This window comes from Erythrolamprus reginae, chromosome 3 (assembly GCF_031021105.1).
Source record: "Erythrolamprus reginae isolate rEryReg1 chromosome 3, rEryReg1.hap1, whole genome shotgun sequence".
Taxonomy (NCBI): Eukaryota; Metazoa; Chordata; class Lepidosauria; order Squamata; family Dipsadidae; genus Erythrolamprus; species Erythrolamprus reginae.
The window spans coordinates 216,194,130-216,266,218 of record NC_091952.1 but is presented as its reverse complement, the minus strand read 5'-3'; the positions used below and the strand labels follow the sequence as shown (position 1 = coordinate 216,266,218).

Here is a 72,089-nt window from a genome sequence, read left to right as displayed (position 1 = left end):
CTTAGATTTTTTAGACTTTATTTTCAAACAACAGTTTGATAGCTAGTCTTAATATGAATCGGCTTTACTCACTTTATTCAGTTGCATATCAGCAACGTATTCTATCATGTATGTCATCAAAACTGGCACATCAGACTCTGAAAAATAAACACTTTGCTTTCTTGGTAGGGAAATATTAATTCTCAAATGTTAGCCCAGAGGCAGAGGGAGATACTAAGCCAACACCTGAGGCATAGACAGATGCACCAAGTTCAACAGAGAACTCTGATGATGCGTGGCCAGAGTATGAATATGACGCCAAGCATGGTTGCCTCCGGGGGAATACCAGCAACCATGAGCAACCCACGGATTCCCCAGGCAAACAGCCAGCAGTTTCCATTTCCTCCAAATTATGGTATGATGAATTTTTATGACGCATTTTTCACCAGACTTTGCTGCGTAGAGGGTTTCAATTTCTTTTTTGGATCATAGTTTTTATCTTATAATTGCAAGAAAGACTCTTAACATTAAGCTAGCTCACTGAAAGTCTGGAAAATAATTCTGGAATGAGGAACCTTTCAAAAATTTTGCCTGTCCGCCTGCCATCTGTCTGTCTGTCTATATCTATCATCCATCCATCCATCCATCCATCCATCTATCTATCTATCTATCTATCTATCTATCTATCTATCTATCATCTCTATTATATCCATCTATTATATCAATCTATCATATCTATCTATCTATCTATCTATCTATCATATCTATCTATTATATCCATCTATTATATCCATCTATCATATCTATATCTATCTATCTATCTATCTATCTATCTATCTATCTATCTATCTATTACATCCAGCTATCATATCCATCTATCTATCTATCTCTTTCTATCTATTTATTTGTCTATCTATATATATATCTACTGATAATCTCTATCATATCTATCTATTATATTCATCTATCATATATCTATCTATCCCTGTCTGTCTGTCTGTCTCTATCATCTATCTATTTTTATATCGTCCCAGTGTCACATCTAGGGAAAACAACTGATTTTTCAAATTTGGAGTCCTACGTTAAAGTCAAAATAAATTGGTATTCATTTCTTCTACAAATGATTTCTATGAAACGGCAATTCTAAAAGTATACATAAATATACATGGTTTTTACATGTTTATGGTATTAAGCATTGGATGTCAACACCTTGTTTGTCATAGTGTCTTTTTCACTTCATGAGATTGATTAGGTATTACTTGATTTCTCGGTCCATTTTTTTTACATAATATATGTGCACCAGCCCCTGGATGAGGGAGTTTCTTTTTGGAAAATTCTTCTTGAATACAGTCAAATAAATATCTCCAGCAGATGACACTGTGTGATATTGATCCCAGCAAGGGCAAATTAAAACAGTAAGCAAGCTCTGCAGTATACAGTAGTCCCTCGCTATACCGCGCTTCACCTACTGCGGCTTCACTTCATCGCGGGTTTCTGAGGAAGTCGATCGGCAGATTTAAACAGCCCGCCGAACTCGATCGGCAGGTTTCTCAAAAAAAATATATATATCTAAAATTGTAAATACTGTATTTAAATACTGTATCTAAAATAAATACTGTGTGGGAAGGGTTTATAAACACTTAAAACAATGAAAACTTACCAAACAATTACAATATAAATACTTAAATAAGTACTATCAGTCGATAAATTCCCCATCGCAGATTTCACCTATCGCGGCCAGGTCTGGAACGTAACACCAGTGATAGGTGAGGGACTACTGTATATGAAAGGAAAGCAACACTAAGGAACAATTGAGAGCTTTGTTATTTGATTCAAATAGATGAATCCATAATGGACATTTTGTATTATAGCATGTAGTCTTAATTGTCCTGTAAACATGTTCGAAATTCCTATGATCTTTTCTAGGAATAACTCAGCAACCTGATCCAGGCTTCACCGGAGCTACCACTCCACAAAGTCCCCTGATGTCCCCAAGAATGGCTCATACTCAGAATCCCTTGATACAGCAATCTCAGGCCAATCCTGCCTATCAGTCCTCTACAGAGATAAATGGATGGGGGCAAGGCAATATTGGTGGAAATAGGTATGTTTCAAGATTTAGAATGTATTTTGGCTGAATTTTATACTCTCCTGGTTTGAATTGCTGTCACATAACTTCTTTGTACACTCTTCACCAATTCCCTGTCAATGGGAAGCTTTTTAGAATTATCAGCAATCTTGCTCTCTTCTATAGTAACATAGAAACATAGAAGATTGATGGCAGAAAAAGACCTCATGGTCCATCTAGTCTGCCCTTATACTACAGGGTGCATTCCAAAAGTAATGCAATTATTCTTTTTAAGTAATTTATTGAACAGATTTGCACAAACACTTAAAATTCTTCAAAGTACTGTCCTTGGGCCTCTACACATTTTTTCCAGCGACTCTGCCGTGACTGGTACGCACCCTGGAAGGCATCTTCGGGGACCTCTCACAAGGTCTTCATCACAGCTGATTGGATTTCTTCTATGGAGAAAAAACGCGCCTTGCCACAATGTGCTACAAGTCCACGAATTCCTGGCCAAACACCAGGTGCCAATGCTGCCCCCCCCCACACACACAATAGTCCTGACGTCACCCCAGCAGACTTCTTTTTGTTCCCTCGGATTAAGGCAGCCCTGAAAGGAACACGTTTTTCGTCCATAGAAGAGATCCAATCAGCCATGAAAAAGACCTTGTGAGAGGTCCCTGAAGATGCCTTTTAAGGCGCGTACTGGTCATGGCAGGGTCGCTGGAAAAAATATGTAGAGACCCAAGGACAGTACTTTGAATTTTAAGTGTTTGTGCAAATCTGTTCAATTGCATTACTTTTGAAACTCACCCTGTATTTCCTGTATTTTATCTTAGGATGGATAGATGTTTATCCCAGGCATGTTTAAATTCAGTTAATGTGGATTTATCAACCATGTCTGGTGGAAGTTTGTTCCAAGCATCTACTACTCTTTCAGTAAAATAATATTTTCTCAGGTTGCTTCTGATCTTTGCCCCAACTAACCTCAGATTGTGCCCCCTTGTTCTTCTGACCTAGTATGATGAGAATTTAATTTGACCGAGAAATAGATAAAGAGGTTCTAATTAAACAAAGGGATGGATCTTCTTTTGTTATTGGAAGAGATACTTAAGTGCAACAAAGCACATAGGTGATTCTTTGAAGAGTTCAGGGATATTTGAGTGCTATCTTTCTGATTCTGACCTGGCTGTTATACTTTATCCTATAGCATGTTTTCGCAACAATCTCCACCACACTTTGGGCAGCAGGCAAATACCAGCATATACAGTAACAACATGAACATCAATGTGTCCATGGTGGCCAATAGTGCTGGGTTAAACAACATGAACCAGATGACAGGGCAGATCAGCATGACCTCTGCAACCTCTGTGCCTACATCAGGTTTGCCCTCCATGGGTCCCGAGCAGGTGAGAATCTCAGCCTGGCCTACTTAAAAATAGATTTACTTTTAACATCAAAATATTTTGCTACTGTTGTATTATAGGATAAGTCAGCAAATTATGTTAATAATGTAGAAAAGAGAAAAAGATTCAACGATAGGCATGGTATTAAAATAGATTGCTCAACTATTAATGAGGGTATTTTATTGAACAAAAAGGAGTATGAAGATGTAGGTTGTGATTTGTTAAGTCTTTTGTTTCTGTGATCAAGTTAAAACATTGTCCTTTCCTAGGTCAATGATCCTGGGATGAGAGGAGGCAGTCTTTTTCCAAACCAACTACCTGGAATGGACATGATAAAGCAGGAAGGAGATGCCTCACGGGTATGAAATAATAAATATTCCAACTGTGACACTGACTCGATTAGAGTGGGTAACTTTTAGTTGACCTTGTATTGTGACACTAGCTCGATTAGAGTGGGTAACTTTTAGTTGACCTTGTATTGTGACACTAGCTCGATTAGAGTGGGTAACTTTTAGTTGACCTTGTACTGTGACACTAGCTCGATTAGAGTGGGTAACTTTTAGTTGACCTTGTACTGTGACACTAGCTCGATTAGAGTGGGTAACTTTTAGTTGACCTTGTACTGTGACACTAGCTCGATTAGAGTGGGTAACTTTTAGTTGACCTTGTATTGTGACACTAGCTCGATTAGAGTGGGTAACTTAGTTGACCTTGTACTGTGACACTAGCTCGATTAGAGTGGGTAACTTTTAGTTGACCTTGTACTGTGACACTAGCTCGATTAGAGTGGGTAACTTTTAGTTGACCTTGTATTGTGACACTAGCTCGATTAGAGTGGGTAACTTTTAGTTGACCTTGTATTGTGACACTAGCTCGATTAGAGTGGGTAACTTAGTTGACCTTGTACTGTGACACTAGCTCGATTAGAGTGGGTAACTTTTAGTTGACCTTGTACTGTGACACTAGCTCGATTAGAGTGGGTAACTTTTAGTTGACCTTGTACTGTGACACTAGCTCGATTAGAGTGGGTAACTTTTAGTTGACCTTGTACTGTGACACTAGCTCGATTAGAGTGGGTAACTTTTAGTTGACCTTGTACTGTGACACTAGCTCGATTAGAGTGGGTAACTTTTAGTTGACCTTGTATTGTGACACTAGCTCGATTAGAGTGGGTAACTTTTAGTTGACCTTGTATTGTGACACTAGCTCGATTAGAGTGGGTAACTTTTAGTTGACCTTGTATTGTGACACTAGCTCGATTAGAGTGGGTAACTTTTAGTTGACCTTGTATTGTGACACTAGCTCGATTAGAGTGGGTAACTTTTAGTTGACCTTGTATTGTGACACTAGCTCGATTAGAGTGGGTAACTTTTAGTTGACCTTGTATTGTGACACTAGCTCAATTAGAGTGGGTAACTTTTAGTTGACCTTGTACTGTGACACTAGCTCGATTAGAGTGGGTAACTTTTAGTTGACCTTGTACTGTGACACTAGCTCGATTAGAGTGGGTAACTTTTAGTTGACCTTGTACTGTGACACTAGCTCGATTAGAGTGGGTAACTTTTAGTTGACCTTGTATTGTGACACTAGCTCGATTAGAGTGGGTAACTTTTAGTTGACCTTGTATTGTGACACTAGCTCGATTAGAGTGGGTAACTTTTAGTTGACCTTGTATTGTGACACTAGCTCGATTAGAGTGGGTAACTTTTAGTTGACCTTGTATTGTGACACTAGCTCGATTAGAGTGGGTAACTTTTAGTTGACCTTGTACTGTGACACTAGCTCGATTAGAGTGGGTAACTTTTAGTTGACATTGTACTGTGACACTAGCTCGATTAGAGTGGGTAACTTTTAGTTGACCTTGTACTGTGACACTAGCTCGATTAGAGTGGGTAACTTTTAGTTGACCTTGTATTGTGACACTAGCTCGATTAGAGTGGGTAACTTAGTTGACCTTGTATTGTGACACTAGCTCGATTAGAGTGGGTAACTTTTAGTTGACCTTGTATTGTGACACTAGCTCGATTAGAGTCGGTAACTTTTAGTTGACCTTGTACTGTGACACTAGCTCGATTAGAGTGGGTAACTTAGTTGACCTTGTACTGTGACACTAGCTCGATTAGAGTGGGTAACTTTTAGTTGACCTTGTACTGTGACACTAGCTCGATTAGAGTGGGTAACTTTTAGTTGACCTTGTACTGTGACACTAGCTCGATTAGAGTGGGTAACTTAGTTGACCTTGTACTGTGACACTAGCTCGATTAGAGTGGGTAACTTTTAGTTGACCTTGTACTGTGACACTAGCTCGATTAGAGTGGGTAACTTTTAGTTGACCTTGTATTGTGACACTAGCTCGATTAGAGTGGGTAACTTTTAGTTGACCTTGTATTGTGACACTAGCTCGATTAGAGTGGGTAACTTTTAGTTGACCTTGTATTGTGACACTAGCTCGATTAGAGTGGGTAACTTTTAGTTGACCTTGTATTGTGACACTAGCTCGATTAGAGTGGGTAACTTTTAGTTGACCTTGTATTGTGACACTAGCTCGATTAGAGTGGGTAACTTTTAGTTGACCTTGTACTGTGACACTAGCTCGATAACTTTTAGTTGACCTTGTATTGTGACACTAGCTCGATTAGAGTGGGTAACTTTTAGTTGACCTTGTATTGTGACACTAGCTCGATTAGAGTGGGTAACTTAGTTGACCTTGTACTGTGACACTAGCTCGATTAGAGTGGGTAACTTTTAGTTGACCTTGTACTGTGACACTAGCTCGATTAGAGTGGGTAACTTTTAGTTGACCTTGTATTGTGACACTAGCTCGATTAGAGTGGGTAACTTTTAGTTGACCTTGTATTGTGACACTAGCTCGATTAGAGTGGGTAACTTAGTTGACCTTGTACTGTGACACTAGCTCGATTAGAGTGGGTAACTTTTAGTTGACCTTGTACTGTGACACTAGCTCGATTAGAGTGGGTAACGTTTAGTTGACCTTGTATTGTGACACTAGCTCGATTAGAGTGGGTAACTTTTAGTTGACCTTGTATTGTGACACTAGCTCGATTAGAGTGGGTAACTTAGTTGACCTTGTACTGTGACACTAGCTCGATTAGAGTGGGTAACTTAGTTGACCTTGTACTGTGACACTAGCTCGATTAGAGTGGGTAACTTTTAGTTGACCTTGTACTGTGACACTAGCTCGATTAGAGTGGGTAACGTTTAGTTGACCTTGTATTGTGACACTAGCTCGATTAGAGTGGGTAACTTTTAGTTCACCTTGTATTGTGACACTAGCTCGATTAGAGTGGGTAACTTAGTTGACCTTGTACTGTGACACTAGCTCGATTAGAGTGGATAACTTTTAGTTGACCTTGTATTGTGACACTAGCTCGATTAGAGTGGGTAACTTTTAGTTGACCTTGTACTGTGACACTAGCTCGATTAGAGTGGGTAACTTTTAGTTGACCTTGTATTGTGACACTAGCTCGATTAGAGTGGGTAACTTAGTTGACCTTGTACTGTGACACTAGCTCGATTAGAGTGGGTAACTTTTAGTTGACCTTGTACTGTGACACTAGCTCGATTAGAGTGGGTAACTTTTAGTTGACCTTGTATTGTGACACTAGCTCGATTAGAGTGGGTAACTTAGTTGACCTTGTACTGTGACACTAGCTCGATTAGAGTGGGTAACTTTTAGTTGACCTTGTACTGTGACACTAGCTCGATTAGAGTGGGTAACTTTTAGTTGACCTTGTATTGTGACACTAGCTCGATTAGAGTGGGTAACTTAGTTGACCTTGTACTGTGACACTAGCTCGATTAGAGTGGGTAACTTAGTTGACCTTGTACTGTGACACTAGCTCGATTAGAGTGGGTAACTTTTAGTTGACCTTGTATTGTGACACTAGCTCGATTAGAGTGGGTAACTTTTAGTTGACCTTGTACTGTGACACTAGCTCGATTAGAGTGGGTAACTTTTAGTTGACCTTGTACTGTGACACTAGCTCGATTAGAGTGGGTAACTTTTAGTTGACCTTGTACTGTGACACTAGCTCGATTAGAGTGGGTAACTTTTAGTTGACCTTGTACTGTGACACTAGCTCGATTAGAGTGGGTAACTTAGTTGACCTTGTACTGTGACACTAGCTCGATTAGAGTGGGTAACTTTTAGTTGACCTTGTACTGTGACACTAGCTCGATTAGAGTGGGTAACTTAGTTGACCTTGTACTGTGACACTAGCTCGATTAGAGTGGGTAACTTTTAGTTGACCTTGTACTGTGACACTAGCTCGATTAGAGTGGGTAACTTTTAGTTGACCTTGTACTGTGACACTAGCTCGATTAGAGTGGGTAACTTTTAGTTGACCTTGTACTGTGACACTAGCTCGATTAGAGTGGGTAACTTAGTTGACCTTGTACTGTGACACTAGCTCGATTAGAGTGGGTAACTTTTAGTTGACCTTGTATTGTGACACTAGCTCGATTAGAGTGGGTAACTTTTAGTTGACCTTGTACTGTGACACTAGCTCGATTAGAGTGGGTAACTTAGTTGACCTTGTACTGTGACACTAGCTCGATTAGAGTGGGTAACTTAGTTGACCTTGTACTGTGACACTAGCTCGATTAGAGTGGGTAACTTAGTTGACCTTGTACTGTGACACTAGCTCGATTAGAGTGGGTAACTTAGTTGACCTTGTACTGTGACACTAGCTCGATTAGAGTGGGTAACTTTTAGTTGACCTTGTACTGTGACACTAGCTCGATTAGAGTGGGTAACTTAGTTGACCTTGTACTGTGACACTAGCTCGATTAGAGTGGGTAACTTTTAGTTGACCTTGTACTGTGACACTAGCTCGATTAGAGTGGGTAACTTTTAGTTGACCTTGTACTGTGACACTAGCTCGATTAGAGTGGGTAACTTTTAGTTGACCTTGTACTGTGACACTAGCTCGATTAGAGTGGGTAACTTAGTTGACCTTGTACTGTGACACTAGCTCGATTAGAGTGGGTAACTTTTAGTTGACCTTGTATTGTGACACTAGCTCGATTAGAGTGGGTAACTTTTAGTTGACCTTGTATTGTGACACTAGCTCGATTAGAGTGGGTAACTTTTAGTTGACCTTGTATTGTGACACTAGCTCGATTAGAGTGGGTAACTTAGTTGACCTTGTACTGTGACACTAGCTCGATTAGAGTGGGTAACTTTTAGTTGACCTTGTGCTTCACTTAAGTTTGTTGAAGGTCTAAGGATCATAATTTGTAGTTTTCCAAATGGTTAATGGCATGATTTTCTTTATGACTGTCCCTGGAGTTAAGTCTTATTATGCCTGTCCTAGGTCTCCCCCTGCCCTCCAGAAGGCTGAAAATCAGCTGGCCAGCACGCACATGCGTGCTGGAGCTGAAATAGGGCAACGCCTCACATGCCCTCAGATATGGCTCTGTGTGCCACCTATGGCACATGTTGCCATAGGTTTGCCATCAGGGCACGAGACCATTCAGGTATGACTTAAATAATATCCCTTATGAATATACAGTTGAGATAGTGAATAGACAAAGTCATGTAGGCAGAGTGCCTGAAGAACTATACTTTTTTGATTCTTGGTGTTAGAAAAGAAACTTCAGCCCCTTTAACTGCAAAAAGATCAAATCAGTCAATCCTAAAGGAAATCAACATTGTTCTTGGGAAGGGTAGATATTGAAGCTGAAGTTCAAAGACCCTGATGTTGGGAAAGGTTGAAGGCAAAAGGAGAAGAGATGGATGAGATGGCTAGATAGTGTCATTGATGCAATGAACATGAATTTGAGCAAACTGTTGGAGACAGTGGAAGACATGATGGCCTAGCATGCTATGGTCGATTGAGGTCTTCCAGGCATTCATAAAGGGTGGCAGGATTGCAGCCAGTTGATTTTGGGGCATGGGATGCTGTTTCATAAAATGTATACAAGAGGAGACACAAATTCTAGGGCCAGATGATACACTTTTAGAATAGAATAGAATAGAATTTTATTGGCCAAGTGTGATTGGACACACAAGGAATTTGTCTTGGTGCATATGCTCTCAATGTACATAAAAGAAAAAGATACATTTGTCAAGAATCATGTGGTATGACACTTAATGATTGTCATAGGGGTCAAATAAGCAATGAAGAAGCAATATTAATAAAAATCCTAGGATATAAGCAACAAGTTACAGTCATACAGTCAACATGGGAGGAAATGGGTGATAGGAATGATGAGAAAAACTAGTAGAATAGAAGTGCAGATTTAGTAGAAAGTCTGACAGTGTTGAGTGAATTATTTGTTTAGTAGAGTGATGGCGTTCGGAAAAAAACTGTTCTTGTGTCTAGTTGTCTTGGTGTGCAGTGCTCTGTAGCGACGTTTTTAGGGTAGGAGTTGAAACAGTTTGTGTCCAGGATGTGAGGGGTCAGTCAATATTTTCCCCGCCCTCTTTTTGACTCGTGCAGTATACAGGTCCTCAATGGAAGGCAGGTTGGCAGCAATTGCTTTTATTGGTGGATTTGAGATAATACCAGGAATTTTGCAAAAAAGGCAACATATTTTTCATTAATCTTTTGTTTGTTGATTTTAGTATTAATTTTATACTTCTAGTTTTTCATTCAGTCATGTATTCTATCACCAATTGATGGAGTTTTGGAGATTGTTCCTTGCCATATCTTATGTCAGCCTAAAAAGCTCTCATTTTTATTCTAATTATTGGAAGTTGGCAAAAGATAAAAGTGTACACTTAATTAATTGAATAATTATAAATGTTCTTGCTTTTACAGAAATATTGCTGACCCTGAAGATTGCCTCTGTCTTCAATTGATTGGGCTCCCCATTCTGAACTACTCGCTAGTTTGAAGAGCTGCCTGTGTCTGTTTGCTCCATCTTTTCTGCCAGCACGTCAGCTGGAGAAGTGAGCATTGAGTGCTGCAAACAGAAGATTGTCATTCTTGAGTGACATCATACCTTTCTTGGTGGAAGAGCAGTCTCTTCTTTGACAGTCTGAAGCTAGCATACAGACAATTGCTCAGCCTGTTCACTGCATTCACCTTAGTGCAACTTAGATCTCTCTCCTGCAAAGTAAATGTTGATAGCCAGTTTTCATAAAACGTGTCAGATTGAATGTATTTAAATGTATGTATTTAAGGAAAACCAATCATTATCTCATTCTGTTCTGTTTTAGATTTTTATTTGGGCTTTCTCCCTCCCTCCCCCCCCCTTAGCTACATAGTCAAGTGCAAAGGATTTAGTTTCATCTGAAAATCAATGGTTTGTATTGGGACACTCTTTGAAGTAGGGAGTAGACCAAATTATGAATTCCAGAGCGACAGATGATAAAATACTAGGTATCCAATCTAGTGGCTAAATATGCTATTCTATAAAACAAATCTATTTGGTTTTGAATAGATCTAAATTTATTTGAGTAACTTTAAATGATGTAAGTGAGTTAAAACATCTGAGAGGGCTTTTAAAGCTTTTTTAATCACTTTGGGATATAATCATGAGTCACTTAAAGAATTTAAGTTCACATGTTGATTTCGGCTTCCTTAAAAATTAACTAATCTTAGCATCCCTGTTCTCCTGCCTTCACTTGGTCTTTCTGATAGGTTAGATAAAAGTATAATCCCCATCATAGTCCTAGATCTGTTACCTAAGTTCTAGGTTGCAGGTAAATTAGTTGCTGAGTAATTTCATTTGAACAAAGGTGCATTTCTTGGTGATGGAAGTGGCAGGATTGAGGCATGATATCAGAGCCAAAGGCATCTGATTTAAACAATAAATTTTCTACTTTCCCATCTCCATATTTAGGGAAAACAATGACTTAAGCTACAGCAGATATCACTACAGAAGTAATCATCATGTGTTCAATTATTTTGAAGCAGTGTGGACTTTGAGGAAGTTTTGTAAGGTACATACAAAACAGTTTCTATGTAAACAAGCAATAATTTAAGTTGAAGATTTTAGTGTTTTAACTGTATAATTTTGTGAGGTATACATGTTGTGGAGTTGATTTCCAAATGAGGTACTTCAGTATTAAATTAGATATCTTCATAACTGTGCGTGTCTCCTGGGGACAAAAAAATGTGTTTTGTAAAGGATTACAATGCCTTGATTAGACCTAATTTGTAAGCTTGAGACTTCTTTTTCTAAATGCAATTCTGCTCATAAGTCATTTATCTAACCTTATATGCAGCCAGTGTAGGAGCCAATTCTTGACTTTTTTTTGTATGTTTATATTCTTTCGTAATAATCTTAGCAAAACTGTTGTTCAGCAGACCACTGCTGAAAGTGGTTATACTCTTACCGGCTATGGTCTGAGTATTCTTTTAGTATAAGCTGACATCAGTTTTTGAGGACTTGAAATATCAGGAAACTGATTGTTTTCGACCTCCTGTTCTTCTGTTTCACTTAATCTACACTTTCATACCTGTAACTCAAATTTTAGATGTTACTTAAAATGCAATGCATTTTATATTTTCTGTCAATATTCATGTCGTTGGAAATAGAAGGTTTGTTATCTTGAAACCTGGTGTTTGCTTGCAATGAGAGTTAAAAGAAGTTGACTTTCACAGAGTGCTGAAAAGAACATGTTACGGAATATACAGAATGCATTTCAAATTATCTGTTTCCTGTTTAGTGGCTTTCCCCTTAGAGGGGAAAACTGTATTTCTCACTAGTCACCAGACTCAAAAATTACTTACTCAAACATCTGAGCCATCTGGTGGAAATAAAAAAATGTCAGCCCTGAGCTCTATATTATGGAGAGAATATGAATATCAATAAATATAAACACACATGCATTGTCTGAAGATTAAAGGGACTGAACCTTTCTAAATTGGATGAAAAAAATAGTTTTGAAACAGATTATTTTTCAGTCATGCTTTAGTAGATTAGTAGCCAAATAAATCAGTTTAAATAAGACCCAATTCAAAGTATATTTAACTCCGTCTAGTGATAATTTCAACTGAATATAAAATGAAGTGTTTGTATTATCAGCAATGTCCAGGGAATCACTGATTTTTCTTTTTATTTAAATTAATTAAAGGCAGTGGGTTTAAGCATTTTCTGAGTATAGCATTCACACTAGGTGCAACAGTAATGATGCCAAGTCAGATGTTTTATTTTTTTTTTATAAACAGTATTTCTTATTCAGTAAATAAAGTTGCTAAAGATAGTAATTGGATTTATGTTGGAACATCAGAATATCAGTGTTCTCTCATAAAAAAGTGTGAAAAAGCAAGATGTATTAAGTCAGAAATATCGATAGCCAGGGCAAAGAACCATGCAGTCATGTCCAGGTAAGCTGATCATAAACATCTTGTTCAACATTTCACTGATTATTTCAAATATTTCTCAAATTTAAAAGATTGTCCCTCTCCCAATCTTTATATTGGTCTGTATTAACTAAAAGCGATGCTTTTTGCCATTTATACAAAGCATTTTTAATCTGTATTTTTTAAAAGAAACAAGAGTTCATATGGGCTTAACACTTGAAAAGATGGTTCAGCTCTACTTGCAAAACCCAAAGATACACAATCAGTTTTGAAATGCAATTTAAGCCATTAATTGTTGGTGTGACTTTAAAGTTTTCTAGTATTTGTATGGTAGTATTGCTGCCTAAGAAGCAAAAGCATTTTCTGCACAAAACAAAATTACTGTAGTGGCTTTGGTTTTTAATTAGATTTTTTCTCCCTGGTGTTTCTTTGTAGACTAAAACAAAATCTTTTTAAGTTTCTTACTACAGGTAAAGCTATGTGCAAGAACCTCAAAATGCTAAAATCTAGCATAATGCCTTAGATCTGTTTTTAAGTCTTGTATATTCCTACATAGCTGTCTAATGTATTATATTTGTATAGTGAATTGTGTACAATTTTGGAATAAGCGCATCATCACTTAGCTTTCAGTCGTTGAATAGAGATGATGGACACATTACTTCAAACATTGACTTTTTTTCCTTTCGGTCATTCGTGCATTTTATTTGTACAGTTCTTCATGAAGTTACATCTGAGATGTGTATGAGTGTGTGTATATGAAAAGATTATACAAGGGTAAAACTAAGCAATATATAAACTATGTTCTTCAGGAGAAAGCTTACAGTGTTTTCAGGTTGTGATTTATTTTCAAGACTGAGTTAACTTTGAACATCACTTTGTTCACCTGCATTGATGTTTGTATTTCTAGTGTGAGCAGTTTATGCAAAGGTAGATATATTCAGAGAAATTTTAAATACATTTATGCAAGTTAATATTGCTTTGCTGATGCTATTTGCTTATTTGATGTTAAATAATGCTATTGTAAATAAAGAATTCAGTTATTGCATCATTTAATAAATTTTAATGCCTTCGGGTTTTACATGGTTTTAGATATAGCAATATTTCCTTTGTTGTGCCTTTGTGTGTGTATTGACAGCTGGTACCAGAATGGTTAAACAAACTTCCATTCATAAATAGCTGAGTGGGAACTACCGTATATTCAATCCTAATCACTATCTTTGTAGCCTCAACATCTTGGCTGTAAGCATCAACAGCATATACTCCAATCTTGACATAGAATAGTAATGGAATGCTGTGATGTATGCATTGGAAAGAATGTTACCAGTAGTGCTTGACTTATAATAGTTCATTAAGTAACAACACAAAGTTATGACAATACAGAAAAAAGTGTCTTATGACCATTGTAGCATACCTGTAATCATGTGATTTATATTCAGATGCTTGACAATTGACTCACATTTATGACAGTTGCAGTATCCTGGAGTCATGTGATCCCCTTTTGTGACCTTCTGACAAGCAAAGTTAATGAGGAAACCAGATTCACTTAACAACTGTGTTATTAATATAACAGCTGCAGTGATTCACTTAACAAATGTAAGAAAAGTTGTAAAATTGGGCAAAATTCAACAAATTTCTCATTTAACATATATTTTGGGCTCAATTGTAGTCGTACGTTGAGGACCTTCTTTTATGTACGCTGAGAGCATATGCACCAAGACAAATTCCTTGGCCAATAAAATTCCTTCACACTTGGCCAATAAAATTCTATTCTATTCTACTGTACCTGTATAGATGGCCTTTTCATAATTAACATATAGCCTACTAAAACAGACTTCCCTTTGTTCCTAACCTCCTTCTGTCTTCTTCCCTTTTAACTGCAAAAAAACCTTGAAGGATGATCTGTCCATCAACTGGACAATTGCCAGATGTGTTCAGAATATAGAATGGAATTCTTTATTAGCCAAGTGTGATTGGACACACAAGGAATTTGTCTTGGTGCATATGCTCTCAGCATACATAAAAGAAAAGATACATTTGTCAAGAATCATGAGGTACAACACTTAATGATTGCCGTAGGGGTCAAATAAGCAATGGAGAAACAATATTAATAAAAATCTTAGCATACAAGCAACAAGTTACAGTCACACAGTCCTAAGTGGGAGGAAAAGGATGATAGGAATGATGAGAAAAAACTAGTCGAAATAGTTACCTGTCATGAATGTTCACATTTGAATTTAATTTGCATTAAAGGGCAAATTGGTGGTGAATTGTCCCAAAGAATTGAATATCAATTATTTTATTGAAAAGAACCAAAGAAGTTGGTTGGTTGGTTGGTTGGTTGGTTGGTTGGTTGGTTGGTTGGTTGGTTGGTTGGTTGACTGACTTCTATGCCACCCCTCTCAACCGATTCAGGGCAGCATAGAAGTCCTGAGTCGAAAATGACTCGGATGAAAAGCAAAACATTTTCAACCACCACAACAAAAAAAGTTCACTTGTCTTTTGAAAAGCACCTTTGAGACATTAGTTTTTACAATGAAAACAAATATAGAACCCTTCTTTACAACCAATAGGCTGTAGACCATAGAATCAGTAGAGTAGTTTGTGATCTACACTAGCTATCTAAATGCTCAGCAACAAATTCTAAAGGTCTCTGAGCCGAATAGTTCAAAAACTTCAAGTAAACATTTCACTCAATGTTTCTTAACTATAAAATAGCTTACGTCAAGAATGAAAAATAATAGGACTAAAATGTTTTTTTTAAAAAAATAGCAACCAGCCTTAGGTTGACGCTGAAGATGTCAAAGTAGGAGATAAGTTCTATCTTTTAGGAGCAACCATTCATAACAAAGGAATTATTTGTTAAAATATACACTGCAGATTAGCCCTAATAGAGCTGCCAGTCATAAAGGCCTTTGAAAATATATTTAGACGCTATGATGTGATGCTATATTTAGATGCTATGACTAGAATAGTGCAAGCCATGATACTCTCTGTGACAATGAGGAAGTGAAAGTTGGACTCTGAAGAAAGAAGCAGGGTAGGAAAAGTACTGATGCTTTTAAACTTTGGTGTTGTAGAAGACTCTTGAGAATACCATGGACCTCCAAGAAAACTAACATCAAGCTAATCAATGCAGAGTTTATCCAAATTAAACAAATCAGCAAACTCTTCTCAGCCAACAAATCAAGCACTTGTATCCCAAATAACCAGGATCCAATTACTATACTTTGACATAGCTTTTCTGGAAAAGGCTATAATGCTAAGAATGTGGAAGGAAAGAGAAGAAGGAGATCTGTGCAAAGGATGGACTGCCTGTCTACAACAGCAATGGGAACTATTGGAACACCTAGAGCAGTGATGGCGAACCTGTGGCACAGGTGCCACAAGTGGCACGCGAAGAAATATCTGCTGGCACGTGAGCCGTTGCCCTAGCTCAGCTCCAACGTGCATGTGTATGCGGGCCAGCTGATTTTTGGCTTGCACAGAGGCTCTGGGAGGGCATTTTCGGCTTCCAGAGATCCTCCGGGGGATGGGGAGGGCTTTTTTACTTTCCCCGGTTCCAGGGATGCCCTTGGAGCCTGGAGAGAGTGAAACAAGACCTACTGGGCCCACCAGAAGCTGAGAAACAGCCATTTTCAGCTTCCAGATGGTCTCCAGGGGGCGGAGGAAGGTGTTTTTGCCCTCCCCAGGCATTGAATTATGGGTGGGGCCACTCGCACATGCGCAATAATGCATGTCCACCCTCTTTCGGTACCCGAAGAGAAAAAGGTTTGCCATCACTGACCTAGAGCATCTGGTTGGAGACAGATTGTTATGGAGAAAATATATACTGTATAATCAAGTTGACACCAACCTCATAGCACAGGGTGTCAAACTCGTGGTGTCATGTGTTGTATCAGGACTTTTTCCCCTTCGCTAAACTGGGCGTGGGCGTGGCTAGCACGTGATGCACCTGGGCCGCAGGTTTGACAGCTCTGTATGGAGATTACTCACATCAACCTTCAGATATTAATTTCTCTCCCACTTCAGTCTGAATCAGGCTCTTAGCAATATAAAAAATAATACAATTAAAACATGTTAAGATGCAAATGTTAACCGTTCCAAAACCATGCTAATTGGGAATGGTTGAGACTGAAGCCCAGTTCCTAATGGTAGAAGTTTTTTTTTAAATTGCCTACTTCTGTTGCAGTGCGTGAATTTTCTAAAAATTAAAGTGAATATATCCCTTTGGCTGTGTTTAAATGATGCACTGAACCACAAATCTTATTGTACTATATTAATTTGATTATTTTTATTAGTTTTTATTATCTTAAATGTTTTCTATTTTGTAAGCTGCCTTGAATTGCCATGGGCAAATAGACGGCAATACAAATTTAATAAGTAAATAAGGCAACACTGTTTAACCAAATTTGTGGAAAACTATACCATATAGTTATAATTAAATATGACATGAAGCAAATAATTAAATTCATTGTTGGCAAGCATACTGAGTAAATAGCTCATAATCTGCTCAATTTATAGTGGTATCCAGACAAGTCAGCATCTGAATGGCCATCCTTCTCCAATGCACTTGCAAGGAGAGTCCAAGATGGGTTATACTCCAGTCTGATTGGCTGGGACTGAGTTTTAATTTAAATAATTATTAGGCAGGCACCGCCTCCCCCCCTTAGCCCCCCAGTCTAAAAAACTCAGTCGCAGTAAAGGGACTACTGAGTTGTTGCTCTTACATTGTAATTGTAATTAGCTTAATTTTTGTGTTTGTATATGTACTAACTTTTCTTTCTTCTTTTCTTTAGGCATATGGGGGTTTTTTCGCCTCGGGCGGGCCTGGGTTCTTAACCTCCAGTGGGTTTACCCAGTGCCTGCAGCTCCTCCACACGGGCACCCACCCAGGCAGAGGAGACTCTGCTGGGCCACGTCGGGGGGTGCAGGAGTGAGCGCCCGGGCTGCCTACCCCCGAGGTGGCACCCGGAGGTCGAGGAAGTGGTTGACGCCTCGGGGGGTCCGTCCCCCCCCCCGGCGAACACACCACGGGGCCGGGAGGAAGCTCCTCTCACGGCGGCCCGCGAGGGAGGACGTTTCCCTGCGCCAACCACCCCCGAGGAGAAAGGCAGGCTGAGCCGATCCGAGCCATGGGGGAAGCAGCGGATCGGCTCTTGGATGTGAGTTTTTTTGCCGGCGGGAAGCAAGGGGAGCGGGAATCGCCGCCTTTCCCGCCCGCCGGCAATGTATCCCTTGGTTGCCAGGGATACGGCCGGCGGCCATCTTGGGGAGGTCGCCGTGACGTCCTCCAGCGGCCATCTTGGGATGGTCCAGAGAGGCCCGGCTGACTACTCTCAGCCAATCAGGCCCCGTCGCCATGACAACCAGCCGGCGGCCATGTTGGTGAGGTCGCCGGCTTGGAAATGCACCGGGACACAAGCCTCGTAGAAAGAGGCTGTTTGCACAGGCGCAGTGAGGAAAAGGCTTGTTCTATTTTCACTTTCGCCTTCCCGGTAGCGACCAGCGGCTGCAAAGATCCCTGTGGCTGACCTAATTAGTTTCTGTGGCTCAGCGGAGACCGTGAGTTAATACCAGGGACATGGCAGACCAGGCAGCGCCTGTTGGGGAGGAGGCTACCGTTCCCAAGCCTTGCACCCCCAAGGAAAAGTCCTCCAAAACCAAGTCATCTCAGAGCTCCTCATTAAGGGAGGCTGAGAAGCGCATCAGGGCGCTGGAAAAGCAGCTGGAGGCATCACAGAAGGCGGCTGGCCCGGCTTTGCCCCCCACCCAGCAATTTACTACCAATCCTCCCAGTGCCTCCCCTACGTTATTCCAGGGGATGGCAACATCTGCCTCAGAAAGGGATTGGTCCCCGGAGAGAGGGAGCCAGAGCTGGCTACCATCCAAGCCTGAGCTTTATGGCCCGGGGAGGCATGCGGTGGGGTGGCCTTCCATCTACCCCCCCCACTCAACCTTTGCAGTATGGACAGACTGCCACCTTCACCCCTACGGCGGCAGGCCTCCGCCATAACCAGGATGCGTGGCAGAACATGCCCCCGGCCCTGCAGGAACTGATTACTTCCACTTACAACCAGGGCCTGGTCACGGGAGCACAACAGCACCAACAGGCCTCCGGGGGACCTCCCCCAATGAGACCTAGGGACATCTGGACGGCTCCTGGCATGCAATCGGTAACAGATTCCATGGATGAGGAGGAGGCCTACCGAGAGGAATTTAGTGAGGCTGAGGAAGACCTGTCCGGGGATGACCAACCCCCGGAACAGCCCGCCTACACGGGTCTCTTCAGGCCGTCCCTCTTCAAGGTGATCCTAAATAAGGCCAAGCTGACCATTGATCAGGCCGGCGAGAGTGGTCAGGCAGCTCCACCAGAAGCATCTCAGCCAACAGGGGGTCTGTTCGTGTTTCCCAAACAGGAGACTGTGAACATCCCATCCTCCAATTTATTCCTGGAGACCATTCAGCGCCCGTGGGAAAACCCGGCGGCGGCCCAGGGCCCCTCCAATCTGGACCGCAGATTCTACACCTTCGACCACCAGATGGAGGAACTGTTGGAATTCCCACCGGTGGACAAGCCCGTAACGAGCCTGGTATCCAATGCCCTAGTGCCCTCTGAGTCTCAGGAGGGACTGAAGGCGGAGGACAAGCGAGCGGAGAACGTGACCCGCAGGACCCACCAGATGGCGGCCTGGGCAGTGCGAGCCGCCTCGGCGGCCTCGTTTTTCAACAGGGCCATGATTCTATGGATCAAGGAAATCCAGGACAGAGCGGACCCAGAGGACAGCAGACTGCGGCAGGACCTCAACAAGTTGTTGGCCGCCACTGAGTTTTCAGCAGATGCCACGGTCAATGCCGCTAAATTTGCATCGCGGGCAATGGCCTCTTCAGTGGCATCACGCAGACTCATTTGGCTCCGCAATTGGCAAGCGGACGTCAAGTCTAAGTGGAGCCTCGCCTCATCCTCGTTCAAAGGGAAAAAGCTGTTCGGGGAGGTCCTCGACGATGTACTGGTCGAGGACAAGGACAAGAAGAAGGTGATGCCCAGGGCTAACAGACGGCAGGATAGGCGCTCCACACCCTATCAGCGCCGGCAGCCTTTTCGAACGGAGCCCTCCTCGACCAACACCCAGGCGTCGAGGCCATACTTCCAGGGCTCCTTCAACCAGGGATCCTTCAGATCGGACAGGCCCTACCAGTCCGACAGGGGCAGATCCTTCCAAGGTCGTCGCTCCTTCAGAGGGGGCAACAGAGGCTTTAGGAAAAGCAAATGACTCTCAATGCGAGATCCCCCTAGGCGGCAAGTTGCGGCTTTTCCCGGACATCTGGGAGACCACCTCATCAGATGCATGGGCGACATCTACGGTTTCCCAGGGTCTGCGGATCGAGTTCATTCGACTCCCCCCACATCGCTTCCTCCCTTGCCGCATTCCGTCAGATCCACAAAAGCGGAGACTCCTGCTTCAGGAGGTGTCTCACCTCCGAGAGATAGGGGCCATAGAGGAGGTACCCTTGGATCACCAAGGCAGGGGATTCTATTCAGCAATCTTCCTCGTGCCAAAAGCCTCAGGAGGCGTGCGTATGATCCTCAACCTCAGGCAGTTGAACCTCTATGTGAAATACAGGAGGTTCAAGATGCACTCACTAAGGTCTATCCTGGCTTCCATAAGACAGAACGACCTGATGACATCCATAGACCTGAAGGAGGCCTACCTTCATGTACCTATATTTCCACAGCAGACAGTTTCTCCGTTTCTACCTCAACGGCACGCACTTCCAATACAAGGCGATGCCCTTTGGACTCTCTTCCGCCCCCAGGACATTCACAAAATTACTGGACGTCCTCACAGCAAGTCTCCGACGCCAGTCGGTACGGGTGATGGCGTATCTCGACGATATCGTCATTCTGTCAAGGACCAGAGAGCAAGCAGAAAGGGACTCTCTTTTAACAATCCAGACATTACAAGACCATGGCTTTACAGTCAATTGGTCCAAGAGCCATCTAACACCGACTCATCGCCTCGCCCACTTGGGCACCACTATAGACTCTGTCAAAGGGATGGTTTTCCTGTCCCAGGAAAGACAAAGGACAATCAGAACTCTGTTAGGGGAACTGGGACTTCAATGTTATCCCACTCTTGCCCTGCTTTCAAAGATCCTAGGGACACTAGTATCGTGTATCGATATAGTACCATGGGCGCGACACCATCTGCGTCCGCTCCAATGGTTCCTGCTACCATATCAGAGACTCAAAACCAGTCATTCTCACAGGCGAGTTTCCCTCAGTCCCAGAGTTCGCAACTCTCTACGATGGTGGAGGTCCCATTCACTGACCAAGGGCTCCACATTCTTGGACAGGGAATTCGTTACTATAACAACGGACGCCAGCTTGACAGGGTGGGGAGCTCACCTCTCCTCACATATGGTGCAGGGACTTTGGGACCCTCAGGACCTAATAGAAATCAACATAAATTTCCTGGAATTGAAGGCTGTTTCATTAGCCCTCCACAGCCTAGCTCACTTAGTACGGGGCTGCCACGTACGCATCCTTACCGACAACGTCTCCACACGTTCCCACATCAACCGACAAGGGGGAACACGATCGCGTCGACTTATGAAGGAGTCAACATTACTTCTCAGATGGGCAGAGATGAACCTGGCTTCTCTATCGGCGGAACACATCTCGGGCGTGGAGAATGTGTGGGCGGACTGGCTCAGCCGTCAGACTCTCGACCCGAGCGAATGGCGACTGGACCCCGGGATCTTCCAAGAGGTGGTAAGGAGATTCGGGGAGCCGATGATAGACCTGTTCGCTACCAACTTAAACACCCAACTTCCCCGCTTCTTCTCTCGTTACCCGGATCCGGGCGCGGAGGGAGTGGATGCCTTAACTCTTCAATGGCCTCCGGGTCTCCTATACGCGTTTCCACCCGTGTCCATCCTCCCCAGAGTGATAAGGAAGATTCTGGAGGAGAGAGCGGAAGTGATACTAATAGCTCCATTTTGGCCCCGCCGCATATGGTTCGCGGACCTAGTACAACTATCAAGGGCGCCCAGCTGGAAAATACCGGATCAGAGGATCTCTCTGACGCAGGGGTCCTTCTCACACCCGGAGCCGCAGTGGTGGCAGCTAACCGTGTGGCGCTTGAGCGGGAGTATCTAAAACAACAGGCTTTACCTGACACGGTCATTGAGACCATACAAGCGGCCCGGCGGCCTTCCACAAGACGCATTTACCAGGCAACATGGAAGGCCTTCCACGATTTCTGTGAACAGCGACAGTTAGACCCTCAGAGGGCATCACCACAGGTGGTGCTAACTTTTCTGCAAACAGGACTAGACAAGGGCCTTGCCCCTAACACCTTACGCCGTCATGTCGCCGCGTTGGCCACAATCCTTCCAACAGATGGGTTCAGGTCACTTACCAGACATCCCTGGATTAGAGATTTTCTGAAGGGAGCGGCTAATCTTAAACCACCAGTGATACATCGATTTCCTTCGTGGGATCTTCCTTTAGTATTGCACGCTTTGACAGGTCCTCCATTTGAGCCCATACGTCAGATCTCAATGAGACTACTAACTCTTAAAACTGCCTTCCTGGTTGCAATCACCTCAGCCAGGAGGGTCTCTGAGATTGCTGCCTTGTCTACAAGGCCGGACCTTTGTAAGTTTGAACCTAACAGGGTTGTGCTCAGACTAGATCCGGTGTTTATTCCAAAGGTAAACACTGCTTTTCACAGGAGTCAGGATATCATACTGCCGGACTTCTGTACTCAAGGAACTCATCCATCCATTTTGAGATGGCACAAACTGGATGTGAGACGGGCCCTAAAAATCTATGTCAGACGGACTCAGCCTGTCAGAACATCTGAAGCCCTGTTTGTGTCCTTTTCCACCAGAAGTGGAGGTACCAAGGTGTCTTCCACAACGATCAGTAGATGGTTGAGGGAATGTATTGCAGAGGCATACCGAACTGAAGGATCCCCAGTTCCTCCGGGGATAACAGGACATTCGACTCGAAGTGCTGCTGTTTCATCAGCCTGGCGTACCCAGGCATCTTTAGAAGACATATGTAGAGCGGCCACATGGGCTGCGCCGTCAACCTTTATAAAACACTATAGGATTGATGCCTTTGCCTCAGAGGAAGCTGCATTTGGGAGAAGGGTGCTGCAAGGGGTCTGTTCATTTGAGAAACCCCTGGTCCAGTCCTGTCCCTCCCTGTGATCATAACTTGGGCATATCCCATCTTGGACTCTCCTTGCAAGTGCATTGGAGAAAGACCGTTGAACTTACCTGAACGGTCTTCTCGATGCACTGCAAGGAGAGTCCAAACCCTCCCGATGTTGGGACCAGGGTTCTGTGGGGATTTGACTTTCATGGTTTGATGTTTGAACGTTAATTGTTTAATAAATGGTTTTGCTTTACTGCTCCTTCGCCTTACTTTAGACTGGAGGGCTAAGGGGGGGAGGCGGTGCCTGCCTAATAATTATTTAAATTAAAACTCAGTCCCAGCCAATCAGACTGGAGTATAACCCATCTTGGACTCTCCTTGCAGTGCATCGAGAAGACCGTTCAGGTAAGTTCAACGGTCTATCTAGAAATTCACATAGACAATGATGCTCTTGGAACTTCAGGTTGGTCTTCTTTCCATAACTCCTGAGCAGCAGACACCTAAAGAGGCAGTTATACTTTTTAAAACTATCATATATTAAAATAATATACTTTATAGAGTAGAATCTAAACCAGTGATGGCAAACCTTTTTTTGGCTCAAGTGCCAAAAAGGTGTGTGTGTGTTAGTGTGTGCATACATGCCCTTCCATGTGCATGCGCCCAACCCCAATGCTGCTCCCTGTGCATGCGCATAACTCCCAACGATGCCCAAAGCATGTGCACAGGCATCACTGAAGCCTTTGAACTCCTCAAGCCTGGGGATAGCAAAAAATGGCTCAATGGGCCACTGGAAGTTCAGAAATGAACTTCGGCTTTGCCCGTTGGGCCATTTTTCGCCATCCCCACGCTAAAGCCTCCGGAATGCGATAAATGGCCCAACGGCCAAACAGGAAGTCCATTTTTCTGAACCTTTGATTTGCCCATTGGGCCATTACACAAATTCCAGAGGCTTTGGGGAAGCCTCCAGAGGGCAAAAACTATTTTGCCCAAGACCGAAAATCAACTGGAGCTGACATAGGGCAATGCCGACATGGCTCAATGTGCAACCTGTGGTATACATGCCATAGTTTCACCATCACTGATCTATATCATATGCTTTGCAGCACATATACAAAAAGTTTAAACTTTTTTAGCTTAGATATAGAGTCAAAACATATTGCATCTTGCTGAATCTTGAACTGGCTCAGGCATTCAATTGCTAAGATTTGTTTATGACTATGCAATAAACATATTTTTGACCTAAGATCATTTTCCCAACCCTTAAGATATTCACTGGTGGTGTTACGCAGTAGTGGATTTAAAAAAATAAAAAAAAGAACAGCCAGTCTGGAGGGCCACTGTTTGGAGAAATCTGTACTAGATGGAATTAAAGAATTTCTTAAATATGAAAGAATTAAAACCAGAAGATGGGTCTGCTGATTTATCCTAAGATGATAATGGATCATGAGACTAGGTGTTCCACCAGGTATCAAAACTGTACCTCCAGGGATCCTTGATTAAGGTAACAAGTTGGTAAACAAGACAGGGGTTGACAATTATTTCAGAAAGATTACAGTAGAGTAGACAAAAGTCAACTGAATTCCTAGAAATACAGGAACCTACTTTTAAAAGCTTCACATTTCATACAATCAAGCAGTTTTACTCAGAGCAACATAAAACTGCTTGTATGAAGAGCTTGTGATCATTTGGCTGTGCTTAACTGCAACTCCAGGTCCAGACCACTTGGAGATGCCATCACCTCATCACCAACGTTTAGATCAAATAACACCAACAAGAATGCAAACTATGATTTGCACATGAAAAAAAATGGCCAAGATTCACACCCAGCAACTTATTTGCCAACATTAAAATGCTCATTTGAACTGTTTCAGTTGGCTTTGTGATTTCCTTGGTACACCTGAATTTGTCAACTAACAAAATGAGGCAGTTTCTTGTTGTGGTTATGAGGTTCCATATCCTCCCCAAGTCCTCTCTTCCCCTTCGAATACAAGTTGTTACATGTCCCCATTTATTTGTATCCAATTCCTGTATTCATAAGCATGTCTACACTTATATCTGTTATACATGCTTTACAAATTAATTAAATAAATAAATATTAAACAAACAAACAAACAATAGTTTCTCAGCATTGGCAACTTTAAGATATGTAGACTTCAACTCCCAGAAGCTCTGGAACCCATAAAAATTCACTGTGGAGATAAGAATGGGAGAATCCGTGTAATTTGAGCTGCTCTGAGTAGAGGTGAAATAACAATGTAAATAAGAAATAATATGACCACCACCGATTTAAGTTACAAGTTGCTGCCATCTGAGCCGTAGAAAGAAATGCAGCTCTGAATGCAGTTTCAGCAGCAGTGTTTTGTGGTGCTTTGTATCATTCATTAAATCGTAGTTTATGGGAAAAGAACAGGTGCCTATTCACAGAAAAAGACAGACATAAAGCATAAGCTGTCAAACACTGTGACACTAGGTTTGTAACAATCCACATCATGATTTATCTGCAAAGCAAAGCTATAAATACCTTCAAATATATCAAGACTACAACTCCCAGAATTCCAGATACTGGCTAGTAGACCAAGGCATTAGGATCCCAACTCAGTGCAAAGATTATTTTGGCGGAGAAGATCTATTTAATCTGGGCTTATAGTAAGTAAAACAAGTATACTGTACACTGGAGATTTGGGTATTGGTGGTTGTGTTACAATCGCTAAAAGCTTGAAATCTAGTTTGATTCTATTTGGATACTAGATACACCAGTGCAGTTGCCTTAATTTTATTTAAGCAGGCTGTAGGGTAGAGTAGAGTGGAATAGAGTAGAGTAGAATAGAATAGAGTAGAATAGAATAGAATAGAATTTTATTAGCCAAGTGTGATTGGACACACAAGGAATTTATCTTGGTGCACATTCTCTCAGTGTACCTAAAAGAAAAGGTAAATTTTTCAAGAATCATAAAGTACAGCCCTTAATGATAATCCAGGTACATATAAGCAATCAAATCATATTATGAACCAGTCAATATAAATGGTAAGAATACAAGTAAGGCTGAGTTCAAGAAAAGCATTAAAGAAAAATGATGTGGTAATTTAAATGAGGTATTAAATTTGTTACAGTAAGGTAAACTTAATAATATGACTGGAATGGAATGGAATGGAATAGAATAGAATAGAATACATGTAGTAAGGTAAGGTAAGGTAAAGTAAGGTTAATAATATGATACATCGCGCTCCCCAAAAGGACTTTCCATAAAGATTGTAATAAAGCTGTTTTTAAAAGCTCCTGTTAAAAAAAATCACCTCTGGGGCTGGGCTCCCTGTTCAGAGTGCCAGAGTCAACAGAACAGTATCTGACTACAGACAAAATACATTTGATTGCAACAGACCTTTGACTTGTGTGCCATGTATATTTTACACATAAGTTTCTTATATTAGCAATGGAGCCAGTTTGGTGCAGCAAGTAAGGTTAGAACAGAGACAGTCCTCCCTTTGCGCACCAAAGCCGTGCAGAAAACTGGGGCCCCCCAGTGGGCTGGGCTGAGACTGCGACCCCCCTCCCCCCGTTTGCAATCTCAGCCCAGCCCACCTTGCAGGATTGTTGTTGAGGGGGGAAAGTGGAGGTGAGAGCTGCTATAGGCACCCTTGTCTGAAGTGGCACAAAATAAAAGGGAGTTTTTTATATTGCCGTTTCTACATTATCCCCTTTTACTTGACCTAATCGTTTTTGTTTCCATCTTCTCCTCTACCCATTTATAAAATTTCCCCCCAACAGCCTTATTTCAAGAATGTAAATGCTTTTGTAATTTTTGTGTATTATCGTGCACTGTTTATTTTTTGGGTATTTATTTTTTCATGTTTTACGTTTCAAAATTCAATTTTTAAAAAGCTATTAAAAATAAAAATAAAAGGGAGGTTATAAATCAGCTCCTAAAGAAAGAAGTCCCCAAACTTTCTTTCCCCAAACTTCCCCTTTCTATTATATCTTTCTTATCTTCTCTCTTTCTTCCTTCTCTCTTTTCTTCTATTTCTGTCATAATACAACATATATGACTGATATGTCATGTATTATATTTATATTTATCTCTGTTTCATTTTAATGTATATATTTAATGAAGATATTTTAAAGAAAGAAAGAAAGAAAGAAAGAAAGAAAGAAAGAAAGAAAGAAAGAAAGAAAGAAAGAAAGTCCAACATTAGTTAGATCATGTTAGATCATGGCCCTCCTCTCTGACCATTAAATGTTATGTGTAGATGTGATTGAGTTAATCAACTGCTTTTTAATGTAATGGGATTTTAGCTTATCGTTTTTAACTATTAGATTTGTACACATATTGTTTTTTATTGTATTCTGTGAGCCGCCCCAAGTCTTCCGAGAAGGGTGGGATACAAGTCTAATAAATAATAATAATAATAATAATAATAATAATAATAATAATAATAATAACAACAATAATAATAACAATAACAATAATAATTATTATTTGTATGCTGCCCCTCTCCGAGGACTTAGAGTGTCTCACAAGTAAAAGCATCATATACAAATTCAATATTAAAACAGTTTTATTAAAAAAACAATCATACAACCCAAACAAACCATACATAAACCAAGACAGCTAAGGATATCTGCAAGTACCCTCATTCCATTCTCTGGAAGTCCCCCCATCCCACCCCAGGGCGACCAGTCTTTAGTAAGATGTCACAGATGCGGGGGAGATGGAAGCATCGGAGGAACTTCACAAAGCCACTCATTCGCCCCTTTCCCAACCTGCCCCCCTCCCTCCGGAGGTATTGCGTAACATCGCCTTAGTTACCTGGAAGTTAAGGAAGACGGATCGCCGTAAGGATAGATAGTTACTTTTCGGAGCCCACATTAAAGAACTCTCTGGCTTCCAACCACTTCTAATATCTTTTTCTGGAGCGGATCCAGAATCGTGTGTGTGTGTATGTGTCCCACGGGATGGGAGTGAAAGCCCAGCTATTGTTTGATTCCGGATGCTTGCAGTCCTGCTAAACAGGAGTTTCCGTCTTCTAAATCAGTGTTTCCCAACCTTGGCCACTTGAAGATATTTGGACTTCAACTCCCAGAATTCCCCAGCCAGCAAAGAACATTCAAAGAAATGGAGCAAGTTAGGGCTCCTCCCGGCGCGCCTACGGCTTAAGACGAGTCCGGCTTTCATACAACTCAGCGAGCTCGAATGTAGTTTCTTTGGGACGTGTTGTGCGTGTGAACCCAATTAACGCGACCGCCACTCATATTGTATGGCTTAAAGGATCTGTGAACCTAGCCATTTGTGAACTACTTATGGAATGTAATGGAATGGAATATGGAATGGAATGGTACATGGAATGGAATAGAATAGAATTCTTTATTGCCCCAGTGGGATTGCACACACAAGGAATATGCTCTCTGTGTACATAAAAGAAAATATACATTTGTCAAAAATCATGAGGTACAACACGCATAATGCGGCGCTGCTAAACGAATTTTTCCAACTTTTCATTTATAAAAAGCAGAACTACCGTCTTTATTTCTCTCTTGCCCTCACATATTTTTTTTCTCTCACGCATTTTTATCTTTAAGGAACGTTAGTACCTCCAATTAGTCCTATGTCAAGGTTTGATTGGTCACTAACCCGAACTCTGAGGGAAGCTCGGATTTCATAATTCCTCGACGACCCCTCCCCCACAGCCCCCACCCCACCTCCGCGCACGCGCCAATGGGGCTTTCGGCTTTTCAGCCCGGTTTCTCTCGGGGGAATTTTCTTCTCGGTGGACAAAACTTCTTTCCGACGATTATTACTCGGCTGTGGGAATCTAAAACATGAGCGTTCCGTGTCGCTCGCCATTTCCACCCGAGAGCAACACCATAAAATCAAAAAGAAAGGCGATTTAGTCCAACCTTGGCGACTTTAAGATTTGTGGACTTTAACTCCCAGAATTTCCTCAGCCATTCTGGGAGTTGAAGTCCACAAGTCTTAAAGTCACCAAGGTTGGAGACCCCTGATTTAGAGATTTAGACACCTCATTATGGATTTTGATTCGTTAACGGAGGGTCAATCTTAGAAAAAATGTCTGTTCTGCATTTTCTCCCCCTGGGCCGGCTCATTTTTCAGTTAGAGGCGGGAGAGAAAGAAAGGCGGATATAAACTTGATATAAAAACACTTCAAGCAGGGCTACTCGTTCCCAGGGAGGCAGGAAAAAACCGGACGGTTCCATTTCAGTCTCGCCAATTGGTGTGAACTCCGCATGGCTCGCGGACCGACGTGCTTTGATATATTTTGGAGACGTGCCGTGAAGCAAAGCACGTGGGGGCTTTAAGCCAGCTACGGTTTGGGAAAGGGGAACCAGCATTAATCGAATCCCAAACTTGGGAAACGCCCAGCCGTTTCTCTTCTTGGCTGGATTCATTCTTTTCATTTAATGTTCTCTTTATAGATGTTATTTTATTTTATTTATCGATTGAAGACACCTCAAGAAGTGCGGCTGTGGATATTTTTTCTTATTCAAGCGTTTTACACATTCCCAGCCTGAAGAATCTCGTTTTTCGAAAGCAAAAGAGGTTTACCAATACGTGATAAACATTTTTCACAAGGAAATAGGCAAGATATTAATATTAATATTAATATATTATTATTATTATTATTATTATTATTATTATTATTATTATTATTATTATTATTACAACAATCATCATCATCATGCAATCCTAGGTGCTTGGGAAACGGCGGACTGATGATGAAATACGAAATCCAGCATAGTGATCTCGTTTGCTGTGTTGTATTGACAATAATGATGATGATGATGATGAAATGGTTAGGCGAACAATTAGCGAGACAAATCTATTCTCCAAAGTACCCGAGGATATAACAGGAAGCAATGGGTGGAAACTAAATAAGGAGAGAAGTAACTTAGAACTAAAGAGAAATTTCCTGACAGAACAATGAATCCGTGGAAGAGCTTGCCTCCAGAAGTTGTGAATGCTCCAACACGAGAAATTTTTAAAATGTTGGACATCTGGAATCAGCTCTCCCTGGAGATTAGGAATGCCCCCACCCTTCTTGTCTTCAGCAAACTTGAAAACCAACCTATGTCACCAGGCATGTGGAAATTGATTCCCCCAGCTGTTATGTATGGTTTGCTGAATTGTGCGATTGTTTTTAATAGTTTATTAATATGTTCTGGTTTTTAATATTGGATTTGTAAATTGTACTGTTGTTGGAAGCAGCTCCAAGTCCTTGGAGAAGGGCGGCATACAAATCTAATCAATAAATAAATTTGTCTGAAATAGTGTAGGGAAATAGTGTAAGCAGGGGGTTGGACTAGAAGACCTCCAAGGTCCCTTCCAACTCTATTATTATTATTATTATTATTATTATTATTATTATTATTATTTACTACTACTACTACAACACAGTCCTGCTTTCACAAGAAAGCGCTAAAACGAATCCCTAGGAACACTTTAGGAGGAAGGAGGCAACTCGGAGCGATCGATTTCGACAAGAAGCACTTTTTGGATATTTTCGAAATTCATCCTTTCTCCCATTTCCGACTACTAACTCCCAAAAGGCTCTCGGTCGGAGGGGACCGATCCGAGGGATCCGGGAAAGAGGGAAAACCGCGTGTCCGAGACAAAGTACGCCAGTCGAGAACCACGGCGTTTGCGAAGGCGGCCTCTTTTTTCTTCCACAATGGAGAAAAAAACCCCAAGGTGTGGAAACCTGAAACTCCCGCGGGGGTCTGCTTCGCAGGTCCTCCGACTTTGTTTCAGGGGAGCCCGCAGCGCGTCCTCTCAAATCAAGGGAAGGGCGAAGGAGAACGGGAGCGACTTCCCAGCGCTCTCCTCTTTCAATTCGGCCCATTCGTTCCAGAGGTTCCCAAACTTGGCTACTTTAAGAGTTGTGGACTTCAACAGCTTTGCTGGCTGGAGAATTCTGGGAGTTGAAGTCCACAACTCTTAAAGTGGCCAAGTTTGGGGACCCTTGGAGCCTAGGCCTTGACTATAAATCTCGATGCTTCGCTCGGCTTTCCAAAGCCAAGAGCTAGGCGGCCTGCTTGCTTATCTCCTTCCGCTCTCTTTTCAGGAAGCCTTGACCGGAAAAATCGGACGAGATTATTTCCGCTTGCGGAACTTCTGGCGAACACAAAAGACTGGGCGGGCTCTTTGCTGCCACCAGGCGGTCGTCCGAAGTTTTGGAGCACACGTACCAAAAAGTGGCTTACGGGCCTTTCCAAACTTCTGCCAGGGAAGGCTCAGCCTGAAGCTACGAGGCCGAACTCGGCTTGGACGGGGGGGGGGGGGGGGGGGGGGGTGTGTGTGTGTTTAACCACCCCGAATCTGCGAGGCTTGGGCGCAACTGCAGAACAACTTTTAATTCGGGCTCTGCTCCGTGGGGTGGGGTGAGGGGAAAGAGACTTAACTTCATACAAGGAGTTGCCGCATCATTCCTCTCCTACATCGATGCGAGTTCACGGGTATCCGCAAGGCGTGGTCGAAAATGGAATTATTAATTGGACTTATATGCCGCCCCTCTCCGTGGACCCCAGAATTCATTATTGGTCAAATGTAGTTGGACACACAAGGAATTTGTCTTTGGTGCATATGCTCTCGATGTACATAACAGAAAATACACATTTGTCAAGAATCATGAAGTACAACACGTAATGATTGTCATAGGGGTCAAATAGGGAAAGGAGAAATAATAATAAAAGTCTTTAAGCAACAAGTTAGTCATACAGTCATAAGTGGGAGGAAATGGGTGACAGGAACGATGGAATGTAAGATGGCGGCCCACGAGGCTGAGATTGAAACTCCTCCCTTATATGTGGGCTGCCATCTTGACTTTTTTGACCATCCTGCGCGTCTCGCTCTTTCGGGCCGTCATAATTGTTCCCAGCCGACATCCCCATCTACCGGGTGGCCCATCGGATTAACCAGGCATTGTTTCCAGACCTGGTTGCGTTTTCACATCCAGTCGGTCAGACTTTAGGTTAATCGATGCCTGAAGGAAGCCACGTAGAGTCGCTACGAATTTGGAGTGGCGGTTTTGCGCGAACGCAGCTTGGATGTTCAGGGCCTGTTCTGCGCTTCTGGCCCTCGCACCCTGCTGACTCCCATGGCTTTCACCAGACTCTGAGTCGGTGTATGGTTCACGTCCACATTGTGGAAACCACGAATTACCTTTTTATGCCCGTCGGATCAAGGCAGGAGCAGCCGAACTGGACGACACCTGCCCTCCGCCAGCAGGTAGCTGCGAGAAACGGCGCCCTGGGACCGCACGCCCGAGAGAAGGGCAGGAGAAATAGGTGGGCCCCGCGGAAGGCGCGCTAGTCGCCCACGTAGAATCCGCGGATACCTCTCGGCTGCGGCCGCTGATTATGTAGCGCAGCCGGGAAGCACCGCGCTCTGAGTAGCAAGATGAGGGCATCGAGATGAGCCGCTGCCTTTCCTTGGGAAGCTCGCTCTTCATCCCGCCTCACCCACTCTCCAAAACAGGAAAAGCGTCGGCCAGAGAAGAAAGCTCCGGGCCTGCCTTGTCTTATCGGCTTCCGACCAAGCGGGCTGACTGAATCGAGCCCTGGAAAATAGAACTGGGAGCTTGAAGATCGCTCCGGTCCTCGTTTTCCTCTCTCGAGCGCTTGCCAAAGAGCCACAGACGGCGGCGTGCAGGCTCAGCTCTGCCGGTGGAGCCGCTGCGTCCTTCCCCGAATCTCCTCCTTTTGCTTTGGGTCTGCCTGCTACGAGAGGGGTTAAGAGATTCCCAAGAAACCCGAGAAGCCGTTCAAGGATGGCGACCCCCCAAACAAAGAGACGGCAGTTCCCCGGCCAGCAAAATTCACTGCTCAAAAAAATAAATAAAGGGAACACTTAAACTACACAATATAACTCCAAGTAAATCAAACTTCTGTGAAATCAAACTATCCACTTAGGAAGCAACACTGATTGACAATCAATTTCACATGCTGCTGTGCACATTCAACTTTGTATAGAATAAAGTATTCCATGAGAATATTTCATTCATTCAGATCTAGGATGCGTTATTCGAGTGTTCCCTTTATTTTTTGAGCAGTATTTGAGCAGTCTAGGACCAGCGTAGGCGAAGTAACTCCTGCAGATGAGCAGAAGGAAAAACCGTGTTTTGTTGTAGCGGGAAACTTTTCTGAATTAGGCGCTTTCTATCTGTGGCTTAAAGGGAGGCTACATTTCCCCCTCTGTAAGGTTTTATCGACCAAGGTTTGCCAGGACGATTGTCCTTCCCTCCGGAGAGCCGCCTCGTAGCAGCTGGGGGGAAAAAAACACGCATGAACGTGTGTTCCGCACTGCAGAAAAGCCGGTAAAAGAAAGAAAGTTGCTAGTGGTCTTTAAGGCGTGGTTCTCTGCCGGTACCTCTCATTCAGAAGAACACGCCTTGCTTTCGAGGAGGCAGGATTTTAAAATTGCATTGGAAGATCCAAAAATCGTTTCCGGAAAATGTATTTTCAAACCGTTTTCAGCAACGCCATCTAGACAAATTTACTCAGGAGTAAATTGTGTCCAAAACAGACATGCATGGAAATACGGCTTTGGAGAGGAAGAAAAGGTTGTGCAAGTGTAACGTACCTAAGTCAACGGACATCCACGCACAGGGGGAAAAACGTTTGCAGTGTAATCCTATCTAATTTACTAATTTAGTAAAAAATATTATTGTTCTGGGGATTATTCCGTTTCATCATTAAAGAGTACTTTTAAGAGCCCCGTAGTTGCAAAGTTAGAAAAGGATCCGGAAAAGAATTAAGGCCGATCGAAGGAAGACAAAATCTTCCCAAAACTAACCGAAGCTGCAGCCCATAATATCCCTTTCCATAAGGAATAACATACACGTGTGTAGAAACCACGCAAGCGTGGTTGTATAGCACACCACCCAAATTATTGCCCCCCTCCCCGGGAAAATGCTTAAAGTCCTGCACCCGCGTAGCTGACGCTAAGCACATCCGAATGGGAAGGAAGCGAGGAGAAATTGTGTCAATTTTTAGGGCTTTTCACGGATAAGAGAATATTGCCGCCCAATTCCTTTCTCAGGTAGCCTCTCAGGTAGCTCCAAGTGCGTTTGCCGGTGATACGAGAAGAGACGGAAACGGGGATTCATATTTGCAGCGGCCTCTTATATTTTCCCCTCAAACTTATCAACGCAGCGCCCGTATTTGCACCGGCCTCTGAGATTTTCCCCTCAAACCTATCAATGTTGCCCACCCCGGAGTTTTTCTCGGTCTGCTACCCCCAACAATAGAGAGCCCAACAATCTCAACCAATACGGCCAACGACCGCGGGGCCGAGCGCTGTGTCCGAATTCATCTGAGGGGCGCCGAGGGACAGAAAAAGGGGAGGGCAGCGCTTCCCCTCCCCCCCCGGGACGTCTGAGTTTGAGGGCCGTTAGATTCCCCCCAACCAAGCCTGCTTAAGAAAGTTCGGGAAGGTTGCGGTCTGAGCTGCCGTTTCCTCCCTCCCCCCTCATTAAAGAGACGCGCGCGGGAGGCGGGATGAACTCCCGCCGAATGGGGCGGTGGGCACGTGCCCGATGAGCTTGGCTCGCCAGAGGTGAGGTACCCTTCCCCCACCCCGCGGCTCTTCCGCCAGACGGGTTGGGCCCGCCACTCGGGCCCGTGGGCGGAGATTACGGGCCTCGGCCGCCCCTCCCCAAAGCGCGCTGCCTCAGGTCTCTCCCTTTTCTCCCCCTCACAGGTGCTGCGTTGTTGTTGTTGTTTTCTCCCCTCAGACAGGCGATGGCTTCTTCGTTGGCGGCGATCGCGCCCTCCGAAGAGGCCGGCGAGGAGTCCATGCTGATGCTGTTCCACAGCTGTCCCGCCGGCGCCGCTTCCTTCGGCCCCGCTCTGCACCCGCCGCTCTTTTTCGACGCGCTTTCACCGACGGTCGTTTTCCAGGCGCCGGCGTCAGCGACCGGGGGCCTTAGCCCGGGCTCGCCGTCTTTTCCCTTCCAGCGGCTCCCCGCTACTTACCTGAGGCCGCCGCCGCTGCCACCTCCGCCGCCCACCCTTCCTCTCCGCCGGCCGCCGCTGCCCCGGCCTGTGCCCATGCTGCCCGCGCCCTTTCCCGGGAAGAGAGCCTCGGCCGGGAAGAGGAACAGCCTCGAAGGGACGCCGGATTCGGAGCAGCGCCCCGCCGGGCTACCGCTTCACGGCTCAAGAGCTCCACGCTGTCCTCTACGGCGCCCTGCCCGGCGGGAGGCAGCCGCGCGCCCTCTCGGCAGGTGGGCCCCAGTCCGGGTAAGGGAGGAGGCGGCTGAGCCGGGGAGCTTTCCCTCCGCTTGCTCGCTGCGGCTCGTGGTGGTGGTGGTGAGGGGGGGCAGTCCCGCCCCGTCTCGACCCCGAAAGCCTCGCTTCAGCTGTGGGCGAGTTTGCAAGAGAGGCGCCTTTGCGCAGGTCGCCCTCGGTTGCTTCCCTCACGTGTGGCTTATTTTGGAGGGGAGGGAAAAAAACTTCTCATTCTCAGAAGAGAAGGGACTAGCGCGTTTCTTTTAAGCCTTAGCCCCGAAGTTTCTGCTGGATATTTAGGTCTTCTTGATCAGCCGGGCTTTGAAGCCCAAAGGAAAACTTTTCCTGGATCGCGAGGGGGAAGGAAGTGGGCGGAAATTCTGCTAGGAGGGTGGTTGGAAACATCTTTTCTTCTCTAGTTAAGAGGCTGCTTTCTCCTCCTGAGTTTGGATTCCTTCCTCGAAAGGCTGAGCAAAACCTTTGGTCTGGTGCCTAAGGAGTTCTCGAACCTGCCTTGATCTTGGTTGGTAATGTGTGTGTTTTTTTGTTTCCAGTTAGTTGTCTGGTTCCTGGCAAAAGCAAGCATTGATTCAAAGCATCAAGGTTGATGCTGGTTGGCAGGAAAACTACTATATATCGGCAGCAGCACAGACCGGGAAGGATGCTAAAAAGGGAGGAGAGAAAGAGAAGAGTGGAATGGTTTAAGAAAAGCTTCTGGGTAGTTTGAGGCGTTTAGGGGTGCATTAAATAAAATACCTGAAGTGCCCTTTATTTTAAAAAGGACATGAAAAATCAATCTCTACTACTATCAACTACAACATCAACTAGTGTCTTATAATTTATAATTATAATTACTGTCTTATAAGTTATAATTACATTGATCTCATTGCTCTAGCATTTTATGTTGACTGAGCATTGATGTTTTTGTTAACAAAATTTTGGGTGGGGAACTTCATGTAAGTTCCTATAAATATCTTCAAGATAAAATGGCCCAAAATGGACTTATCTAAGTTACCCCTTCCAGATCTATTGGTTTACAACTCTCCTGACTCCCAACAGGGATGGTATAGTGTTTTATAATGTTTTTCTGAATGGTGCCTTAGCATTTTTGCATGCGTCCTTTGCAAGACCCAGAAAGAACACAGTTCAGTGGCAATGGTTCATCTCATAAGCATATCTGGTAGAGCTACTGCTCTGTTTATATTATGGCAATTCATGGCATCTTATTTTGGATTAATTCTAGTTTAATAGAGTTTTCAATTTGAGAAAACCTGCTTATTTTTGCTTAAGCCCTGTCAATTGTGTCTTTTCCTTTCTTTCAGGAGATACTGACAGTCAGCCCCCACTGCTGGATAGAGCAACCCTACAACTTCCCAAAGGTAGTACAGTTTTGTTCATTTGGGAAGGATGTTTGCTATCCATCACTGAATTCTTTATTGATAATGTTTCTGCTTTGACTTTACTAACCAATTTGGTTTCTTCCCTTCAGGTCTGACTGTGTTGCAGACTGTATTTATCGATGGTCCACAGTTGGGTGTCTTCTGCACAGAAACCATTCTTAAGGGTATTCGGTTTGGTCCTTTCCAAGGCAAAGTGGTCAACACTAGCGAGATTAAAACTTATGATGACAATTCTTTGATGTGGGAGGTACTTGAAATCACACCTTCTGCCTTAGAACAAATTAAAAGGGGGGACAGGTGGGGGGGGAGAGAAACAATATACATCCCGCTGCCATGCATGGTACAACCATGCAGGTTATATACCAGCCTCTCTATTCCTGAATTTGTTCATTTTTTAAAAATAAGAATTCCTCAAGGAATTTTCCAAAGTCTCAATATCAAAGGTTCAAAAATCTATTCTGGTTTTTCCAAAGTCAACCATTCAACTGGGGGTTAAAGGTGGTTCAATATTGGATAACAAGGTGTGAAAGCCTTGCCTAAGAAATACCTGGGTGTTTGCATTCCTCAAATATGTGTTTATTTGTTTTTCAGATTTTTGAAGATGGCCAGTTGAGTCATTTCATTGACGGCAGAGGTACTTCTGGAAACTGGATGTCATTAGTGAACTGTGCCCGCTTCCCTGAGGAGCAAAACCTGACAGCCCTTCAGTGCCGAGACCAGATCTATTATGAGAGCTGCAAAGAAATTACACCTGGCCAAGAACTGCTGGTCTGGTATGGTGATGGTTACTCGCAGTTTCTTGGCATCCCTATCAGCCTCAAAGGAGCAGCAGAAGAAAAGCGAACCCCACATCGTAGTGAAGGTCAGTTCACAATGTATTGAAGGTCAGTTTGCAAACCTTTCCCCTTTGAATAGCAGTTAAACTGCAAACAATTGGTCATCTTTTGACCCTTGCATGTTATGAGCCCCTACAAATCTTGTGGCAAACAGACACACAACAACAAAAACCCCGTGTAGTTAGAACAAACCTTTATTAAATTCATTATGGGTAATGTGCTATGCAAGCAAGCAGTGTCTTGATTTGGCTAACAATCTCCCATAGGCTAATGGTCGAAAGTAAGGGTCCTTCTTTCTAAGAAAACTGAGGTGTTTAGTTAAGAACATAAGAAGAGCCATGCTGAATCAGGCCAAAGCCCATGAAGTCCAGCATACAGTGGCTCACCAATTGTCCATGGGGATCTTGAGCAGAAAGAGAAAGCAAGACCCTCCCTTTCTCCTGACCCCCAACAAGTGGTACTCAAGGTAATCCTGCCTGCCCCAACCAACATACAGGTGGCACATGGACATCCGCTTCAATGACCACCAATACACTTGGCAGTTGGGTCTCAGTGTTGAGACACAAACACAGTTCTTGATTGCTGGAGGATGCAAATGTTTTTTTTTAAGGGGTACAGGAGCTATACTTGGTTCTCAGAGGCAAAAACATATAAAGGGAGCATTAAAAGTGAATTAAGTCATAGAATATATTTTCAGAAAGGGAAGCTGTCTTTCAGTTAAAATACTGGAAACTTCACCAGTGCAGTTTTCAATTTAGCTTTTATCTAGTCATTTCCTTTGTTATATAGAACAAGTTTGTCCCCAAAATACTTTTTAAAAAGACAACTGGACTTTCTTGTTTTTCTTGGAGGACTTTTCACTTCTCATCCAAGAAGCTTCTTCAGTCTCTGAAGAAGAGCTGCAGAAGTGTCTTAGATGAGAAATGAAAGGGCTTCAAAGAAAAACAAGGAAGTCCAGTTGCCTCTTGAAAAAGCACCTTTGGGACAACCAGGATCTCGATGACTTAGAAATCTCTATAGACAGAAGAACTTTGTATTGTACTTGCCTTCTGATTGCTGCCCGAATCTTTTTGCTGTAAGCTGTCTTTAGATCAGTGATCGGGTGCTGAAAGAGCTTGTGCACGCACTATGGCGCATGCGTGAGCGCCCACACCATATTTCAATGCCTGGAGAGGGCGAAAACAGCTCCCCCCCCCCCACCCGAGGCCCTCTAGAGGCGAGAAATTGACTGTTTCCCAACTTCTGTTGGGTCCAGTAGGCTTATGTTTCACCCTCCCCAGGCTACAAAGACTTTCCTGGAGCTAGGGAAGGGTAAAAACGCCCTCCACCATCCCACCAAGCTCTGGAAGCCAAAAACACCTTCCCAGAGCCTCTTTGCAAGCCAAAAACCAGATGGCTGGCGCACACATACATGTTGGAGCTGAACTAGGGTAACGGCTCGCGTGCCAGCAGATATGGCTCTGCATGCCACCTGAGGCATCCGTGCCATAGGTTTGCCATCATTACTTTAGATCCTCCGCCCCGAGTCTTCGGAGAGGGGCGGCATATAAATCCAATAAATTAAATAAATAAATAAATAAATGATTTCCCCTCCTTTTTTTTGTAGAATCTGTGGAGGGCTATGAATGCGGGCGGTGTGAGAAAGTCTTTGCCTACAGATACTATCGGGACAAACATCTGAAGTACACACGGTGTGTGGACCAAGGGAACAGAAAATTCCCATGCCACCTTTGCAACCGATCTTTTGAAAAACGGGACCGTCTGAGGATCCACGTTCTTCATGTTCATGAGAAGCACAGACCTCATAAAGTAAGGCATTCGGTATCTTTGTTATTCTACTAAAATCTCTGGGGAGTCCTCTATGATTTATAACAGTGGAAGCAGCAGTGATGAGGAAAGTGTTGTTAAGCATAATTAGAGTGTCATCTCATTTCAATTTCTCAGGACTGGGCTTTTGGGACAGGCATTTCTTCATTAGCATAAGACAAAGGAGACAAGGGATCATCTGTTGGGATTATTTTTCTGTTGGAATTCTCCTCAAGAAGCACTCAGTGCACAATCTTACTGGAAATTAAAATGTAATACAGTACCATGAAATTTATTTCAGACTAAATATGGTTCTAGGCTTCTAACTTGATGGCTTTAATCCATACTACCATTTCTTGTAGTCTTCATTTGTAATCTTGCCTTATGCTTTCAAATAATTGAACAGGTTTTTATCACAAGTCATACTCTCTAATATTTTAGTATCTGATAAGTATATGTGTGTGAGTCTTCTAAATTTTAGTTTTCATTTTATTGATGGAGACTAAGTGAAGAATGTTGGTGATTCTCTTGTTGGTTTGTGCTAGAACTTCAGCACCTTGTCTGGTTTCAACCTGGATTCCTGAACATCACCAGACTGGGCTGCAAATATCAAGAAACCTATTGATGGCAGAAACCTCCATCCAGTTATCTAGTGCTTATTTTGCCCAAAGATGTACAATCAGCATACAGATGATATCACTCCTCGTGGTGATAGGTGGTCTCCACCAGAGGCATCATATAGATGTTAAACAGGAGTGGATAAAATAGCGACCCTTGAAAGGATCCTGAAAGGCAGGGATCAGGTTTGTTAACCCTCATCAGCAGCCTCAGGGAAAGGAAGTGAACCAGGACAACACAGTGCTCTCCAACCCCTGGAACCATTCCAGAAGAATAGCATGGATGATAGTATCAAAAGCTGCTGAAAGTGTGAGAATAGAAAGGCTGCCACCATCTTTCTCCTGCCCAAGGTCATCAAAAAGTGCAACCAATGCCATTCCCATCCTATATCTATGCCTGAATCCCATGTGAAAGGGATTCATCTGCAGCACAATCACTTTCAAATGGGAAGGTTGGAGTCAGGATGAAAAGCATCCATATCAGTGGGATCAAGCAATGCCGTCTTTAAGAAGGGGGAGAATCATAACCACCATAAAGGACTGAAGCACCACTCCCTCTCCCAGAAAGGCATTTATCACCACCAGCAACCACCTGTGCATCATCTCTTGGGATGCCTTAGCCCAGGGCTGTCAAAATTGCATCCTCGCAGCAGCATATCATGTATCACAACTTTTTTTCCCCTTCCCCTAAAATGGGTGTGGGCATGGCCAGCTCATGATGCATTCAGTCTGCGGGCTGCAAGTTTGACAGCCCTGCCAAGGCCTGTTAGGGACACAGTGCAAATGAACTGAAGCACATTTATTTCCAAATCTGGAGGCTTTAAAAGAAATCAAGAAATATATTAGATATTTAATATTCTGAGTAGATTTTCAATAATTCAAGCTGTCTGACCTAGCAGGAAATAAGTGCAATATTTTTTTAAAAAAAAATCTTTTAATTTTAATGATTTCTGAAAACTTCTCATTGAGATAGTTAAAAAGTTTTTTTTTTAATTTCCTGCTAGGGAAGCTTAAGAGAAACTGTTATACACTGCTCAAAAAAAATAAAAATAACACTTAAACAACACAGTATAACTCCAAGTAAATCAAACTTTTGTGAAATCAAACTGTCCACTTAGGAAGCAACACTGATTGACAATCAATTTCACATGCTGTTGTGCACATTCAACTTTGTACAGAACAAGGTATTCAATGAGAATATTTCTTTCATTAAGATCTAGGATGTGTTATTTGAGTGTTCCCTTTATTTTTTTGAGCAGTATATTAGTTTTTATGCAAAATACCTATGATTGCAATTCAAGGAAATACGTAGTTGAAAGTAAATGTAGTTTAGTTCTCCAGTGAATATGTTTGAGGAGACATAATGGGGTGGGGTGAGGTATCATCAATACGCCGATGATACCCAGTTGTACATCTCCACCCCATGTCCAGTCAACGAAGCAGTGGAAGTGATGTGCCGGTGTCTGGAGGCTGTTGGGGCCTGGATGGGTGTCAACAAACTCAAACTCAACCCAGACAAGACGGAGTGGCTGTGGGTTTTGCCTCCCAAGGACAATTCTATCTGTCCGTCCATTACCCTGGGGGGGGGGAATTATTGACCCCCTCAGAGAGGGTCCGCAACTTGGGCGTCCTCCTCGAGCCACAGCTCACATTAGAGAAACACCTTTCAGCTGTGGCGAGGGAGGCGTTTGCCCAGGTTCGCCTGGTGCGCCAGTTGCGGCCCTATTTGTACCGGGAGTCATTGCTCACAGTCACTCATGCCCTCATCACCTCGAGGCTCGACTACTGTAACGCTCTCTACATGGGGCTACCTTTGAAAAGTGTTCGGAAACTTCAGATCGTGCAGAATGCAGCTGCGAGAGCAATCATGGGCTTCCCTAGGTATGCCCATGTTACAACAACACTCCGCAGTCTGCATTGGTTGCCGATCAGTTTCCGGTCACAATTCAAAGTGTTGGTTATGACCTACAAAGCCCTTCATGGCACCGGACCAGAATATCTTCGGGACCGCCTCCTGCCGCACGAATCCCAGCGACCAGTTAGGTCCCACAGAGTCGGCCTTCTCCGGGTCCCATCAGCCAAACAATGCCGTCTGGTGGGACCCAGGGGAAGAGCCTTCTCTGTGGGGGCCCTGACCCTCTGGAACCAGCTCCCCCCTGAGATTAGGATTGCCCCCACCCTCCCTGCCTTTCGTAAACTCCTTAAGACCCACCTCTGCCGTCAGGCATGGGGGAACTAAACATCTCCCCCTTGCCCATGTTGTTTTGCCATTGATTGATTGACTGTGTGTCTGTTTTTATATACATTGGGATTGTTTTATGAATTTATTAATTTTAAACTGTAATTAGATTGGTGGGCATTGGATTTGTTATTATGTACTGTTTTTATTATTGTTGTGAGCCGCCCTGAGTTTGTGGAGAGGGGCGGCATATAAATACAATAAATCTAATCTAATCTATAATAATAATAATAATTTATTAGATTTGTATGCCGCTCCTTTCCGAAGACTCGGGGCGTCTCACAACAATAATAGACATGCTTAGGATATGAGCTGCCTTTTAAAACGATTTTGACAACGGAGATCAGATGGTCTGGAAACAAAACCTGTATATGTTTCTTTAAAATATATGAATTATATGTGCATCTGACAGAGAATATTCACTATACACATATACAACACAATACAGTAATACCTCATGATACGAACTTAATTGGTGCAAGGAGGAGGTTTGTAAGACGAAAGGTTCGTAAGACGAAACATTGTTTCCCATAGGAAACAATGTAAAGTCAATTAATCCATGCAACCAAAAAACCCCCCGCAAAAAAACGGCTTTCGGCGACTGCTGGGAAGCCGCGCGGCTGTTTTAAAAGGTGACAGCCGGGCGGCGGGGCTTCCCAGAAGCCTCCCGAACGCCGGTTCGTAACTCGAAAAAAGTTTGTAAGAAGAGGCAAAAATTTTCTGAACCCCGGTTTCGGTTCAGGGGGGTGCTGGGAAGCCCCCCAGGCCGGCTGCGACCTTTTAAAACAGCCGCGCAGCTTCCCAGCTGTCTCCCGAAGCCGAACGCGGAAGTTCGGCTTTGGCGTTCAGCTTCGGGAGACAGCTGGGAAGCCGCGCGGCTGTTTTAAAAGGTGACAGCCGGGCTGGGGGGCTTCCCAGCAACCTCCCGAACCGAACCCGGGGTTCAGAAAAATTTTGCCTCTTCTTACGAACTTTTTTCGAGTTATGAACCGGCGTTCGGGAGGCTTCTGGGAAGCCCCGCCGCCCGGCTGTCACCTTTTAAAACAGCCGCGCGGCTTCCCAGCAGTCTCCAAACGCCGGTTCGTAACTCGAAAAAAGTTCGTAAGAAGAGGCAAAATTTTTCTGAACCCCGGGTTTGTATCACGAGTTGTTCGTAAGACGAGGGGTTCGTATCTTGAGGTACCACTGTACATAGTATCAAAAATTAATGTTACAATTTAAATGATTAGTTTTCTTGTCTTACCATAACTTAAATACATATGATCACAGTTTGAATTTAAGACAGCAATTACATATGTAATTGGAGGTTTTATTCAGTGCATTTGCCTTTTATATTGTATATATAGCAGCACAGAAATTAAATATTTTTTTAAAAATTGAGCAGATAATAGACTGGGAATAAACCAAAATTGGGCAGGGAGGAAAGAAAAGGTAGATCATCTTTCTTCTCACAGAGAAAGACATTTTTTGTACCTTGATGGCAATTAAGTATCCCAGATAAATAAAGAATGCTAGAATAATTATCAAGAGGGCATTCTTATTCTAATTCTGAAGTATCTTGTTAGAAACAGCTGTTTATACTTGTAAAAATAATATAGTAAGACTGGAGCTACATGCCAGATATTAATGTGCATGTTTGGGGAAGGTCTGTGGCATGCGCTTCAGATCGATGGTGTTGCAAAGTTAACCCTACTCTACTTGGATGTTGCTTGCATGCTCAAAAAGCAGACATCCCCAGATATGGCAACTTTAAGACTTTGGATTTGAAGGGAGTTGAAGTCCACAAGTCTTAAAGTTGGACATCTGCTCCAAATTCCCCCAAATTCTGAAATCTCCCAAAAATGGTTTGCTTTTGTTATATCTTTATACAGTGGTACTTCTACTTAAGAATGTAATTCATTCCGTGACCAGGTTCTTAAGTAGAAAAGTTTGTAAGTAGAAGCAATTTTTCTCATAGGAATCAATGTAAAAGCAAATAATGCGTGCAAACCCATTAGGAAAGAAATAAAAGCTCCAAATTTGGGTGGGAGGGGGATGAGGAAGAAGAGAAGGACAGTCACTGCCAAAGGAAGAAGGTGAGGTGAGGGGAATCAAAAAAATCTAAAACTTTTAAGGCTTAAAAAAAAAGAGTGACTCTTAAGGAGACAAGGAGAAGCACACGCCTCCCATACACCCGGCACAAGGCTGTCTCCTATACACTGCTCCAGAGAGAGAAACCCAGGGGAAATGGCAGGAAACTGGCCGGGCCTTCCTGCCACTTTCAAATTTCCTGGGAAATTTTTCCAGACTCGGGTTCTTAAGTAGAAAATGGTTCTTAAGAAAAGGCAAAAAAATCTTTAACACCCGGTTCTTAACTAGAAAAGTTCTTAAGTAGAGGCGTTCTTAAGTAGAGGTACCACTGTATCTTCAAAATAATTTTTGAAAAGTTCAGAGCCTCACATGTTATGCAGTGACAGACTGCTGTAAAGTGTGGGAATTAACCTGCATGAAATGAATGTGATCTAACTGCTTCTGCTGTTACAGATTGATTAGATTTTTTTCCCTCTCATTTTAGTGCTCTGTGTGTGGTAAAAGTTTCTCACAGTCCTCTAGTCTAAACAAGCACACAAGGGTACATTCTGGAGAACGACCATATAAGTGTGTATACTGCAACAAGGTGAGGAGATGTTTCTTGGAAGTCCCTTGCAATGTTTCAAATTTTCATAAATTGGGATATTTGGTCTCCTCGTTTGGATCATCTTTCACTAGAATGCTGTACTTGTGGAACCATTCTGAATTTGCCCTACCAGTTGCTTTCCTTCTGTTTGTAGCAAAGATGCTACATCTAAACTTTTGGATTAAGGAGCAGTTTTCACTCATAAGCATGAGATTAAGAACCCCCATAGTTATGAATACTACAGTTACTGAGACTGGACCTGATGTATTACAAAAATTTCATATTTCTGGCATTCTGTTTCTGGAGTATAAGATGCATCTTTTTACTCTCTTGAAAAGAGGGTGAAAACTTGGGTGCATCTTATACACCAAATGTAGCCCCACCCAGCCACCCACACCCATTGGCCTATGCATTCTACTCTCAATTTACTTCCTTGCAGCAAACAGGGCAGAGCCTGATTAGCACAAGCAACTGATGATCAGCCTCCCGACCTACAGCTGATGGAGGCTGCAGCCAGGCCACATGCTAAAACTGAAAGTGAAATTCATTGCAAGGAGGCAAATTGCTGGGAGGTAGAGGCAGAGGCAGAATTTTATTTTCTTGTGATAATCAGACTGCTGAAACTGGATGCAAGGAGGCAACTCAATAACCATAAAAGCCTGTAGAATGTTCAAATTATTAGACTTATTTTTAAAGACTTAAGAAGCTTTTTTAAATGAATGCTTGATCTGAAGAGGCCCAGTGCTATTACATCTTCTTTTAAATAGCAGAGAATGATGTATACTTCCAGAAAGCAACAGCAATTTTAACAGCATCTGTACAAGTATAATCTGAAATGTAACAGTGTCCTATTTTAGTGTTAAGATAAGGCAACTGAGTTAAACCCTGGCTTAGTCATGTTTATCTATTTAAATAATTGGGAGGAATTAGTGTGACTACATTTAAGAAAACTTTACGACATTGATATACTGCCATAATGTACATATCTCCAATTCTTTGCTATTTCTATGGGTCAGACACAGGTGCGCAGAAATGAACAGCCAAATATGCATACCGTCTGTAGTGTTTGCTGTGTGCTGGGAGGCAGAGGCAGATTTCCCCCCCCCTTTATTTTCCTCCCCCAAAACTAAGGTGTGTCTTATACTCTGAAAAATACAGGTAATTACTTTCTCCATCCTCCGTTCCCTTGATCTCTGCAGGCCTTCACTGCTTCCAGCATCCTGCGTACTCACATCCGCCAACATTCAGGAGAGAAGCCCTTCAAGTGTAAGCACTGTGGTAAAGTGTTTGCTTCACACGCTGCCCATGACAGTCATGTGCGACGCACACACAGTTCTAAAGACAAAGGCTCTAAATGTATGCTGTGTGATAAAATATTCCTGGAGGCAGAAGAATTTCGCTTCCATATGAAATTCCACAAAACACTTTAGCCAGCAAAGTAATGGTTGGGCCCATCTCTGCCTACCCGTGATGTTATATACATTGTAATATTGTGCTGTGTGTGTGCTGTATTTACAGGTAGGCAGAATGAGCTGGTCAAACGCAGGACATTATGACCTCTGCTATTTCAATCAATACATGGCCTTGTCTGCCAACCATTAATAAAGATATTGCTGCAACTTAGATTTCAGCTTTGTTGTTTTTTTTAATTGTGGCCATCATGGTTGTTTTTTTATGTGACCTGGGAAATAATGACTGTGACTCTTAGCAATAGTAACCTAAACTGGAGATGGACATATGTAACTAAGACTTCGTTTTGTCAGACAATGTCTTTTCCACCCAGGTAAAGTTTCTACTGATTTTTTTCTCAATGATTCTTTCTCTGATTATTTCTCATCTTCAGCTTTTAGTTTTTGTTTAGACCTGTCTTTTACCTGAGTAGTCTGTATATTCCATCTAAGGGCAAAAGATTAGTTTAAAGTAACTTCTGGATTTTTTATTCATGATGCAAATAGAAACCATTATCTCCACAAGGAAGGGCCTTCTTTTAAAGTCTGTGCCTTCTTCCACAATTTCATTTTGTGGAAGATGATCTTGCAGTCCTTATAAACAAAATCCATTAACTTAATTTTTCTCCCTTAACTTGTTTTCTAAAGCAGACTAGATTTGGTTTAGCAGGTATTAAACCAGGCATTGTGACTTTAAAACATAGTCTATGATTCATGTCTATTATAAAGGTGGTTGTGGTTTGTTCTATATTGATTAAACATAGCATAATGGAGAAACTCGGTCTTTATCTGGAAGATGATCTTGCAGTCCTTATAAACAAAATCCATTAACTTAATTTTTCTCCCTTAACTTGTTTTCTAAAGCAGACTAGATTTGGTTTAGCAGGTATTAAACCAGGCATTGTGACTTTAAAACATAGTCTATGATTCATGTCTATTATAAAGGTGGTTGTGGTTTGTTCTATATTGATTAAACATAGCATAATGGAGAAACTCGGTCTTTATCTGGATTTGGAGACTCTCAAAAGTAGCATGGGTATACGTATATAGAATAAGAAAAGAAACACAATGCTCCCATTGTTGATGTATACAGGACTATTGTACCTTGGTTGCGAAAGTGTTGAAGAATTCTCTGATACAGATAATCCTTCAGTTACATTTAGAATTGGGACCTGAATTCCCATCACTGAGTGGTGGGGTCATAATATCACACGACTGCATCATTTAGCTATGGCAATCCTGCCATAACCTGTTAACTGAATCCCACCAGTCATTACCTGAGGATCCATCCCAATTCTGGACTTGACCCCTTCAACTCCGGAACCTCATTTTTGCTATGGTAAGGGGCTGCTGCCCCTACAACTCCCTCTACTGCCTGTTCTCCCCCTTTCTGCTCCTTTGGCAACCCTACTTTGCAGTGAGGGAAGCAACCTTAAAACTGTGTCTCTGGGACTTGGTGCACCATGGCTACTCTTGGAAGCTGCAACCACCACAACCCTGCAAAGGGACTTAAAGGTGCATCACCCCTCTAAGGCGCCAGGAAGCCCCAGTGCAGTGCAAAACCTTTGCAGGTCAAAGTCTAGCTTGCCCTAGTGATGTAAAGCTGCAATTTCTGTAGCCTAATTACCCATACCACCCTCTACTCTGAGGCCCTTACTTGCCCCACTGACCTTCACTGTCTTCTTGTTTCTACTGCTGATGAGCTGTTCCTGCCCTGGTCTTTTGTGAGGCAGCTGCTGGCCATGTGAAACTTTCCCTAGGACTGTCATGTGCGATTTGCAGAAGAAAATCTTTTGAAAATCTTGTTCAACCAGAAGCTGCCTTGCAAAGGGCCAGACCAGGCATACATGGTTAGCATCGGGAGCAAAAATGTGGCAGAAATTAGTCGGGACAGCAAGAGCTGTGGAGTTCCAGGGCCTGAAAGGGAATAGAGACGATGGGATAAGCAGGTAGAGAGTTGAAACATCTCTGCAGCCATAAGGCTGACTGGAGACATGATTGCAGTGGTCATGTCTTAAGGGACGAGTCATCAGTTCTTTCTTTAGCAGGGCCATAACTATGAATGGTCGCTGAACAAATGGATGCAAATTGAGGATTATCTGTATAGAAAATTCTGTTCTATCTAGCAGAAGTTTGTATTTTTCAGCTCTACAAACCTAGTAACATTTGATTTTCTGCATAAGGATGCTAAACTTGAAAGGAATATTATTTGTTGGTTAGGGAACATTTGGCCTGTCGGAAGCTTGTCAATACAGCAGAATGCTTGTTGTGAACCGCTATAATCAGTTTTTCCATAGTTCTTTTTCTCTCCTTGATTGTCTATGTAAAATTTCCCTCTGCCAGTGTAGCCTCGAGTCACTGAATGTTATCTATTGTGGTAGATAACATTCATTATTATAAATACTGAAGTAGTTACAATAATTGAATTATGTTATTAACAATTGTCTTATCTTACTCAAGGATGCTACTTAAGCATAAATATGTCAGAAGAGGCTGTATAAATACATTTTCTTAGCATTGTAAACAAAATATTTAAAGTGAAACCCTAAACTAGTAAACACACACAATTATAAGCAAGAAAGAATATAAAGTAATCTAGTAAATTGCATGGGGAAAAGAGGGCATGAAAACAAGTTTGTTCAATATGGGTTAAAATGTTGTTGTTGTTTTTTAAAAAAATACTGGTTAAAAGAAAATGGCTGGAAACAGAAATATGCTAATATGGCAACACAGATATTTATATTGTTCCTTTCCCCATGGAATAAATAATGCACACAATTAGAACATGTTTAATAAAGAGTTGATTTGCTCAAAATCATTCAGTAAAGAATGGAAAGTGGGTGATTGTCGTTTTTTGATCAATCATAGCAATATTATGATCCAATGCTGAAATACAATAGGACATTGACTATGAAGTGAAAGTGTATTTAATAAGCATGTATACAGGGATTTAGACTAAAAGATGGCTTGCATTTTAAAATGTATAAGATGATATTTTGTTATGAGGAATGTTATTTTAAAATATTGAAACATTTATTTCAGCCAACTGAGTGTATTGTCTCTTGCCCAAGTGAAAACAATGGGGATGAGATAAGGATTGAGAATTGTTTAAATATAGTTTGATTGTTAGCTGACAATTGAAATTAAAAATTTGTATGTTTAGGAATGGTTTACCAAATGGTTTACTTTAACTTGTCTGATTATCAGAAATTTTGCCGGTACTGCAATCTTATAAAGAGATGTATTTATAAAATTCTTATATGAATATTAAAGCTTGTAAGAAAATACATAATAGAATTACAGCTTTTAATTTAAAAAAAATGTGCACTAGCCTTATGCTGCTCCTTTTGCATATTTGTACTTATCATAAATGTGTAACTTCAAATATATTTGCACTGAACTGTTATAATATGCTTGCAGAGTGGTGGTTAAGAAAAGATTCACAGTTGTTTACTTCAGAATATAGCTGCTAAAACTAACTTTCCTTGATTTTTAAAGTTATCCTGCTGTGCTTCAGTTTTGCCTTTCCATGCTTTCTTTGATAAACATTGTGCTTTTACTTCTTAGTTTTCATCCTGAGAACATTTGTGTGCTGAAGATACAAGATATAAAATAATTAAAATAATCAATTTGATCTACTATGTCTCTTTCTTGCCCTCATTAGTAAAATTACTAAATTTAAAGACCACAACTTTCTTGACCAAATTCTGAAAATACCTGCAAGGAAATATTCTACTAAAATTCAAGATATGTATTTTATACAGTTTATATGGATGATAATCCACGTATAAACAGTAAAGTATATTTTAACTGGCTTTTGACAAGCAACCTATGTGTGTGAAAAATTCCATGTTAGCAGGTCTGTGAATCAGCTTTCTCTAAATTTGGCATTCTCTAGATTTGTTATTTCTATAGCTCTTAGTACAATATTTGTAAGTAACCAGATTTTTTTTTTTGTAGGATTGGGGGAAGAAAAAATTGTCAGAAAACAAAGATATCATTTTGTTGACACAAACAGTGCGTCTAAAATTGTATGTAGCTACAAAAAGGATTCTGTTGTAACATATTATTAATATATTATTTACTGACAACTTATGTCAGTAAACGTGGAAAAGATTTTTATATGGGTCCATAGGTTTATTAACCTGGATCCAGACCCCTCAAGTAATTTTTTGCTAATTTTTCCAGGTTTTACTATGAAATTCAAAGGTTCACAGGGGATGATTATAAGATCTGCAAACGTTTTTCAGTACAACCTAGTTACCTACAAGTAGAATTTTTACTATCCTTGCCATGAATTCAGGCTCATTTATTGCAATCACCCATTTGGAACCCTTTAGTGGGCAGCAATAATGGGTGTATAGTAGCATAAAACATTTGAAGCTCACTTGAGTTGACAAGTCTGATGAAATAACATTATTGCAATTAGTTTTTTAATTCTAAGATTACAAATGCCCTCAGTTCTTCAGTGAATTGATAAAAAGTTGGGAATGTGCTGCTGCAATATGTGACTTTCTTCATACTTTCAAACAGGACATCATCTGAGTTATGAACATCTGCCTTGTTAAGCTTGGAAACAAATACAAGGGTTTGTAGCCAAATCAGGTATTCATTTCATACATCCACTTATTGAACGTTTATGCTTAGAAATGAATGCACTGCTCTTTGAACTGGCTTGATCCCAGAGGGTCAATATGCTTCAAATTTAAGTGCAGAATATTGATATTAGAATAATAGTAAATTCTCAAGATCCCCATTCTATTTCCCCCCTTCGGCAGGTGACGAGACAGCTTGCAAAATGCCAAAACAACTTGGGCTACTTCCACTTTTGTTTTACTGTAGGTTGAGAAAAGGATGCCCATAATTTCTGCCCTTTGGGAGTGAAGGCGGTGGGGGGGGGGAGTCCTTAACACAAGCAACCCCTTCGCTAATAACCTTCTGTTCCTGTAAACATCCCATTAACTGTAGATATTATTTTTAAAAGTGTGAATAAATTCTCCTCTAGGCCCCTAACAATGTAAATAAAAACAATGATGTAAAAACACCTAAAGCATCAAAAGTACCAGAAAAAAAAATAAGCCAATGAATAACAATAGGGTGCTTGCAATCTCACTGCCAATCAAAGCAGTTCTGTTCCAGACAAAAGTAGCTTTGATGACTCCTGAAGCTGAGGAAGGACAGAGCTGATCAAATCAATGCAGGAAGGATATTCTAAGTTTGGGTCTGGCTATCAAAAGAGCCCATTTTTGAGGACTTCTGTTGGCAAAGAGGTGACCTGAAGAAATTTGTCGCTGTTTAGTGAGTAGATCTATATGAAAGAAACCATTCTATCGGGTCTTTGGCGACAACCAGCCCTTTGGATCCCAGAAGCAGTACAGCAATTGCTTAAGTGTTCACTGTGACTAGGATGTGAGTGATGTAAGAGAATCTCCTCCATCTCCTTGCTGCACGTGATGTAATTCAGCAAAAGCCCTCCTAGCAAAATGTAAATATAAGAAAATCCTCAATCTGCAAATCACTTGTTTTCAAATTTCGCATTTCTCTGGAATTGTTAGGTGCACAAACCCCCAAACACTCCATCTTGAATCTGCTCAATCTGAATCTGTTTTCACCTATCCCTACCCTGCAACCCCCCATGCACTGAATCAAGCACTTCTGGCACAACACCTGTTTGGTCCAGGGATGAAATGTGTCAATTTATCTCATTGATATATTCATGATACTAGAGCTGACATACCTTATCAATGTGCAGGTGTCAAAAAGTTTCCAGTAGATTCCTTTCTCAAACTGGAACTTCCCCATCAGGAAGGAGAACTGTTACAAAAAATTATTCCCTTGCCAATTGTTTGGAAACATCTCAATAAGATACATGTTTGATATTATTGAAGGTTGAGGACTAGTAGAGTTGTACTCTTCCCATAATAGTCTTCCCTAAGTGAGCATGCCATATCATGACCTGAAGCATGACTGGCAAGGGCCCAACTAGACTAGTTTTCATGGCTTCGAGAAGTTGCAGGGCTGCTACTTTCTATAAACTTCCCAAACAGGAAAGATTGGAAACAGATCTAAAATTACCCAGCATAAATGGGTCAAGCGACTGTTTCTGGGGCAGAAGGCACAGATGCAATGGGGATATTTTATTTATTTATATCCTATCTTTATTATTTTTAAAAATACCGTATTTCTCAGAGTATAAGACGCAACAGAATATAAAATGCATCTTAGTTTTGGGGGAGGAAAATAAGGAGAAAACAAATTGCCTCTGCCTCCCAGCAAACAGATGATATTTATTTATTTAGTTATTTATTTAGTTAGTTATTAGATTAGTATGCCGCCCCTCTGTAGACTCGGGGTGGCTCACAGCATACAATAAGAGAATTCATAACAAATCTAATAAATTTAAAGAACATTTTAAAACCCCATTATTAAACCAGACATACACACAGACACACCATGCATAAATTATATAGGCCCAGGGGAGGGAGGGGGAATGCCTTAATTTCCCCATGCCTGACGGCAGAGGTGAGTTTTAAGGAGTTTACGGAAGGCAAGAAGGGTGGGGGCAGTTCTAATCTCTGGGGGGAGCTGGTTCCAGAGAGTCAGGGCCGCCACAGAGAAGGCTCTTCCCCTGGGACCCGCCAGATGACATTGTTTAGTCGACAGGACCCGGAGAAGGCCAACTCTGTGGGACCTAATCGGTCGCTGGGATTCGTGCGGCAGAAGGCGGTCACGGAGATATTCTGGTCCGATGCCATGAATGGCTTTATAGGTCATAACCAACACTTTGAATTGTGACCGTAAATTGATCTGCAACCAATGCAGACTGTGGAGTGTTGGAGTGACATGGGAATACCTGGGGAAGCCCATGATTGCTCTAGCAGCTGCATTCTGCACGATCTGAAGTTTCCGAACACTTTTCAAGGGTATCCCCATGTAGAGAGCATTATATACAATATTTTCTGTGTATTTCTGTGCATGTGTGTCTGGCCCAGATAAATAGCAACGAATTGGAGAAATGTACATTATGGCAGTATATTAATGCCAGAAAGTTTTTTTAAAAATTCCTCCCAATTATTTAAGTAGATCTACTCCAAACATGTTTCAGGGTTTAAGTCAGCTGCCTTATTTCAACTGCTACATTTCAGATTATACAAATCCTGTTAGAAGTTGATGCGGCTTTCTGGAAGTATAGTTGTTCTCTGCTATTTAAAAGAAGAGACAATAGCGATGGGCCTCTTCAGATCAAGCATTTATTTTAAAAAACTTCTTCATTTTATTAAGTTGTCTAGAACAATAATAAAGCAGTATTTAAAAAAATAAGTGCAATAATTTGAATATTCTATATGCATTTATAATTATTGACTTACTTCCTTGCAGAAAACAACGGTCAGCACAGTCTGATTAGCACAAGAAAATACAATTCTGCCTTGCCTCTCTGCCAGCAATTTGCTCCCTTGCAGCCTTAGTTTCCCTTTCATTTTAGCATGTGGGCTTGCTTGAACCTTCAATCAATCAGCTGAGGGTTGGGAGGCAAATAATCAGTGGCTTGTGCTAATCAGACTCTGCACTGTTTACTGCAAGGAGGGAAATTGCTGGCAGGCAGAGGCCAAAGGGTGGAGGTGGCTGGGAGAGACTACATTCAGTGTATAAGATGCATCCAAGTTTTCACCGTCTTTTGGAGATGTTGGTAAAAAGGTGTATCTTATACAGTACTCTGAAAAATACGGTAAGTCAAGGTGGAAAACTTATCCAATACATCTTCCTCTTTCCATTTTTCCTACAACAAGAAATGGATTTTACTAAGACGGAAGTCATGTTTCCCACTTTCTAGCCTCGTGTCTTAATTACTAGACCAGTGGTTCTCAACCTAGGGGTCGTGACCCCTTTGGGGGGGGTCGAATGACCATTTCACAGGGCAAATTTCCCATAGTGTTAGGAACTAAAGCTTCCATTCTGGTGCCTTGGAACATATTTTTACAATCCAACCAATCAGGATATACAGTGGGGATGTCCCTCTGACCTTCCTGTCAATCAGCTTAAAGCTCTGTTGGGAGAATTTGTGCTAGACGTATGGTTGGGGGTCACCATAACATGAGGAACTGTATTAAGTGGTTGCGGTATTAGGTTGGGAACCAATGCACTAGACTAAACTGGCTTTCTTAAAGCAGTGCTGACTCTCAAAGTAGTGCTGATTATCATCCTACGAGAGGCTATATGGGGAACAGAGGAACAAATAGGAAGTGGCTTCACAAAATGAAGTAATACAAAGTCGCAGTCTTACCAATTGGCATTGTAGATGTGGAGTCCAACTCCTTTTTAAATTTAAATAATTCTGTCAGCCAGTCAGTCTCAGAATGTTTCACAAAGGAAGTGATTATCATATTGTCTTAAGAGAGAATAATTCCATTTTAAACAACTATTGGGCAACACTGAGCAGATACAATCAGAATGATAAAATAATCTCCTTTTTTATATTCTTTGCTACCATGGACAAGAACACAGTAGTAGGTCCTACCTAACATGGGTCTCCGTCCAATGGTGTTCTAGGTATCTCCGGGACCGCCTTCTGCCACATGAATCCCAGTGACCAGTTAGGTCCCACAGAGTTGGCCTTCTGTGGGTCCCGTCGACTAAACAATGTCGTTTGGCGGGACCCAGGGGAAGAGCCTTCTCTGTGGCGGCCCCGGCCCTCTGGAACCAGCTCCCCCCAGAGATCAGAATTGCCCCCACCCTCCTCACCTTTCGTAAGCTTCTTAAAACCCACCTCTCTCGTCAGGCATGGGGAAATTGAGATATTCCTTCCCCCTAGGCCTATACAATTTATGCATGGTATATTTGTGTGTATGTTCGGTTTTTAATAAGGGTCTTTTAATTATTTTAAATATTAGATTTGTTATATGTTGTTTCATTATTGTTGTTAGCTGCCCCGAGTCTACGGAGAGGGACGGCATACAAATCTAAATAAATAAATAAATAAACACACACACACACACACACACACACGCACACACACATACATACATATATACATCCATACATACATAATATCTCTTCTGCTTCGTCTTTCTGAGCTCCTCAGTAAAGCAAGCGGCAGCAGTGAATCTGCGAGATGAGAAAAACCACTCCAGTAGTCTAGTCTCCCTTAATTTTCAAATTCAGCAAAAACATGTGACATACATACATACATACATACATACATACATACATACATACATACATACATACAAAGGTCTTGGCATATTCGGGTTTCTTCCCATGTAAGTTTCAGAAAGGAAGAAACCCAAATATGCCAAGACCTTCATACCTGTACCCATGAAAATTTATGAATATATATATATACACACACACACATACTCAAACACACAGAGAGATGAAATATAGACTAAAATATAGACTAAAGAAATCTTCCAATTTCTTTTTCTGTAAGTTTTCAAAATCATATTAAATACAATTTTAAATATCTGAACCTACAAGATATAAATATAGGAAATTACTAAATGTCAAAGAACTTATGAAAAAGACTGCAGGAGAATTGCTGAGCTAGATGAAATTAAAGTATTGTTAATACATTCTATTGTTGGTCTCTATTCAGCAATATTGTAATACTGTAATACTGCAATACTGTACATATCATGTGTTATTTGTGTGTGGGGGAGGTTGTATTCTTTTTGTCTGAGACTTCCATATCTGTCAGATGGTTAGATAAGCATTATTTATTTATTTATTTATTCATTCATTCATTCATTCATTCATTATTTGATTTGATTTGATTTGATTTGATTTGTATGCTGCCCCTCTCCGTAGACTCGGGGTGGCTTACAGCAATGATAAAAACAATATATAATGACAAATCTAATAGTTAGAATCTAAAATATAAATAATACATTTTTAAAAAAATTTTAAAGACAAGAAACCCCAATATATGAAAACATACATACAATTATATCATAAAAAACTACATAGGCATGGGGAGATGTTTATATAAACCTCAACCAGAACAATCCGTATTCCTACTGCATGTAAACAATGAGGACTGTAGCTCCACCATTGGGGAATACCTTGCTTAGAAGACTAGAAGTCTCTTTAAAGGAAGAAGGATGACAAGAGATCCAGCAGAAGGTCACCACCATGAATTTAACCTGCAGGACTAGCTAATTGATTTCACTTGCTTTGCATGATCCCTGTAAGAGTATTTTAAATGTTGAATGGGGAGTATTCTAAATAGAAAGGACAAGAGGCTTTTGGCAGTGTCAATTGGGCTTTAAATGGAGAGGAATGGGTCCCCCTGTAATGTGAATGACAATAGAACAGTAATATAGTCCTAAAGCTCAGGCTGAAACAAAAGCAACTAGAGTTAACATCTGCTACCCTTTGGCTAATTCCAGCATGTCACCAAATGGCCTAACCTTTTCTTCCTCTCAGCCCCCCCCCCAACCTCTTTTTCAATAGCTCTTGCTCTACTGTACTTAATGGAATGGGGTGAGGGGGAAAAAGAAAAAGAAGAGAGTTGTTTCTCCCCATGGAATGGAAGAAAGCAGTCAAGAGATTAGTGAGTTACAGATAATGCAGCAAACAAATATTGATTAAACCAAACTGCTCATTAAACAAAGAAAACCATTCAATCCAATAGACTTTATTTCAGAGCTGAAGTAATCGGCACTCTTGAAATTGCCGTATCTAAAATCCTGGTTTGCACATCTGAGTGGGAGAGATTTTCTTCCCATAAGATCTGGTTGTGAGAATACAGTGTTCCCTCGATTTTCACGGGTTCAAACTTCGCGGATAGCCTATACCACGGTTTTTTCAAAAAATATTAATTAAAAAATACTTCACGGGTTTTTTTCTATACCACAGTTTTTCCTGCCCGATGACGTCGTACATCATCGCTAATCTAAATTTTTGCAAATAAATAACAAAAAAAATAATTATTTATAATTTATAATTGTTTATCAATATCAGGATCACTAAGTGTCTTATTCAGTGGTGAGTACCAATAATAATGGTGAGTAAATGGTTGTTAAGGGAATGGAAGATGGTAATTTAGAGGTTTAAACTGTTAAGGAAAGGCTTGTGATACTGTCCATAGCCAAAAATGGTGTATTTACTTCCGCATCTCTACTTCGCGGAAATTCGACTTGTCGTGGGCGGTCTCAGAACGCATCCCCCGCAAAATCGAGGGAACACTGTATATGAAAATATGGGAAAATATTTATTTAAACTGTAGAATGATGGCGCAGTTGTGTATGGCAGTGTTTCCCAACCTTGACAACTTGAAAATATCTGGACTTCAACTCCCAGAATTCCCCAGCCAGCATTTGCTGGCTGGGGAATTCTGGGAGTTGAAGTCCAGATATCTTCAAGTTGCCAAGGTTGGGAAACATTGGTGTATGGAACAGTTGCAGAAGGGAGCTGCTAAGGTGGAATGGATGATGTGTGCTCGCCCCCATGGCTCTGAGTGCTGGCGGAGTCCAGCGTAATTCTGCTACTGCACCTGGACAGCACCTGCGTGTCCATGCACGATTTCGCTACCTGCCCAGATGCAGTAGCAGAATTGCGCTGGACTCCGCTAGCACTCAGAGCCATGGGGGCGAGCACACATCATCTATTCCACCTTAGCAGCCCACCTCTGGTTGTATCCAAGACAAGGGTGTCTGCAGGGTGCAAGATGGTAGCCGTAATGGGCCAATTGTAATGTCCCATGTTTTTTATGTGCATCCATATAAAACACAGCTGGAGTTTCAGTTGTTCTGCTGAAGCTGCTTTATTACCTTTTTTTAAACCAGGCTCTGCAGATACGCCTGAACAGCCTTTATTGGATCCTATACTCATTCGTATCCACACCCTGGCAAGGCTTTCCATCCCCCTTTAAACCTACTCTACATATAGATGAGTAATAAAAGGCAGGTGAGTCATGTTCAATTTCTGGGGGACGATATTGAAATGGTTTGACCACTGGCTTTTTTGAGGAGAAGGTCAATTTCTAATCTACTTTACAGCCCTGGTATTCCTGGCAGACTCTTATCCTAGCATAAACTGATTAGACTTTTCCCTGTTTAGGTTTTTGAGACCAGCAAGGTCGCCTAGTGCAGTGTTTCCCAACCTTGGCAACTTGAAGATATTTGGACTTCAACTCCCAGAATTCCCCAGCCAGCATTCGCTGGCTGGGGGATTCTGGGAGTTGAAGTCCAAATATCTCCAAGTTGCCAAGGTTGGGAAACACTGGCCTAGTGTAGCAAGTGGAAAACAAAATTGAATTTAAATTATAGCCAGAAGTAGCTATCTCAAGACATCCAAAACATCCAGCATTAGGACATTCACTCAAGAAACCAATTTTTCTTTGTTTGTTTCTCAGCTACTTCACTTCATCTTCACAGGGGAGGAGTCATCCTTTTAATTTATTTTATTTATTTATGAAGGTTATAGAGGATATACTTGTAGTGAAACGTATCAAAGAAAGAAGAGATATAGGAATAAAATATATCAATGCAAGAATAGAAGAAAAGATACAGGAGATATAGGAGAGACAATAGGACGGGATGGAAGGCACACTAGTGCACTTATGCACGCCCCTTACTGACCTCTTAGGAATCTGGAGAGGTCAACCATGGACAGTCTAAGGGTAAAATGTTGGGGGTTAGGGATGACACTACCGAGTCCGGTAATGAGTTCCACGCTTCAACCACTCGATTACTAAAGTTGTATTTTTTACAGTCAAGTTGGAGCAGTTAATATTAAGTTTGAATCTGTTGTGTTCTGGTTGAAGCTGAAGTAGTTGTTGACAGGCAGGATGTTGCAGCGTATGATCTTGTGGGCAATACTTAGATCATGTTTAAGGCGTCGTAGTTCTAAGCTTTCTAGACCCAGGATTGTAAGTCTAGTTTCGTAAGGTATTCTGTTTCGAGTGGGGGAGTGAAGGGTTCTTCTGGTGAAGTATCTTTGGATATTTTCGAGGGTGTTAATGTCCGAGATGTGGTATGGGTTCCAAGCAGATGAGCTGTATTTAAAGATGGGTCTGGCAAAAGTTTTGTAAGCTCCAGTAAGTAGTGTGCACCGCTGGTCCTTCGGTAGCCATGTAAGGTCACTTTTTTCTTTGAGAAGTATGTGTCCCTGTGTGGTTGGAAGGGCATCTGGCCTTTGGATTCCCCTCTAATCTCCTGCCCCACATCAACAAGGGACCTGCTACTGTTGCTGGTGGGGGTCCCACAAGGAGCTTCACTTTTCAATGTGTTTGACTCACAGGCTCTTTCTAAGTGGCTACCTGTCAGTTTCCATTTCAGCCTCACCTTACTGTTTACATGAGTGCTGACCACTGCTGACATATTACCTGTATTGATTCTCTAATAGCTGTCAAGGTGGAGAGAAAGACTATTCTAAGACGAGGCTCTTAGTCGAGTAGGATCATAAACGCCCCCCACCTCACACACCCCCATTACAGCTTCCATTCAATAACAATCTTTACTAAAGTAAATGGACATCAGTGATTCCCCCCTGCAAGCTGCCTAATGCAAAGGCCATTATAACAGAGGGAAGCAGCAATGGAGTAAAAATATGGTGGTGGTATCAGTTTCATGTTTTCAAGCATTTCCTTTAATGAAAAGCACTTATTTCTTCCTCAGGGTCATAATAAAAGAAACCTATCTCCTCAGAGTTGCTTAGGAATCTCCTGCTCAACTTAAGGGCAGAGCTGACAAGAAAAATAAAAAAGGGGGAGGGGGGATTCTTTCTGCAAATGTTCATTTAGGACAAAGAGGAGCCAAAGATGTTTGAGCTTGCTTGTCATAAATGTAATAATGTAGGTTTCCCGTCCACTCCAGGTATGTTGGCTTTCAAGTCCTTTAGTCTCTAAGCAACTAAATGACAGACAATGTTGTTTGGCGGGACCTAGGAGAAGAGACTTCTCTGAGGGGGCTCCGGCCCTTTGCAATCAGCTCCCTCCAGAGATTTGCACTTTCCACACCTTCCTTGTCTTCCGAAAGAGTCTTAAGACTCACTTATGTCGCCAGGCTTGGGGCAATTAGATCTAGATCCCTGACCAATAAATGTGATGTACGGTAGTGATTGAATTGGTTCATTGATTTTAATATACTGGGTTTTTAGCTTGTAGTCTTTAATAATAATAATTTAATAATAATTTATTAGATTTGTATGCCGCCCCTCTCTAAAGACTCGGGGCGGCTCACAACAACAATATAGTACAAATCCAATAATTAAAAACTAAATATAAGAAACCAACTATCATTAAAAACAATCAACACTACCCAATCATAACCACACATAAATCTTACTAGCCAATGGGGATATATCAATTTCCCCATGCCTAGCGACATAGATAAGTCTTCAGGGTCTTGCGGAAGGCAAGGAAGGTGGGGGAAGTTCGAATCTCCAGAGGGAGTTGATTCCAGGGGGCCAGGGCCACCACAGAGAAGACTCTTCCCCTGGGTCCTGCCAAACAACATTGTTTAGTTGACAGGACCCGGAGAAGACCAACTCTGTGGGACCTGATCGGCCGCTGGTATTCGTGTGGAAGAAGGCGGTCCCGTAGGTATTCTGGTCTGATGCCATGTAGGGCTTTTACTAATTAGATTTGTTTTGTACACACTTTTTTATATTGTATCTTGTGAGCTGCCCTGAGTCTTCAGAATAGGGCGGCATACAAATCAATCAATCAATCAAGTAAATAAACAAACAAACAAACAAACTAGACAAGATATTATGATTAACAGTGGCCGTGAAGGATTGGAAATGAGATCAAATCTATTTAGAAGGCACCAGGAGGCAGAAGCATGAGATAAACCCTTTCCTTCCCTTATACAATTACCTTGAGAAACATTTATACCTGTTACAATACTCTCTTTTTCCAAAGATCTATGTCCAACTAATTATATGTTAATGTCACAACCAATTTTTGGTTCTGAGATTCTCCTTCCTTGCTGTAGCAGATGTCTTTTCAGGGCAGCTGTTGGCAATTTGGGTGACAGAAGAAGCACCCCTTGATTGATCAAAGTTCACCCGAAAGTCTGTTCCGTAGACTATTTGAAGCTATTGTGGCTCTCATCTTTACCACACAAGCCTGGTGTTTGTAATCTAGCTAGCCCATCCTACTGGTTTCCTCTAGAGTACAAGAGAAATAGAAGTAATAAAAATTAAAGTGTCTTTGAGTCTTTGGAGAGGGGCGGCATACAAATCTAATAAATTATTATTATTATTATTATTATTATTATTATTATTATTATTATTATTATTATTATTAAAATTATAAAAACAAGTCCTTAACTTCAGGGAGTGAAAAAGCTCTTTCAGTGAAATGTTTGAATATGAAATAGCAGCTAAACCAGGACTAAGGGATATTATTCCGATTCATTTTCAATTTCAACAACTATTTAGTTCGCCTCACATTTCACGCTTGTTATTTGTTGTGCCTTGAGAAATGGGTGCTTTAGTAGTTCCTCTTTATTTCCATCTACTGCTTGAAAGAATGTGGAACAGATGACTTTACAACAATGGCAGATGGTGAGCTTGCTTCTTCTGGGACAGCTGATTAAGATGGCATGTTTTCTTCTTGCCCCCTAAGGAATTATTTACCCAATATAAAGACTTACCCCAAAAGCTGCTGTTTGGCATAGCCTTATCATCCCACTTTGTTGTTGTGAAGTAACATCCATACTAGACTCTGAAAAACTCTACTCATATATTTCATGGTCACTGGTGGTGTAAATTCAAAGGCTACTCTGTAAAAAGGATTTATTAATGCATTAGTTAAACATATTAGTATTGATCATACAGAGACTTTCAGTCATAATTTTAGCAGTATCTACAAGGAGCAAAACAAGGATCAGTTGGTGAATAGTTCTGTACTTTAGGTCAAAGGTGAATGTGTTCAGTCATTAAAAACCAATCACAATAGATTAAATGCTTTCCTTTAATTGGCAGTATATGGTAGTTTTCCTGAAACAGTTAAGGCGTGATTGGGTCCTTAGCTTGGCCAATAATAAGATAAGTTAGTCATTCCTTAAGGTCTTTTATCTGAGATTGGAAGGAACAAGATTATTAACTCAGCTCAAAAAGATCACTTCTATAGAAATCAATTTAACAGTAAAAGTAAACTTTAGATGTTGACTGTTGGAATATCAGATCTATGAGCTCTGGTACAGATTCAATTCAGAAAACTATTAAATTATTACTATTTTTTAAAGTTATTTATTTATTTTATTTATTGGATTTGTATGCCGCCCCTCTCCGCAGATGGGGCAGCTAACAACAACGATAAAAAAACAACATGTAACAATCCAATTTAATAAAACAACTAAAAACCCTTATTATAAAAACCAAACATACACACAAACATACCATACATAACTTGTAATGACCTAGGGGAAGGAATATCCTAACTCCCCCATGCCTGGCGACAAAGGTGGGTCTTGAGTAATTTGCGAAAGACAAAGAGGGTGGGGGCCATTCTAATCTCTGGGGGGAGTTGATTCCAGAGGGCCGGGGCCGCCACAGAGAAGGCTCTTCCCCCGGGGCCCGCCAAACGACATTGTTTGGTCGACGGGACCCAGAGAAGGCTAACACTGTGGGACCTTATCAGCCGCTGGGATTCGTGCGGTAGAAGGCGGTTCCGGATGTATTCTGTCCCAATGCCATGTAGGGCTTTAAAGGTCATTACCAACACTTTGAATTGTGACCGGAAGCCGATCGGCAGCCAGTGCAGGCCGCGGAGTGTTGCAGAAACGATGGCTGTCGCGGCCGCATTATGTGACGTTTTGTAGCCCTAATGCTATCAAATCAGTCTTTTTATCACTGTAATTTATCTATAGGTTTGTTAAATATCTAACATTTGATATATACGGTAATTCATAATCTAACAAGAGATAAATCAGATTTCCTTAATGTGGGGGACTTTGTCCCCATCAGATAGAGTCCACAACTTGGGTGTCCTCCTGGATCCACAGCTGAGTTTTGACCATCACCTTTCGGCTGTGGCCAGGGGGACTTTGCCCAGGTTCGCCTGGTTCACCAGTTGTGGCCCTACTTGGACCAGCAGGCTCTGCGCACAGTCACTCAGGCCCTCAATACCTCCCGTCTCTATTATTGCAATGCGCTCTACATGGGGCTACCCTTGAAAAGTGTTTGGAGACTGCAAATAGTCCAGAATGCAGCCACGAGAGCTGTCATGGGTGAACCTTGGTACACCCATATAACACCTATGTTCCGCAAGCTGCACTGGCTTCCTATTGGTTTCAAGGCACAATTCAAGGTGTTGGTTATTACCTATAAAGCCCTATATGTCTCAGGGCCAGACTATTTACGGGACCATCTCTTGCCACATACCTCCCAGAGACCAATAAGAGCACACAGAGTTGGCCTCCTCTAGGTCCCGTTGACTAAGCAATGCAGGTTGGCAGGACTGTGGGAGAGGGCCTTCTCTGTGGCTGCCCCAGCCCTATGGAACCAACTACCGCCTGATGTCCATACTGCTCCCACCCTGCTGGCCTTTCATAAGGCCACGAAGACCTGGCTTTGCCGGAATGCTTGGGAACATGAATTGTACATCTTTCAGGGCCAAAGTGTATGAATAGTGTGCATGCATATGATTATGACTGTCTTTTTATAGCAAATGGGATTTTTATTATGGGGTTTTAGTCTTAGATATAATATTCGACTTCTTTTCTATTGCCTTGTATCTATTTCTATATTGTATTTATATTATTATTGTAAGCCGCCCTGAGTCCTTCAGGATTGGGCGGCATAGAATTGAAACAAACAAACAAACAAATAAATAAATAATGAATTATAGAAACATAGAAGTCTGATGGCAGAAAAAGACCTCCTGGTCCATCTAGTCTGCCCTTATACTATTTTCTGTATTTTATCTTAGGGTGGATATATGTTTATCCCAGGCATGTTTAAATTCAGTTACTGTGGATTTATCTACCACGTCTGCTGGAAGTTTGTTCCAAGGATCTACTACTCTTTCAGTGAAATAATATTTTTTCACGTTGCTTTTGATCTTTCCCCCAACTAACTTCAGATTGTGTCCCCTTGTTCTTGTGTTCACTTTCCTATTAAAAACACTTCCCTCCTGGACCTTATTTAACCCTTTAATATATTTAAATGTTTCTATCATGTCCCCCCTTTTCCTTCTGTCCTCCAGACTATACAGATTGAGTTCATTAAGTCTTTCCTGATACGTTTTATGCTTAAGACCTTCCACCATTCTTGTAGCCCGTCTTTGGACCTGTTCAATTTTGTCAATATCTTTTTGGTTTAATATTATGGTTTAATATATTGCATCATAATTTTATCTCTGGTCCAAATCACAGGAATGGAGTTACTTAGGGTTATTTATCACCCCTTTGCCCATTTTACATACAGAAGCTGACCGAGCTAATTAGCATTGAGTTGCAATTGAGGAATAGGGCACTATCCTCCTCCGTCAGGAGCAGTTTCAGTTAAGGACAGTTGGACAGGCCATTCAGCATTCACTTCCTCGGGTTATTGTATTGCCATAGTCTTAAGCTTCTTCTCTCATCTCATTCTACTTGTTAGGGTGGAATATAAAATATAAATATAAAAAGTGTGGTCTTGTTGATATTTTAAAAGTTCCTCCAGCATTCATCATTCTTTGAAAAAGTAAATACTGTATACAGTAATGCTTTCAAAGGCTGAGCTGCAATCCTGCCTCAGTTGGGATTTTATTTTAAAACGTAGACACTTTAAATTTAATCCGATATTTCCCAAGTGGCTCATGAGCAAGGTTTAGATTTCATCATCTCTGCAGAAGAAAAAGACTTGTAAACTGTTCTGTTGGGCTCTCTGGTAGAATCCTCCCAAAAATTCACAGGTACAAATTTCAGACACACACACACGTTTGAAAATTCAAAACAATGTTCTTTATACCGAAAATGCAAATAAACGAAGCACTCTTTTTGTATAGCAAAGAGCACTTGTCTCCAAACAAACTGGTAATTTGTACAAGTCCCTTATCAGTTCTGAGATACTTAGCTTGCAGCTGTGAGGCAATTCTTCTTTCACAAAGTGAAACACACTTTGTTCTGGTTTAGTTTCAAAGCAGGGAAAAATCAGCACACAAAGGTCAAACTCAGCAAAGCAGATAATCCTCCACAACAGACAAACCCACAGGCTGCTATTTATAGCAGCCTCACTAATGACCACAGCCCCACCCAACCACAGGTGGCCTCATTTTCTTTGATAATAATATCTCAGTTGTTGCTGCCGATGCATCACTCTCCGCATGCGTGGCTGTATCATTAACTCTTGTTCTGAATCCAAGGAGGAGCTAGATAATTGATCTCCTTCTGAGCTGTCTGCCACACTCTCCTCCTCCCTGTCACTCATGTCTTCTTGGTCAGAGGAGCCTTCATCAGCAGATTCCACTGGGGGCAAAACAGGCCTGCAGCATGTGGATGTCTCCCCCACATCCACTGTCCTTGGGGCAGGAGCTGGGCCAGAGCTAACCACAACATAAATTTGCCAAGATAGCTTAATTTTTTTTAAAATGTACATAAAGAGAAATGTTTCTTTCATAATTTTGCTAGGATGGTTAAGAAAATAAGATTTTACTTTTTTGAAATGTATTGGTCACAAATTAAACTTACACTTAAAATTCATTGGTAATATTTGTGGGTGCATAATGACCCCGGACTATGTCCATGCTTGAGATGCCTTTTTAAAATGATACAGATGAAACCAATAAGTTTTTCTACCATTGTTTTGGATATTTACATGGTTTCCAAAGTATTGATAGGAAATAATTTGAGTATCAATTTGAACTCCTTCCGACAAAATATCCTTAAAATTTAACAACTGTTTTGTTTTTAATTGTGCTGCTGAGAGTATGTCGGATTAGCCTTTTCTAAGGATGGCAAGGAGGTTAAGAGTAGCAAATCCCACGAGCCCTATAGATAGGAAAAGTATGTACATATACAGTCCAGGGTTGCCCACAAAATGATTACAAAGGTTTGGCAAGAGAGTGTCCATCAGATTGATGGTAGGGGTGATAAAATGTAGGGTATCAATAAATGTCACTCAGAATTAACAAAGCTGATGGGAGTGTAGTTAGAAGGAAGGTTAATTTATCTTCCTACTAGCTTCCTTCTCAGCTAAGCTTTATTGCCCACACTAATAAGGCTTTTGGTCTTTTCCTGATAGATCCCTGGAATCAGAGGCAATAGATTTCAAGATAATCATGACAATGACTGTAATAAGGGTTGCTCTCCAGTTGAGAGAATGATGAGTTAGTCTCAAAAGAAGCCTAAGACCAACCTGACTACTTTCCTGTGGTTGTGTCCATCTTTCAGAGGTTTATCTAGACCTCTCTGTGCTGACTGTTCTACAGGAAAGAGTTGACATGTAAGGTCATGTTGTGGTTAGCTCTGGCACGGCTCCTGCCCCAAGGAATGTGCAGGTGGATGTGGGGGAGACATCCACATGCTGCAGGCCTGTTTTGCTCCCAGTGGAATCTGACGACGAAGTCTCCTCTGACCAAGGAGGCCTGAGTGACAGGGAGGAGGAGAGTTTGGCAGACAGCCCAGGAGGAGATCGATCATTTGTATCATCTCTGGATTCTGAACAAGAATTAATGACACATCCACGCATGCGTAGAGTGATGCATAGGAAGCAACAACTAAAGGATTATTACAAGAGAAAATGAAGCCACCTGTGGTTGGGTGGGGCTGCTGTAATTAGTGCTGCTGCTACAAATAGCAGCGTATGGGTTTGGCGCTTGAGGAGAATTATCTGATCATTGTATTTCTTGAATGTCTTGCTGACTCTGGCCTTTGATTGTTGACTTTTCACCACTTTGAAAGCAAAGCAGAGCAATGTATGTTTCACTTCAGGGAAGAAGAAGGGCTGTGACTTTCTTCACAGCTGCAAGCTAAGTACTTAGGAACTGATAAGGGACTTGTACAAACTACCAGGTTGTTTTGGGACGAGTGCTCTTTGCAATACAAAAAGAGTGCTTAGTTTATTTTGAATTTTGTGATAAAGAACATTGTTTTGAATTTTCAAACATGTCTGTGTGTGAAATTTGTACCTTTGAATTTTTGGGAGGCTCCTACCAGAGAGTCCGGCAGAACAGGTCAGGTATATTCTTCGCTCTCTTGGCTTCAGCACAATCATTTATGCTCTCAAATGCAAAGATTCCTTCAGTCTCTGAGGCAGGATTTGTTATGTCTTGTGGTAACTGTCAGATGCCTGATGGGCCAGGGTGTCCACCAGTGATGGGCTTCCAAAATTTTTACTGCCACACTGAGGGCATGGCTTATTGTGTGTGTGTGGCTTGATGGTCATGTGACCAGGTGGGAGTGGCTTGCCGGCCATGTCACCAGGTGGGAGTAGCTTGACAATCATGTGACCAGGAGGTGGATTAAAAGTCATGTGGCTGGGTGAGGGGCTTACCGACCAAGATACATCTTCAAATAGGTACTTGGACTCTGATTAAGTCACATTATTTGAATAGCCACAAAAAGGATAAATGATAGACAGCATTATTTGTTGAGGAGCATAGTAACATTTTAAGGTTCAGTACAATAACAGATTAGGCAAGTAGCTCAATTTTCTTTAATTGCTATAAAAGTTCAGTTGTAGATCATGATTAAAATGATTAAAGCATTTAGGGGTAAAATGCAATTTAATTATTACCTATTTTAAAAGTAATTAAGGATCATACTAAAATACTAGAGAAGGAAGGACCATAAAAAAATATTAAGTATTCAATAAATAGTGCATAAACTTACTACTCCCACTGCGTCTCCTCCCCATGTGGGGGCAGCAACCCATTACTGGTGTCCATAGAGCAGTGTTTCCCAACCTTGGCAAATTGAAGATATTTGGACTTCAACACCCAGAATTCCCCAGCCAGCGAATGCTGGCTGGGGAATTCTGGGAATTGAAGTCAAGATATCTTCAAATTGCCAAGGTTGGGAAACACTGCCATAGAAGCAAAGCTGACTGGAACAGAGGTATTGCAAGGAAACAAAGATGACAAAGCTTTTTTGTTTTCTTGTTTTCCTTTTCCCTCCTCCTTTCAGAGTGGAAACCTGCCTGTGGAAGACTGGATTATATAAATACATTCAAATGCTAAACCATTATACCATACCATATACAAAACAAAATACAATACCAAAAATACGTGCACATGCTGTAGGAATATAAACAAAGGAGCAGGTTTTGTAATAATGTGGAATGGGTTGAGCAGATTCTTTATATTTTAATCTTGAAGAACTTTAATTTCACATTGAAGAAGCGTTACATAGCAACATTGTGGAGGGTATCCTTAATAGAATAGAATAGAATAGAATAGAATAGAATTTTATTGGCCAAGTGTGATTGGACACACAAGGAATTTGTCTTGGTGCATATGCTCTCAGCGTACATAAAAGAAAAAGATACATTTGTCAAGAATCATGTGGTATGACACTTAATGATTGTCATAGGGGTCAAATAAGCAATGAAGAAACAATATTAATAAAACTCTTAGGATATAAGCAACAAGTTACAGTCATACAGTCAACATGGGAGGAAATGGGTGAAAGGAATGATGAGAAAAACTAGTAGAATAGAAGTGCAGATTTAGTAGAAAGTCTGACAGTGTTGAGGGAATTATTTTTTTAGTAGAGTGATGGCGTTCAGAAAAAAACTGTTCTTGTGTCTAGTTGTCTTGGTGTGCAGTGCTCTGTAGCGACGTTTTGAGGGTAGGAGTTGAAACAGTTTGTGTCCAGGATGTGAGGGGTCAGTAAATATTTTCTCCGCCCTCTTTTTGACTCGTGCAGTATACAGGTCCTCAATGGAAGGCAGGTTGGCAGCATATATATAGTAATATAGTAAGAGCATCCAATAATTGGATGTTTCTCCACAGCCAATATTCCTTGCATATAAAACATGAGTATATTAAATATTAAGGCTTTGGGCTGGCCTTCATCCTTAACTTTCCACAAAAAAGTTATAGTTTAGGAATGTTCAAAAATTGCAGTCCTGACACTCTGAATCTCAACATTAAAATGTATTCCTTCAGAATATAGAAAACAACTTTATTATGCAAAGGAAGATATTATTACAATAGGAATACTGACCCTCCCCCCTTTTATTACTTCTCTTAATTACATGGGAAACCGCTCACTACATTTCTAAGTCTTAGGGAATAATTTATTATATGGTAGAAATGCTTTGCGGCAGAATTTCTGAGGATACATTTGGAGTTCAACAGGTAGTCAAGGCCAAGAGTTCCTTCATCTGGAAATATTTCAGGATAGAAGGCTGCATACAACTTGATGAATTGAGAAGCAAAACTGTTTTGCATTCCTGATGAGAGACATTTTGATGCAGCATAATAGCCATTATTCCATAAATGGCTGTAATTGTTTTTTGAAGCTCTTTAACCTATTTATATGGAGATGAACCATGGAGCAGTGCATTCCAAGAAGATACTTAGCAAGTATAGCCTCAGGATGTTGTATGTATATGTGCATGCATGCACATCCACACCTGGTTATCAATCAATCATCTCTCATGGCCCCTATGTTCTTTCTAAGTGAGGGATTCAGTAAGATCAGTAACTAAAATTAAGAATTTTTACTAGGCTTTTAGTTGGTTAAAGATACCCTTGCTGTTATTGGTTGTTTTAGTCTATGGTTATTATTTTGGCCTGCCTTTGGTAGAGGCGCAATAAAATATTTCAGAATGAAATATTAGTTATTTCCCTGAAGAACGTCTTGAAAACTTCAAAAATTGCTTACGCTTGACTTTTAATTTGGTTACATTATTACACTGCATTCTTGATTTTATTTTCTACATTTGTAATGCAACATTTCCAAGCAAGCCTTAGCCTGCTTTACAAGCCTGGAATATTGATTTTGATTTGATTTGATTTGATTTGAATGTCGCCCCTTTCCGTAGACTCGGGGCAGCTAACAACATTAATAAAAACAGCATATAACAATCCAATATTAAACCAGTTAAAAACCCTTATTATAAAACCAAACATACATGCAGACATAGCATGCATAAAATTGTAAAGGCCTAGGGGGAAAGGGTATCTCAATTCCCCCATGCCTGGCGGCAGAGGTAGGTTTTAAGAAGCTTAGGAAAGGCAAGGAGGGTGGGGGCAATTCTAATCTCTGGGGGGAGTTGGTTCCAGAGGCCCGGGCCGCCACAGAGAAGGCTCTTCCTCTGGGTCCCGCCAGCAAAAATCCCTACTAAAACTAGGCTCCTTTTATGACTGGAAGGATTCATTCAGCTGATAGAGTAGTACATGCTTGGAACAAACTTCCAGCAGACATGGTTGGTTAATCCACAGTAACTGAATTTAAACATGCCTGGGATAAACATATAGCCATCCCAAGATAAAATACAGGAAATAGTATAAGGGCAGACTATATGGACCACGAGGTCTTTTTTGCCGTCAATCTTCTATATTTCTATAATGGTAGTGCAGCTTTGGAGCTAATAGGCTGTTACTTGTTGCATTTTATTCTTTATATTTTCCATTTTGCATTACCTTTAAACTGTCTCCTACCTTACAATTCCTAAGTCAAGTTGAGGTGCAACAAACCTTGCTTATTGTTGACTTAAAACCCTCAATGGAATAGCTCTGCGAATTTTCTGCTAGTGTTCCAGGAATACAGTTTTGTCCTTGCCCACTTTTCATCAATAACCTGGTGTAACGTTCTTTCTGCCATTTTTCTGAAGTCTCTGTAAGAGGAAAAGAAAACAGATGGGAAGAACATTTTCTCTTCTTCATTCTGAATGCTTCTTGCTAGAAATTGATTTCTTGATTTTGTTAATGCCTTTTAGCATAAATGCCCGCATTAAATTTCATATTTGAAGAAGTAGCAACAAATCTGATTGACATATTCAAGTATATGTCTGTGTGCTATACCTAGTTTTCTAGTTATGATATTGAACATGCTTCATTTTAAGAGGAATGACCTTGAGTTGTCATTGTATTAGAAATCTCACACTGGTTAGGATGCTTCCATTAAGGTCCTCAGGTAAAAGCTACAGCCATATCCCCTCGGGAAACATGACGGATAAAGGAATTTTATTGTCTTCTGGACACTAAAATCCATTTGTTAAAATGTATGTTAAGCATGATGGAGAAATTGTAATTATTTAATTCCATTGTGAAATGAGTTAGTAAGAAAGATTGCATCTCATTGATGTTCTATAAGTATCTATATTATGAAATTTGGGACTAACTCTAGTCTAGGAAGAAATTACTTAATAAAATGTGAAGGATCTAAAGCATAACCTCCGAGACCGCCTTCTGCCGCACGAATCCCAGCGGCTGATTAGGTCCCACAGAGTTGGCCTTCCCCGGGTCCCATCGACTAAACAATGTCGTCTGGCAGACCCAGGGGAAGAGCCTTCTCTGTAGCAGCCCCGGCCTTCTGGAACCAACTAACCCCCAGAGATTAGAACTGCCCCCACCCTCCTTGCCTTTCGTAAGTTATTAAAAACTCATCTTTGCCTCCAGGCATGGGTAAATTAACACACACCCCAATTGTCAAGGTTGGTGTATGATTTGATTGGATTGTGTGATTATTTTATTATACGGGTTTTAAATTGTATTTTTTAAAAAATTGGATTTGTACACTGTTTATGTTATGAGCCACCCCGAGTCTCCGGAGAGCGGCGGCGTACAAATCTAATAAATGATGATGATGATGAAGAAGAAGATAAGATAAATATTTCTGTCCTGATATCAAGCCAGCAGCAAAGTATCACTTTGTGTGATCCTAAATTACACCACTTCAGAAACTATTGTTCAGAATAGAGTTAGATGAGTTAATCTTAGTTTCTATACATAAAGGTAAAGATAAAGGTTCCCCTCGCACACATGTACTAGCCTCCTACCGACTCTAGGAGGCAGTGTTCATCTCCGTTTCAAAGCCGAAGAGCCAGCACTCTCCGAAGTCGTCTCCA

The 72,089-nt window shown here is 41.6% G+C and overlaps 2 protein-coding genes across 9 annotated transcripts in view; both read left to right on the top strand.

Annotated features, from left to right (window-relative positions):
- Positions 1-13,809, top strand: part of NCOA2 (nuclear receptor coactivator 2) — a 175,700-nt gene extending 161,891 nt beyond the window's left edge. For all 8 annotated transcript variants that reach the window (XM_070747910.1, XM_070747916.1, XM_070747914.1 and 5 more), the window contains exons 19-23: positions 169-394; positions 1,906-2,083; positions 3,258-3,456; positions 3,723-3,812; positions 10,239-13,809. In XM_070747910.1, coding sequence (XP_070604011.1) covers positions 169-394; positions 1,906-2,083; positions 3,258-3,456; positions 3,723-3,812; positions 10,239-10,250 — 705 coding nt within the window. In that variant the 3' untranslated portion in view covers positions 10,251-13,809. The remainder of the gene's footprint in view (positions 1-168; positions 395-1,905; positions 2,084-3,257; positions 3,457-3,722; positions 3,813-10,238) is intronic.
- An 18,080-nt stretch (positions 13,810-31,889) lies between these two features.
- Positions 31,890-49,776, top strand: PRDM14 (PR/SET domain 14). Its single transcript, XM_070748643.1, has 8 exons — positions 31,890-32,138; positions 34,840-35,152; positions 36,463-36,519; positions 36,630-36,787; positions 37,132-37,402; positions 38,983-39,185; positions 44,593-44,694; positions 45,894-49,776. The coding sequence occupies exons 1-8, from the start codon at positions 31,890-31,892 to the stop codon at positions 46,122-46,124; spliced, it is 1,584 nt and encodes a 527-aa protein (XP_070604744.1). The 3' UTR covers positions 46,125-49,776.
- The last annotated feature ends 22,313 nt before the right edge of the window (positions 49,777-72,089 follow it).

Bases quoted from the DNA above. Each gene is read 5' to 3' on its own strand.
- PRDM14 (XM_070748643.1), top strand. From the start codon at position 31,890: ATGCCTGAAGGAAGCCACGTAGAGTCGCTACGAATTTGGAGTGGCGGT. The intron at 32,139-34,839 runs GTAGCTGCGAGA...CGGGGGCCTTAG, and splicing joins CACCTGCCCTCCGCCAGCAG to CCCGGGCTCGCCGTCTTTTC. The intron at 39,186-44,592 runs GTAAGGCATTCG...CTCTCATTTTAG, and splicing joins AGAAGCACAGACCTCATAAA to TGCTCTGTGTGTGGTAAAAG.